Source organism: Corvus hawaiiensis, chromosome 4 (genome assembly GCF_020740725.1).
Source record: "Corvus hawaiiensis isolate bCorHaw1 chromosome 4, bCorHaw1.pri.cur, whole genome shotgun sequence".
Lineage (NCBI taxonomy): Eukaryota > Metazoa > Chordata > Aves > Passeriformes > Corvidae > Corvus > Corvus hawaiiensis.
The window spans coordinates 49,183,023-49,255,111 of record NC_063216.1 but is presented as its reverse complement, the minus strand read 5'-3'; the positions used below and the strand labels follow the sequence as shown (position 1 = coordinate 49,255,111).

Genomic DNA, 72,089 nt, shown 5'->3' with positions numbered 1-72,089 from the left:
AAAGGAATAAGGTGTTAAGAAAATTGGGATTAAAGAAAGCCTTGTTGTAAACACAAGTGCTGTGTTTTGTCCACGCTGAGATCTTGAATGACCCTAGAACTAGACGCTGAAGCAATTAGGAAGGTAGAACCACAGCAGCAAACCAGCTGTGTGTTTGCCTAGCCAATCGCAGGGGTAAGGTTTTGTTGCAAGGAGGGCATACCGCACTCAGCTACTGTATGTTACTCTTTGTTACTGTTGAATCCTTAACTAAAGTGGTTACTAAGTCACTTGGGCTCACAGTTGCAGAGAGAGCTTGGAATTCACTGTTTCTGTCACAAGTCGCAAAGATGTTACTGTCACCCACTCGTGTTGCACAGAAGAGCCATAATAAGAAGAGAAATACCTGTGTGAGAAAGGAACGCAAAGAGAAACACTCATCGCCTCTGATGTGCTGTCTGTACTTTCATTTGATCCCCTGACTGTCTGTCTCGTATCCATCCCAGTACTGGCCTTTATGGCTACTCACACAAATTTGGCCCTCTCTCACCCACCTTTTGAGATGGACGTGTTCTGCACACTGTTTATGATGGGGGCGGGGGGAAATCTGGGAGTTCCCTTCTGTCAGCTCTGGCAAATGTGTCTTTAGTTTTCCTATGTGTACGTGAAGTTCCAGCCTGCAGATGTTTCCAGTCCAGTCAGGGCTGAAGGACAGTGCTGTCCAGTTGGATGTCTGCTCCCAGAACCAGTCTGCCAAGGATGAGCGGTCAGTCAGTTCTGCCGAAGGTGAGCATGAGATATAGCTCCTTCTGTGTGCCCTGTGCCTGCTGAAAGGGGGAGCGAGGAGTTTAGGTTTTGTACAGGTGTATAGAAAAAGGGGGTCATGAACTCTAATTTTCTACTAATCTCAGCAAACCCTGTAATACAGGCACTTTCATAAATTTATTGGGCTGCAGTCATTCATGCAATCATTAGTATTTTTCTCAAAAATCAAGACCAGAGGGTGATTTGACCTGAAGGGATAGCTGAAATATCATTGGAAATTGAGATGAAGATGGCAGGAAAAGAAGTATTAGCTGGGGATAAGTTGTTAGGAATGGATACACAAGTTGTTAAAATTTCTGGATTAGTGGATGAATTGTCAGCACCAGCCAGTTTTGCTGAAAGGAGAATCTTATGTTCAAAATCTTAAGATCTGGGAACCAACCTTGTGATTTTTGACATTTGATAATTTTTTTTCATGCTTTATGGTGGTAAAAACCTAATGTCTTTAGTCTGTTTTAATGTGTTCTAAAGTCTTCAGCTTCTTCAAATGTTCTTCAAGTGACTGATGGCAGAGGTTGTCCTTAGTTGAGGTGGTCATCACACCAGTAAATCCTTTGTAGGTGAAGGATAGGGCTAGTGGAGGCAGTTACTATGGCTGATTGTCTTTTCTAGGTAGGTATGAGTAGGGCTGTTTCTTCATTTTCCAGCTTGATCCAGAATGTTCTGCTGAAAGACTGTGGGTAAATCTAAGCTGTAGAAGACACAAAATTTTTAGTGGTACTTTGGAGGCCCTTTGTGCATGCCCTGTGTTTTGTTTGGGAGATTTACTCTACCCACGTTTTCAGAGTTTCCCAGTATCTGTGAGAGCTGGAAACGTTCCTGAAGCAGAGCCTCTCGCTGGCTCATGTTTCTCTCAGGATGGCAGCATGGTGTGGAAGCACAAGCAAAGCTGTATTCATGGTGCAGCTGTGAGTATGATCAGAAGCCAGATGTGCCAGAGAAAAACTGGAACACATGCCAGGAGAACAGTGTGAGTGGGGGTGTGGTCATTTGGAGAGGGGAGCAACAGGGAGTGTGATACTAGAAATAAGATTGGTATTAGGGTGAGGGAGAGAGGGAGATGATGGCAGAACTGACTGAGAGATTTTGATCGTGATATGGTAGAGCAAAGGAGGGGAGGTGATGCTTGATGAAAGTAGGGATGAGTCAGAATGGGACTCCTGGAGGGCAAAATGGTAGTTATCCATGAGAGCAAAAATTAGAATTGTCATAGGGCATAGAGGGGAAGATGGAGACAACTGCTTATTTGTGCTGTGAATTTAAATTCTTAACTTGGAAGTATTCTGTTCTTACAGTGGGGATACTGTAACACGCATATATCAAACCAGGAGTCCCGTGGAAAGGAAGTATATATGGACAGATTCGTGGTAGATGTTTCAGAGATGTTTATTTCTCCAGCCGCATGGCCGGAGCTCTGCCCAGGAACTGCCCAGTCACGGGACCAAGGGTCCTTCTGCCCGCGCAGGGAACACAAACCAACCAATGGGAACGAGGCTGAGCAGGGGCAGGGAAGCCCCGTGTCTGTGCCCTCAGGGCCCCTCTCCCAGGGCTACACGGCAGGGGAGGGACCCCAACATTCTGTGCCATCCTACACCATTTGCCATTTACACAACATTGCAATGAAGGCACAGGTAATACATGATTTATCTATTGGACTCTTGGATTTTAAGCTTTGAAAAAATGTAGGTATATGCAAATGGCATAAAAAAGGTGGACTGTGAGAGTTCATTCAGAGTTCATTCACCCTCTCTGCCCCATGAAGGGTCAGTCATGTATATGATGCTCCTTCACTCAGTCTATTCTTCAAGATCTCTGGTGCTGGACTCTCCTTCCAAAGCCTCCTTCCTCAAGCAAGCCATTTCTCTGGTTTAAAGTTTATACTTTTGAAAAGCTGTTCTGATTCATACCTGTGATCTTCCTACTGCGTCAGAAGCCCTTTCATTCATCCCTGTCCACCATAAGTGCTGGTATCAGGTTGTCCCCTTTCTCTTTGAAACAGATTTTTACTTGCTTTTACCATTTTTAATTCCTTTTCAATCTCTCTCTTAGGTTAAACAACATTGAAAGGCCTCCTAAAATCAAATATATGTTAAGTGCTTTGTCTGCCCTATCCAAGGGGCTTGATATTTTGCTATAAAAGGAAATGAGACTGCTTTGGTAGCAGTTGTTCTTGAAAAATTAGTGTTGGACGTTATCTTCTTCCTAACTTTGAAGTAATTAAAAATTGTTAGCTTGATATTTTTTTCACAGAGGTTTTTTTTGGGCTCTGTCTCTCCCTCTTCCCAGCAGTAAATTTTTATTATCATTTTAATTTGAAATTCAACTTTGTCTTGTGTTATTTTTTTGCATAATAATATATAATATGTGAAAAAAAAATTAACCGAAAATAAACTAAGTGGATTAACTTGTTCCAATAATGTGGTGTTCTGAAGTCTTTCTTTGGTACTGGCATTCTCATTTCTTTTTAGGGAATTTTCAATTTTGAAATTCTTAACTATATCTATATCTGTATATATATATGTATCCTAGTAAGTAGGTTGTATGTTTTCTTTGTCAAGATGCCTTGAATACTTGGCTGCACAGAGAACATTATTTCAGTGATAGAGCTTTTCTTTTTTTTTTCTTGTTTTAAAAATTGTTTGATTGAGAGACTGTTTTTTTATTTGCATGCAGTATGTCTTTGCTTGCAAGTTTCATTGTTTAGAAATACAGCATGATAGTCCATAAATAAAAGTAAGTGGGATAAGTTAATACACACCAAGGAGGAATTTCAGACTTCTTTTTTAGCCAAAGGGAATGTAAAAGTTTGGTCTAACACCTTAAAAAATGTTTTTGAGAGTATAGTCAGTCGCGGTATAGACAACTGTTCTGTTTCCTTTTTTCTTCTTCTTCTTTATTTTTTTTCTTGTATTTGTTTTAATAAATTCACAGAATCACAGAATATCCTGAATTGGAAGAGACCCACAAGGATGATCAAAGTCCAACTCCTGACCCTACACAGGACAAACCCAAGAATCACAAATACTAACAGCCATGTTGGAAGCAAAATTATCAAGCCTCTGCTTTGGCTTGTTAGTTGGTTGGTTGGTTAGTTGACTGTTTTTTTTTTTTTTTTGGTCTTGTAATTTATTCAAAGATACTAGTCAGTTGCTACTGGTTCTACTATTGGCGTTTGAACTGGCCATGTTTGCCATTTAGTAAAGTATATACAGTTGTCCCTGTTGGCCTAATCTTTGGCAAAACTGAGTTTCAAAAGATGGATGGGTTTAGATCAGATAAAATTTGACAGCACACATTTCAGATTCACAGTATTTCCGTATCTGGTATCCACACGTCAGTTCCTGGGAGTTTCCTGTTCAACTAAAGTATGTTCTAGCTCTGAAGCTGAAGATCTTGGACAAACCTTAGGATATCAGACTTTCTCAGTTCTTTGTGGGTAGAAGCAACTCTTCTGTATAGGATCACAGGAATTTTGTGATGGTCTTGGCTGGAATTTTTCTCTTGTTACGCCAGGTTGTTGGTCACACTTTGACTGTGCTCCATGGAGATAGACTGGAATTCTCTGGAATATATCCCACTGTAGAAATGAAAGATGCTATAAACAGCAATATTCAATATTTGGAAGAAGAAAAGGCTTCCTTGTGTTTAGGGCTATGAGGGAACAGGATGTGAGATAATTAGCCGTAACTTATAATATATAGCCATGTTGTTTCCTTGGCAAGAAATGGGAAGGGTGTTATTGTTCATGGAGACACCATTCTTTAATTATTCCAAGAGATCCCAAGAGCATTTTGCACATATCTTAGTACTGTGCTTTGACGAACCACATTTATTCACGGTCTTAAGACAAAAAAATCCTCAGAGCTTTTAACACCTCACAATTTCTACCAAAAATCCAACAGTGCACTCCTTAGCAAAAATAGCCACCATTCTTTCCTTGTTCCAAATTATTAGTTCTAATTTGTGGGATGATGACCTGTCTAACCAATTTAGTCCATTGAACTTAAGCTGAACCATACTACGTAATGTTTCTCTTCACCACCCTGAACAGGCTTACTTGTTTCACTCAAACTTGGTGTAACAACAGGTTGAGATAAATACTGTTTAAAGTGTTGGGCGTAAGTACCACCCTTCATCTTAGAAGGGCTATAGGAGGTAGCTAAATAAAAGCAAAGTTAAACTCAAATTAAAGGCACACATGGGCTTGAACTCATTGGATGGAAAGGTTTTGCTGTGGGACTATGTGTGACAGTGAGAGGAGGATGAGAGGGAATGAAGTTAACTGGTGTCATGGTTTAACCCCAGCCAGCAGCCAAGCCCCAGGCAGCTGGACTCCATAGATGGAGGAACTGCTCTTTATTGTGTGCCAGCACTTGTGGACATCAACAAATGTAGCGAAGAGTGTTCCTTCCCTATCTTTTTTTCTTATTTTTGTTTACCTCAAGGGATGAAAACATCTCATCTATCAAGAGTTTATGCAATCTGAACCATACTGGAGAACATTGTAATACTGCAATCTGATAGCCTTGTTTCATGTGAATCAATAATTTTGTACTCACATGAATATCTAAAAGATTTTTATTTTTTAAGCAGATGCAAAATGTCCATTAGTTGATTTTTTTACATGACAGATATGGACAGATTGATTTTTCTGAAATTCCTTATTTAACCTTGAGAGGTTAAGAACACTCTTTGGCCTTTGCTGGTTCTACTATAGAAGAACTACTTGTATTTCATTTAAAATGTTGAATCTTTATCACAGATTTGCTTTCTCTAAAGTGTTGATTAACTACTGCAGTTCAAAGGTGCTTTGAAATCTTCATCTTCCTTAGTTGTCCAGCATGTTGGATCCTGCAGTGTTCTTTGCTCTTTCTTGAGATTTTGAATACACCAGACTTCTCAAAATTTCCTGCACTTGCCACTCTTCCTGTTGAGGAAATCTGTATCCATAACTTTGTGGTTTAGCAATGGCAGTAGCAGGATGAACAGGAGTCTCTGAAATCCAACCTACCTTGCCATCAAGTTGTGGTGCAAGAGAAGTTAAAGAACATGATGCAGAACAGTGTCTCCAGAAAATGTCTGTCTTTTTGTACCAAGAGACATTACCTTCCCTTCCTGCCTAATCTGTCCCTCTCCCAAAGGTTTCCATTTTTGAAAAAAAACTCAACCACACACAATACAAATAAATCCCAAACTGATGGTTCTTTACAATAATCTGCCGTGCCGTTTGAAACATCGTTTCTGCTCTCTGTTGTGATGTGGTAACCATCAGCAAAATGGAAAAGCAGATAACCAGAGATGGTAATACTGTCTTTGATTGCTCCACATGAGTCAGTCAAGCTTGTCTGGAAGTACCCAGAGAGGGCAGATCCATGTTCACTTTTGGTAATGTTTTGGTGAGGTGGTGATGAGAAAATGTGATTTTACTTAATTGTTTTGATTTTGAGATAGTTAATTTCATCTTTTCAGTAAGTCTGAGTCAGCCAAGCCTGTTGATTCCCTGTGATGGTTGCATGGTTCTTCTTCACAGAAGGCAGAGAACAGAAATGTAATTAAGTGTCTCAGAGGTGAAAAAAGGAGTTGCTCTGAGGCAGCAGCTCTCAGGGGCTGGACAGCTTATTGGAGGACTTTCTTCTATTAACTACTTTTAGAATTGTGTATGTTTCTTTAAATGCATTCAGAAAATGTCACGTCCTAAGCACAACAGGCAATAATCCAAGTGACTAAAATAAGAACAAAACTTGGCCATAACTTCAAAAATAATAATTTTAGGCTTCAGATTATTTGCTGTATAGCTCACATGAATTACATCAATTGCCAACACCACCACCATCAGCTTTTTGAAACAGTTGTTTAGTTTTGTATTACTATCAAATACTTTATCTTGATAGCATAATTAGTGATTTACTGCACCCAAACTGGGCTATGTTATTACAATCCCTAGACAGTAATCCCTGGCTGATCACTCGCTAGAGTCAGCCGAGAGGTTGCTAGCTAATGGTCCAATACAAACTGAAGTGCTGTTCACTATCTAATAAACACATTTGTTCATAGCACACTTGCTAATAAGGGCACCACTAAAAAGAACATCCCTTAATCACTGGAGTATTTTTAGTGCATACTAAACAAACTTCTTACCCAAAAGAAGAACTAAGCATCCACTCTACTAAAAGAACACCCCACTTAATACACACTGAGAACAGTATGTTCAAAATTGTGTTGAAATTAATTATTTCTGACATTTTCCCCAAAATAACACTTTAACAAGCCTCTGCTTGTCTGCAGCTGGTCAGGATGACATTATGGAAGAAGGCAGCTAGGTGGAGGACTTGTTAACATTATGGTGCTCACATTCATGCAGCCATCATCGAGGCTGGACTAGAGGAGATGTTAGTTTCATGCTCTGAGAAGAGTAATTTTGTTGAATTGCTGAGATTACCCACATGTTATAAAATTAAGGAGAAATATAATTATTTCCTAGGTCCATCATCACATGCTTTGGGTTTTTTCTAGGCTGTTTTGATTTATTTTTTTCTATGCTTACATGAAAAAATATTCTTGTCACTTAAGCTAGGATTTTTTCCAGTGAAGCTTTTTCCACCTGAAGTTTGCTCGTCCTTTGTATTTAAAATGCTGAAAGAAAAATTTAGCCAAAACTCTAAGCACTTTCACACCTGTAAATACTAGCTAAAAATAGGGAAATAACCTTCCCAATAATAATTCTGTGACTTGAGCACCTTCTAATACCCCTCTGCTGCAGTCTTTGGTGCCAGAGCCATGTGGCACACTGCATGCTGTGGGGCCCCTGGCCCTGCTGCTCTCAGCTCTGCACGGCAGAACAGTGAGACTGTCATGATATGAACACATCACACAAGCAAGGCTCATAGGACACAGAGGTGGAAGATAAAGTTTGGAGTAGTGTCTGAAAAGCAAAGCCGTAATACCTTCAGCAGACCCAGCAGATAAAAAGAGGGACTGGGTTGTAACTGTCACATAATGTCAGAAATCAGAAGGGATCTGAGCCATCAAACCCAATTAGCCAGCTATTGAAGGAAAGAACATCTTAATTATGTTCTTCCCCCAACACCTTTCTGCTACCATAGACCTCTTTAGATGGAGTGCCTGCAGGTAACTGCTCTCATTGCCCCCAACTCCTTAGTGACATGTTGTCCTTTGTGGTCTGTGTTTTCTTTTTACACTGGATATACCCTTGTGACATGCCCACATAGGATGGTTATGTATCCATTTGTTTATCAGACAGAATTCACAGAATCACAGATTCCTTGTGGTTGGGAGGGACCTCTTAAAGGTCATCTGGTCCAACCTCCCCTTGCTCAGGAAGGGTCACTTAAGGTTGGTTGCCCAAGACCATGTCTAGATGGCTTTTGAATATTCCAAAGATGGGATGCCCAGCCTCCCTGGGCAACCTGTGCCCTGATATTCAGAGGGAACCAGCTGTGTTTCAGGTTGTGTCTGTTGTAACAGGTTCTTTCTCTGGGTACCCTTGAAAAGAGCCCGGCTCCATCCTCTTTACACCTTCCCTTCAGGTGTTTGTACACACTGATGAGATCCCTCTGAGCCTCCTCTTCTCCAGGCAGGACAGTCCCAGATCCCTTGGCCTTGCCTCATATGTGAGGTGGTCCAGTCCCTTCATCATCTGTGTGGTCCTTAGCTAGACTCCCTCAAATAGCTCAGTACCACTCTTGTAGTGGGGAGCCCAGAACTGGACACAGTACTCCAAGTGTAGCCTCTGCAGTGCTGAGCTGAGGTGAAGGATCATCTCCCTCAACCTGCTGGCAGTACTTTGCCTAACACTTGCCTTCTTTGCAGCAAGGCCACTTTGCTGGCTCATGTTCAACTGGGTGTCCATCAGGACCTTCACGGCCTCTTCTACCAAGCTGCTTTTGAGCAAGTGTGCAAAAAAAAAAAAAAAAAAAGAAAAAGAAAATGCTATCAAATAGAAGAGTTGTTCTATAAATTTCCAAATTTACAAAAGAGTTAAGTAGATCCTATTAATGCCATCTTCCCAGGTTAGTGAAAAGGAAGAGTTATAATGTGTGAATAAAATAGCCCCGTTTCTGCTGATGGCGCATGTTGTATATTTTGTAGCTATTAATAACTGAGCTATTAAGGGGAGTCAGTAATGACCTGCTCAATTCAGCATTAAAATTGTGACTGAGTCTATAGCTGATCTGTGACAAACTTTGTGTTTTCAAGTATTGGGGTACACTGCCCAATAACATTCTAAGCACATAGTCAAGGGTGTTTGGTTTTGCCTACCAACTTCTTTCCAGCTGCTTTAAAGTCTATAATACAAGTGGTAAAGAGACTTCAAATAAAATTTTGTACCTTTTTAACAAAATTGAGATCCAGAACTGAGACTGCACCTCTCCAGCAGAGATATGTTTCATGTTCAGCCAACCCCGCCAGAACATTGGATATGTTGAATGTTCTCTAGCCCTGCAAACTCAGTGTTTCCTTGATGCCATTTTCCCTATCACAGCATCAAAATATTAGCTCATGTGGGAGGTTGGTGTTGTGGTGGTCTGGAGAGCACTGCTGCCCATGAAAGCAATTATTCTGCTTCTCCCACTTGCTGATCATCTTACCAAAAGACTTCCAGAATAGGTAGGGAACCGTTCTAAGGCTGAGATGAAATTACCAGATGGCAGCTGCTGTTTTTTTTTTTTGTGGTGGAGTGATGGACAGCCTTCTTGTGCCACTGCTCAAAGCCATGCAGAAAGCTCTTTGGAGAGGCTGTTCCTGAGGTGGCCCTGAAGAAAGCTGGATCCCTGGACTTGCATGAGGCAAGGAGAAAATTCCTGTCAGCTAGCTTATGCATGCTCCCCATCCCGTTCTTCCCCCCAGCTCCTGGGAACACTTCCTGTGGCAGTAGTTTGTGGGGATTTCTGTGCTAGTTTTTGTAATACAGATTTCTAAGTTTTAGAGGAAAAATGTGGGTTTTCATTTGATTCTGAACTGACTGATAATTCTTGAAAAATTTAAATAGAAAAAACCCCTGCATATTCTAGCTACAGTTGTCCATATTTTCTCAAACTTTAGTTACCTGGATAATTGTGGGAAACGATGCAAAGTCCTTTTTGAATAGGACCTCTTCCCCAAATGAGCATCAGGATGAGCAATTGGCAAACCCCATCAGAGAACCTTCCTGGGGCAGCTCCTGTAGAGCAGGCAGCGAGCAACTGTTGTACGCCTGCAGCCGCACAACCAGCCGCATGGTGGAGCTAGGCTTGAGGAGAAGGAGGTGAAAGCATCCCAGGAGATGCTCCTTCTGGCTTCGGAAGGAGAGATGCTGCCTCCCAGAGTGCTGGCAGGTTTCCTGCTTGTTGTCTTCCAGACGTAAATGATCAGTAGGCTTTCAAGTAGAGACCAAACGCACAAAGAAAAAGCAGTTGTTAACAGGGAAGAGGTTTAGCAAGCTCTTCAGCAAAGCTAAATAGCAAGATTGAGTGCCAGTGAGCACAGGACCCCAGCTACACACCTGCCTGCTGCAATGAAAACATAAGATTAGGGGAAAAGTTTAATTTTCTGGATGTTGAATACCATGACTAATTTCCACCAAAAAACCGTATTTCATCAGGATCTAAAACACAGCCTATGACTTGGAATAAGGCTACAATTGTTTCTGTGGACATTGCTAACTGTGAATAAGAGGTTTAACTGAGCAGTAACATCCTGCATTTCCAGAAAAAAAAAAAAAAAAAAGAGGATTACTGCACCAACTCCTTTCAGACGACTCTTCTGTTCACTGCAATGAAATCACTTCAAAATTAATTGTCATATTAAGTATCAGTTAACCACACCATTTGAAGGAGATACAGAATTTCTCTCTCCTGATGGAGTTTCCCAGCAGTCAGGCAGGAGAAGCTGTAGGTGGCACCATGGCACCCTGCGGGAGGTGCTGGGCAGTTCTGACTCATAACTGAGCTGGTGAACAGAAACCACAGACTCGGTGGACACGCCACTTTTATGGCACGTTGCAATCTCCCTCCCTCCAGCGGCCGTCCTGGCCTCTATACATTACCCATCCCTGGCTTTCCTCACCAGATAACCGCTTATTCACCCTCTTCCTTCCACTCATCACAAACACTCATTGTACAGCACCAATACCACTGGGTTTTGCTGTAGATTTATTCCAGTTATCCTTTTTTAGAGAGGGCTAAAATCTGTGATTGAGCACAATGATTGTCCCTTAGGGAAAGGGACAGCCAAAGATGTTATTAGTTCCTATTAAGTGGCAATGCCAAAACTTCACAGGATCAGGTTTTATATGACCGGATATATTTAGCAATTTAGCAGTACTGTAAGTGAGGATGTGCATCATTTCCTGGGATTGTCAAGCCTTTGATGGAACTCTTGGAATGCAATGAATAATATTATTACAATACTGTACTTTCTTAAACATAGTGGACATAATTGAAGTCCCACCCACAAAGGTCAGATCCATCTGACTCACTATTGTTAAGAGTTAAGAGACTTCCATTTATTTTAACAATGGTTTGTTTAGAATATGAAGTCAATGAATTTCTTGCCTTTGTGGAAGGTGTCATTTTACTATGTCAGGGACAATGTGGAGTTCTGGAGTAAAGCTATAAATAGAGTACAGATACTATTGGATCTAGTTGTCACTTAACAAAAGTTAAATCTGCTTTGATTAAATCAGTGAAATTATTATTTGCATCAGTGTATTATCTAGTCTGGTATATTTAGAATGGGTCTATACCTTTAAAAGTAGGATTGCTAAACGGATACCAGTGTAGGCTATATGAAACAATAACACTTTCAAAAATTCTGGAGTTTTAGGTATTTTGCTTACTCCTTTCATCACAGTTAACTAGATTAGAGAAAAAATTGTATTCCTCATTTTTATGTCAGTATGTATTTTACCATCTGGAGCTTTTGCAGAAGCACAGAACCAATGCACTGTATTTGTATCAAGCATTGCACTGGGACTTTTAAGGGGATCCCATCAGGAGAAAAAGAGTTTAAGCTATTATTACCAATAACAGCAAAATAATTATTAATGAAAGCCATTAGCAAAAAGCAATCTCTATTTTTCAGCTGATTAGTCTATGGATTTGATAGCTGTCTGTGCAAAATTAGTTTCATGGCTTTGCTGATATGGCCACTAAGATCCAGATCTTCAGAGGCATTTCAGTTTGGGAATCCAGGGCAAGCCTGGTGCTTGTGTTTATTATTAGGAGCCTAAATAACTTTGTGGAGCCAGACAATAGTTCCTGCTAATGGACTCCTTAATCTGTACCTAACTCTGTTACTTTGAACAGTCTGGTTTTCAAGCTTAAAAAGAAGAACAGGGAAAACCAAGACTTCTTTTTCTCTCTTAAAATAAGGAAAGAGGGCTGAAAGGTTCCATCCAGTGATAGTCTTTCCACACAGAAGCTCATGCTCCTAGAGATGCTTTTGCAGGGTGACCTACCCGAGGTGCAGGGATGGACAGGACAGTCAACAGCTGCAGTGAGGATGCAGGTTGGCAGCCCTCCTCACCCTCTCAGTGAGGGAACCACAAAGTGGCAAAAAAGCAGCAATTCCAGGCAATGCATCTTCTAGCTTTCTTAAGGCAAAGAACTGAAGCACTACAGAGGCCTGACATCTCTGAAGGAGATGTTCTGTAACCCTGCAAACCCAATCTGCTCCACTGCGCACCACATGCCATCCCCATTGTTTCCCTTGGAGAAGCTTAGGGCTGGCAGTGCTTGTCCTCATCATCAGCACATGCTTGGTGGGCAAACCATCACCTTACTCCTGTCCATATTTACTGATAACTGAATGAGGAGCAGACTTACTCAGCTGGGGCTGCAAGTATATGTTATACTACTTTTCTTTCATACTTGCATGAGAGAAACACATCAGCACATATTGCTGCATGTGGTACTGGTGAATGTTCTGGATAACCAAGGCAAAAGATGCTGGCAGCATCTGGCAGTATGAACGGCCAAGATGCAAAGGAGTAGAAGGGACAGTGCTTGAAAGCCAATTCTCAGATCATTGTACAGATCTCTGCAAATTTTCTCCTCAAGCTGAAGGCGAAATGGCAGAGTTCAACACAACACTGGAATGAATCTAGGTTTCATTCATGATTTATTTTGCTGTCTTGCTTACATAACCCACCTAATCCTGCCTCCTAGCTTGGTAAATCACAGCTTGCAGTGCTCTTCTTAGGCATCAGAGGATCGTGATGAAAAGCAAATCTCATTACCCATCAGCAGTGCAAGAGATAGAAAGTAAAGAGAATTATAATGTTGCCACCTCGGTGGAATCAGTTTTGTCTCCATTTTTATCCAGTATTAACTCTTAGACACACAAATGCACTGTGCCAGTGGGGTGGTAAATGAGGTAGGAATTGGAGTACAGGATTTTCTGTGACCAGAGGAGCCCAGATCTCAGGCTGAAGGTGTGGGATTAGTGAGTCAGGGGCCATGCTTATTCCAGTGTCCTCAGTTAAGCCCTCAAGTAAGTAGGCAGGATTTATAAAGAGATACTGAACCTTCCAAAATAGCACTCTCACTGGCATATCTTGGCCAATAACATCAATGTGAGGCACTTAAAAATATGCTCTTATTTATTGATCTAAGCAGGAGATGAACTCTTCTGGCAATTTATTCCCAGTGGGAAGATGGAATATCTGGGACATCTGACCTTGTACACCCTCCCTTGGTACTGGGGAGGTGCAGGTTTGTCTTTCATTCTTTTGTGCAAAAACAAGGGCAGTGCTGAAAATATTTGGGGCGGTGGGGGGGGTGGAAAGGCTGGCCTCTAATTCAGTCACTTCAGTCACAAAGTTACATGAGTAACTTTGGTCTTGTTTCTTCAGACAGTTGGGCTTTTTTCTTACAGTAATTTGCTGGGATTGAAATAGAGTATGGCCAAACAGGCCCACAGGGAGGAAGGGGAAGGGTGAGCAGAAGAAGCACTAGGGTGGCAGTCATTCACAGGAGCCTTTAATCCTCAGATTGTCTGAAAAAATGAGGCTAGCTAAATATTGGCTGTCCTCCAATAAACTGCTCCTGGAAAACTGCTCTCCTGGGGAAGGGCTGAACTAGGTGTTCAAACCAGCCCCTGCAGACCTCAAAGATGAAGTAAAATAGAGTCTACTACAGAGACAGCACCATTTTTCCTAGGCCCTCCTTCACTGAGAGCTGAATCCAGCCCTTGACAAAGCAGGGACATGGGATCATTGCTCCAGCCTGAAAAGGATAGATGGAAGCAATGCTGTCAGAGCACGCATGACCCCATCTCTCTTCAACCAGTTCTGATTAGGAACCTTGTGTTTTGCAGCAGTAGCAGAACAAATGCAGTCAGGAAGGCCATGTGAAATCAATTTTTGTTTAATTATTCATTGCATATTTCTATGCTGTACTGAGAAAATAATTCCAAACCCTATAGTACCCAGCTACTTTCAGCTGCTTTCCTGAAGGCAAGCATGTGACTCTGGTTTCAATTGCTACTGTAAATATACAATTATTTATAAACTACCTCAGAGGGACCATATGGTCTCCTTTTGAATAAAAATGCACAGACAGAGCTGAAAAAAAATCAGTGAAAGAGAGGCATAGTAAATTGATATGTAGCAAACCATCTGCTTCCATGTTCGAGTGATGTTATAACAAACTGCAGGAGGCACAGCTAAGACAACCGTAGAGAGTCAACTCCTTCTTGGTATTTGTGGATCTTCTGCCTAGTATCAATTTTGTGTTGTCATTTGCTCCAGCAATATACCAGGAAAGCCATATTGGCTACCTTCTTCATGCCTGGGACTAACAACCTTCTGTGGTTTCTCTTGCATATGCCTACCCAGTGAACACCCCTCAATTTGATTTAAGTTGCTTTGACTTTTGCTAGGTCTGTGAAACACACTGAGTATCACTAATCAACTGTGCTAAAATTAAAATGTTTTGAACAAGGTTATTTCTGTAAATCAGAAAAAAAGCCTGATGTAGACCTCATTTATTAAAATATTTTCCATGCAGGTCCAAAACTTACTATGGCTTTGCTTGGATGATGTCAGAGTAATGTTTGTGTTAGTTCTCAGTTATTACAAAGGAGCTGTGAAAGCTGCGGAGATCTAGTTTATGTTATTGCTCTCATAATGTTGGGATACCGTAAGTACAGGTGCCAAATGGAAGCATCGTTGATGTCACTTGGGTTATGGTGCAGCAATGTGAACCCTCAAATGGGTCGCTGGCTCCGCAGGGAGAGGGTGGCTCAGTACTAGCAAAAGTGCAGTGTAGTTGGTTGTGGGTGTGAGCACGCTGTCCTTTGCTTTGCTCCGTTCAGCGCTACAGGAGCTAGGCTGCTGGCAGTCCCTCGAAAGCACAAGGGCAGTGACTGAAAAACTATGGGTTTGTTATGGCAAGAAAAGAATGACAGGCAGGACAGCAGTCCTAGCACCAACCCCATGAGTTTGGGAACAGTTCAGTGAGCCTGTCTGGCACATGCAGTGAGTTACTTTTGCTCTTCCATGGTTTGTGAGCTTGTCCAGGGGCCAAGAAGCTGTCTGTGCCCTTCCTGCCCAGCTTCTGAGAGCAGGCAGGCAGAGTGAGGATGACCTCTGTGCATGAGGAGAGGAAGTCTCAGGTCTGAACTGCCCCATGAAAATCCAGCTCTGGCTACACTGCCTGGGCAAGGAGGAGAGGGGAGACACCTGAAAATACTTGGGAGCTTTATAAAAACTCAAGAAAAATATAATTTTCTATAAAAAGGCAAAGGAAATGAACATATAAAGAATATAAGCAATGTGCATTTTCTGAAGTATTATGGTTATAATAATGTAACAATAATACGAATAATATAATGATCAATATTATTAAAATTAATTCAAATGGCTCGTGTTTTGACATGGGAATTTCAGCCACAGGGCAGAGACTGAGTCAGACAGAAAAGAACAGAAGCATTAAAAAGGGAATTATAAATAAACTGATTTGCCTTATTTTCTTCCCCAGTCCTCCTCAAGGCCATCAAACACAGGACCACAGTCAAACAGGCCTTCAGGTACACATCTCCTTGCCTGGCCAACTCTGAGGAGATGTTGAGTCTCTTGTGGACACTTTCTTCCTTTGCAGTGTGTTTCATGCCTCTCTTCAGAGTACATTGAACAGAGACTTCACCATCTTGACTGACTGTGTATTGCAGGGGGCAGTTGGACACTTTCTCATGAGAACCAGCAGCATAGAATACTGAGATGAGAGAGCAGCACATTACTAAAAATGAAAGCATGGCTCATCTAGAGACCTGTATTTCCACACAAAGCTTTCTGACCCTCTGTCAATCTTTCTTTACTTCAACCAGTGGTAAAGTTATGTATGTGCAACCTTTTCTTCTTACTCCCCTCCTAGGCTTCCCCAGTGTGGTGCAGCTTGCTGGAGCATCTCTTTATAGCGTTTACCAAACTTCTTTGGCTGTAAAGCAGTGGACAGAAAAGAAGGTCCTTCTAAAAGCACTATCTTCTCACTTGAAACAGAAAAAGCAATAGGCATACAGCATCTTGCAGAGAAGTTAAGACTGTCACAAGCAATGTCAGCTGGGCTGCTAAATAACATGCACATATTAGTGCAGTGGTATGGCTTTTTTTTTTTTCAGCTGTTGAAGCAAAACATTTGGTGACTGTCTTATCCCAGCCCTAACCATTTGAAAAATGACTCCCAGTGAGGCTTGTGTTTGCCCTTCATTAACTTGACTGGGTGAGGTGGATTTGTTTTGTGGGTCATCAAAACCTTGGACACTGGAGTAACACTTCAGCTTCTGTGTGTTCAGATGTAAAGCAACAAAAAAGGAGGAAACACTTTTGGTGACCCAGTTTCACTGGAGCTGAGAACAGATAGATGTATTTTCTATAGCGTGCAGTATTGCTGCAAAGTGGTGAAGGAGTGAAGTGCTAAACTGCTGGTGTCTGTGCTGATTTGCCTCCTGACTTGGATAAGTATGACAAATTTGTGTCAGGGATTAGTCTTCATTTGTAGCCTGCAAGGACAAATCCTATAGGCAGTGATGGTTTTATTCTGCTGACTGTGGAGATGAGTAAAAATAGCAGCAATAGCTAAAGACAGTCTTATAAATATGAGTGTTTATGCAAAATAATGTTTGCCACCAGAACAGAGAAGACTTTGGGGCCTAGTTGTGCAATTCTCAGTAGCCAGCACTATCTATGGTGGCTACCTCCTCACAGCTTGGGCCTTGTGCATTAGATGGTGTTTCACTGTGCTCTAGAACCACTATTGTGCTTGCCTTTAATTTTCAGCTGAGATTTGAAGTAATGTTGTCCTAAGAGACCTGGAGCTCGTACAACTCTAGTGCGGTAGTTTTCATTCCTAAAGATATTTTCCTTAGTAGTACTGTCTGTTTTCCTGGGTTTTTGTTAACTCTCTGCATCTTTTACAGAGTCAGTTTAGATAATTTTTCATTTCTTACCAAGGTTGGAACAAATAAAATATAAATCCTTTATCAGCACTAAAAGATACAAAGGCTTGAAGTCTACCTAGCATTTCTCTTATCCACTTCAACTCCTCAAAGCTATTCATATATAACTTAATATCTTAGTAGAAATCCATTAAGGCAGTTCTTCAGAAGCCTAAGACATTTTATCAGGTTATATAAATCTAAGGCTAATTCCATTGATCACAGTGGACCTCAACCATTTCACAGCAGGTTGTGAACCTTGGAAAGTCTGTGGAAGTAGTGCCTGGGAATAGCTCTGTGTATCTAATTAGTAAATTAGTGTGGTGTGCCTACCACTTAGTAGTGGTTACTAGTACCGTTTATGAAATAAGCTCTGTACCAACCCTAGACTTCTTTGCTCATAAAACTTATCACTTGAAATTCTTGTCAAACATTAATTAATTCTTAGAAAATGTACAGCATTTGTATACGGACAGTATATAGCTAATCTGGTCCTTTGTAACAAGACCTTGGGTTTTCTGTCTTCAGCTCATCCACATCCTACTGGAAGGTCTCTGGGATTGAAAATCTGCTGAGGAGATCCATGGCAAGGATACATGAAATCTCTTTCACGGTTTTGAGCCATATAACATCCCAAAGTTGGTACTTCCCCAGCAAGGCAGCAGAGTTGTTACCAGCTGTGTGCTGGGACAATGCTGCCTTTGGTGGAGGTCCACTGATGCAGCACCTATAAAGGTGTGGGGTTGAAAACACTGCGTGTTTTTCTTGTGGATAAATGCCCTCTTCCTGTCTGTCCCCTTATGAAAAGTACCTCTCAGAGCTGGCTTTGATGAATCCTGCTCTTTGTGGGTGTTTTCCCATCTCAGCTGTGCTAACCACGTTGTTTCCTTAAGGTTAAGTGGGTAGGTAGAGTGTCTTGCAAGACTTGTTTTCTAGCTATTAGTTTTGACCTATTTTGTGTATCGGTATCTGGGCTGTTTGTCCAGATGTGCATAAAATAAAAAAATACCCCCAAAAAGAAGTTTTCCAATTTTAGACAACTGTTCTGAGCCCTCAGAGGGGTATTCATATTCAGTTGCTTGAGAGGAAGTATGGCTTATTTCTGCAGTAAACAGGACTAGTGGTCTCTTGTGCTTGATAGAGGGTTATAATGTAAATGTAGAAATGTTCTTGCTTGAATGAACTGATTTATTACTGTGCTCTCTTTTAGGATAGTGGAATTGTCCCCAGAGAGGTCAAGGGGTTGGTGATGTACTTGCCTGATGTGCTGAAATGGAGCCTCACTTGCTCAGTGCTTTAGCTGCCTGCATGGGGTTTGCAGACTGCATGGGATACATCTTCTGCTCTGATACACGTACTTATCATGGTACATCTAAACTCATACTCTGGTCATCCACGGGGACAAGCTTTCTCCTCCCAGTTGTCCAGAGCATGAGTCCTACCGAGAGCTGAATTTGCCCTGGTGTAATCTGTAGCAGGCAGGGACATGCCAGAGCACTAGATGAAGGAAGATAATTAGATGGCATTCATTTATCTGAGCACACTTCCCACTACTTAGAGAGCACTCTGCATCTTGGTGGGCACTGGCAGCCTTGTACAAAAGATATCAGGCCATTCTCTATTCTTTGGCCCTGAGCAGGGGTGAGAATATCATCCCCTCTGTGGGTGAGACTGGTCTGAATGGTACAGTCAGTAATCACGTGTTACTCTGGGACATCAGCAGCCGTGTGAGGATGACTCGTCTGCTTTTGTAGTGATAATGAATGTGTTTTGAAGCCATCAACACAGCTAGGACTCATTTGTTTTGTCTTTTTTTTGTCAACTGAGTTTAATTGTTTCACAACCAGAACTCTTTGAAAAAACAAACCATTTCTGCATCTTCGACTACCCGCATTCCTAGGGTTTATTCCATTAACTACAGGGACTGTGGATTCTGGTTAAAATAATCTGCCTCTGGAAATGGAGAAATTGACCTGTGTTGTGCACAGAAAGATGCCAATTAGTTCTCTACTCAAGTAAAAATTTAACAAAGGCTTGAATGTTCCTGTGCCTGTTGCTTTACAAGATTGTTTATCAGTTTACAGGGAGGCCACGCTGCCTTTTCAAAGTGCTGCTGGAGGGCTGCCAGCAACAGTAACAGAAACTATGCTCACTGTTTAAATGCCACTGGATGCAGGAACAGCAGACTGATGCCTGCTTTCCTTTCATTTTGTGATTATCTAATTGCAAGAGATATATAATTCCTTGTTATGTCAGGGAAGTTGTTTCTCCAGCATCTGGTACTTCTCTGATTATCTACAAACGATATCTGAAAATTAATAGCTATTGTGTAAGAAGTACTACTGGGAACTGCTGCCTGCTCTAAGCTCGAGAAGACTTCAGAGACTGCAAGAACTGGCTTTGTCAGTGAACATATAATTTTCTTTTTTTTTTTCTTTTTCTTTTTCTTTTTTTTATAACATCCTAGTAAATTACAGGCTTTGGTTATGGTTTGAAGAAATGTGTTCTACAAATGTTGTAGCATCTGTATGCTGCTGTTTTTACTGCAGCCATTGTACAGGTCATTAATCTGATCCCACATTGTAAAAATTTCTCCACCCTCTCCAGTTGATGCCTAACTCTGCTATGTTCCCTTATAATTACCTGGGGTAGAACAACAGGTTTTTTTATCCTCAATGCACTTGGCTCTTGCAGCAGTGCTGCTGAGCACCATGCTCACCCCACCTTTGTGACAGACTGCACACCCAGCTCTGATGGGCTGCTCCCAGTGGCCGGGGAGACATCTGGGCAACAGATCCTCCTCTCTCATCCTCATCGGCTGCTCCCCAGGATGAGCTCATGACACAAGTCTGAAGAGGAGAAATAGCAGCTGCAAATGCTCCCATGTCTGATACTTGGTTTTCACCAAACCCCCCTCTGCAAGGGTTGTTGCCGTCCAGTGCTGTGCAAGGGGAATGGTTGAGCAAACCCCTCCCAAGCAAGGTGAGGGGAGACGGCAGGTTTGCCTGGGCTGTGGGGCAGGTCTATAGCAGGCAGTAACAGGGATGGTCCAGCTTTGGTTGCAAAGCTTAAAGTGAGCACTGCTGGGAAAACAGTGGCATTTGGAAAGAATAATTTTTGGGAACCTACCTGAGCACGGGTCCCAAAAAGTGTCCAGGAAGACCACGTGGGAGCATGTCATGGGCATAGTCAGTACTTGGTACATTCAAAGAGTTTAGTCTGAAGTGGTGATCTCCACCAAAAACTAGGTCTCCACCAGCTTTTCATAACTGGCAAAAGGACAGTACTTAAGTTTTACTGCCCAATGGGCAAACACTCTCCCAAGGGTACATGTCCTAGGTAACCCAAAATGCTATTGTATTCCATATCCATCCGTGTCCAAAACATCGTTACTGTTTAAGGCCCAGCAGCACAGCCAGAACCGCAACTGTGGGGCAGTAGGGAGGTGATGATCCCTTTAAAAGGTTCGGGTCTGACACCTTTTTCCCTTTGTCTCCCTATATGCAGCTGGCAGTGGGGGCTGCTATCTTGGAAGGGGTGGTACCCTGCCAGTTTGGGTGTCCCTGTGGAGTTTGTGAGATTTAGCAATTTTGTATGTAGTGATTATTCACTGCTATTTTTTGTCTGTTGCTGTTTCACTCATTAGTAAAACTTATTTTTTCCACTTATACCTACTGGTATTCGTTCTTTATTGGTGGAAAGGGATTGGTTGGAACTAAGGGGAGGTAACTCATTTTAGAGTGTCCACCTCTTTAAATTGTCTTAAACCAAGACAATGTGGCAGGCAGGAGGAGGGGGATCTGGTTACCTCTGGGAAAAAGACCTGACATTTTAAGCCAGACAGCATTTTTAAGGAGGGGATGTGGTTCTTGTCTCTAGGGTACATTCTAACTCATGTTGATGATACACTTTCCTCCATTTTTCCAGGACAGCAGCTTCTGTGGGCCCATAGCTCAGGGAACTCCCAAGGTGGCTTTGATCTGCAGACTGAGTCTCAGACAGGGCTGGCCTGTGCCACCCCAGCCCTCACCATTTACTTTCCTGGCCATATTGTGTAGGCCTTGGCCGATCAACACTGTTTTCTAAGAATACCAACAACCTCACATTTTTCAGGCAGTGAGCCATGACAAGGTTGAGGCACACTAAGCCAGCAGCACTGTTCCTTGCCAGTGCCATGACATTTAGTAACACTGACAGTTTCAAGAGTCTCCAGTTTCCCTAACTGTAAGCTGAAAGAGAAATGCCTGGCACTTAATATTTGCAAAACACAGATGATGAGTTGCTTGAAAACTTCTAATGACCCTGGGATCTGTGTTCAGAAGTATTTCAGCCAGAGATCCTTAACACAACTGACTGTAAAACAAAGGGTGCTGCTCTCCTGCATGGGGCTGAGAACAGGGAAGGAAGCTTCCTTGTAGGAAACAAAGCCCATGTTCAGCTTATTATGGGTTTGTGGTTAGAAAGTCTTAGAAATTGACTTCATCACTTGTGTCTGTTCCTACCATCGCTCACTTCCCAAAGTTGGCATGAATTCTTACTTCCAGGTCTTAGTGTAATGGAGAATGAGACATCTTAACAGTGGCTTGAATTTGGGCTTTGGCTTGAAGACTAAATGCAATTTCACATGAATTTTAAGTCAAACTAAGACCCCACTTGAACCATATGGGAAAATGTCTTTCTTCAGGTAAAAGCATTGCTTGCCCTAGGAAATAGTAATTCTTTTTTTTTTTTTTTTCCCACTCCCAAACAGGGACTGGTCAGATGTACTGAAAAGAGATCTGGCTGACTTTGGGGATACAAGCCAAAAGTAGAAGTGTGTGGCTGGAAAGGAGATTGGCGTTTTTAACTTTGGCTGTGTGGTTTTAGGTGAACTTCAGGTGAAGCTGTCAGACTGCACTGCAGAAGGCAACAGATATTTGTAGCAGTCTCTGAAGCAAGGAAAAAAAAGAACTACAGTTTCTCTTTTTTTTCTCTGCTCCATAAATTATGTTCCTATGTCTTAAGAAGGCTGAGCTTGGCTGGGTAAAGAAGTGTGTGCAAATGTATGCCAAACAGAAGAGACTATTACACCAGGTCACTGCAGAAGCTTGTACCTCTGTGCTCCCAGGTTTACAGTTTTAAGATACGTCCCCGGGCTTGGGGACCAGACAATGGCTTCCAAATCCTCCCGTCACTTCTCCTGCAGAGGAGCCTAGGGAGCTGTACTCATCCCATGCAGTCAAGTAAGCTCTTCAGTTGTTTGGACTCTAGCCAAGAGGCCTTTTTGTAGGTGGTCACTATAATCTGAACACTAGTAAAATTAGTGGTCAAAGGCAAAAAGTTAGCATTTTGCAGACCTCTTAAGATTTTGTCAGAGGTACTTCGGCAGATACAGCTGCCTACAACATTAGTGTCTTTGGGTATCCTCCTCACACATCTGCTAATGGCTTCTGCTTCCATAGCCGAGAAAAGTCTGGCAGGGGTTTAGTCACTTCGGGCACCACTGTGACATCTAAACACAAACCCAACTTAACAGCAGCCCTTTAAGTTAAACTGCCTGACTTGACCTTGAAACAGACTGGCAAGCAGTTTTCAAGGAGTAGGCAGAAATAAGTACTGGCCTTGAGGAATGCTGTCATCTTCAGCAACTTCAGACTGTTGTAACCATCTGCCCCAGCGTCAGGTCCCTCTAAAACTGTATCAGAAACTTCACCCTAATGTTCCATAGCTGTCTGTTGATGCTTTGCTCTATATCCTGCACCAAATCTAATGTAGTTGGCTTTGCAAGAGCTGCATGCCCTAAATTCAGTGAAAATACTTGTATGAAGAGCAGGGAGCATTTGCTGTTCAAGTCAATAAAAGGACACATTGTCATCCCTTTGGAAGAATGAATATGGCCCCAACATTGATTTAGATCACTATTTTAATGTTTAAAAACTAAGAGGTAACAGAGAGATCATAGAACTTGATACATTTTATTTACACATAGAAACTGAAAAACTGTTGTTTATTTGAATATGAGCAGCACAAAGTTAACAGGTGATGTTAACAGAAGCAAAATACTACTGATGACTCACTTCAACAATCGTATTAGAGATGAGCTTGTATCAAGCATACATGATTCAAACAACATTGTTTATACTGGATCTGTGTGAGCCCTAGCATATGTTGGGACACTAAAAACAGGTTTCTATAAACAATGCAAAGTTCAAGTCTAGTGGAAAAATACCTTTACAGTTTAAATTTTGTTGGCTATAACACTGAAAACAAAATGTACACTGGTATTAATTTGAAAAGCTCTATAGAACTGACTGTATATAGGTTTTTTCCCCCAAATTTGTGCTCATGATAAAAGCAAATATTATTTCATTTTCATCCAAGCCCATGAAGTAAACATGAAAAAAAACCACAATTATTTTTAGATGCATTTCTTAACCTCAAATTTTCAGCAGTCCTGAAAAAACGTTTCCATGCTTTACCAGTGAGAAAGTCTATGCAAGGCCTCTGATGGATGCAATCTCAGGACATACCCATCCCTCCCCTCCCCTCCCCCTCACCCCTGGACATGCAGCTATCCCATGACCTCTGCCTGTTCACATGGTGGGATGTGCAAGCAGTCCCTGGCCAGGGAAGCTCTTGGCAGCCTCAGGTGCCAGTGTCTAGGTCACATGAGAGCAGCAGGGTCTGAGGCAGAGCAGCCACAGGAGGGGGCTGGAAATGGCACCAACTGCTTTGGTTGCTGCCCACCCCTGGCTTGTCATTCTTTTTTCTGAACTACTGGCATTTCTGATGGCTGAAAATGGAAATGCAGAAGCTCTGCCCTGACTTCTGGGTAAATATACACCTGGATACAACACAGCATAATGCTGGGTCAAATTGCTGGCTGCAGTTTGCCATGGTTTCCTCCATAAAGCCTTTTCAGGACTTTACTACCAACTGACCTCAGCTGAGGAAGTAAGAGGTATCTGGGTATCAAAGGGGCCCTTTAACAAGGGAGATATTTTACCCAACAGGAAGACTGGCAAACTTGCTGTTGAGAAAACAGGGAGTCGTCCACTGGAAGTAATCCTAGCAATTTAACTGGACTTTTTATTTTTCTTTTTACTTTAGGGATGTAATTATAATTTCAAGTTTAGGATTTAACTTGTGAACTCTTGGGAGAAGGAAAAGGATATACATTTTTCTAAGAAGCTAAAGTATTTGTATTTCTATTAAAATTATTCTTAATATGCAGAGCCTATCTCAACACTTCTATTCATAGGGGATAAACAACTGCAAAAATATACAGCATCCTATTTATTTACAATATATATGTACATAAAAATGGAATTTCCTACAATACAACACAACTGCATAGATTTGTCTTCAGAAACATAGGTATGTGTACAATTTGTGAATTCTAGACTTTCCAGCCCTGTACCTTTTATTAATTAATTATCTTTTTTTTTCACAGTTTGTTACAGAAATCCTTACATTAGATACAAATAAAACATTCTTTGCTGTACGTTATAGGAAATAAGGATTTTCTGACGCCAAGGGCTCTGGGGATTTGTTTATGAAAGCACCATGGCGCCAGCGGATAAAGCCATCTCATGGAGCTGCTGATGGAGCTGAGTACATTCTGTGGTGCCTTTCTCCTACAGGCACTGGAGTGGGGCAGTAGGACTGGAGGTGGGACACCACCACATGGAAAGTTTTGTTTTGACCAAGGTGCTCTTTAGCCTTAATGTAAGGTTCAAGCAAAGAAATGTATCCATTTAAAGATAAGCTAGACATACCATTAATTGTTACTCTTTAATACTCAATATCAGAGAGCTGTGTTGCACTTATGCATTGTAAGGCGGATGTACAGACAAAACCCACATATCAACCAACCCACACTTGCACGTGTGACCTATTACAAGTGGAGCACAGGCTTCGGGTTCTTATGTGGCTCAGAAGAGCAGCCCTCGGAGCGGATGAGCATCCCCATCCTTGACCTCGCAGGATGAGACCAGCTATTATTGTGCCCTGGGCCTGCACACGTGCCAGGCACCACTTGGTCCACGTCAGCTCTACAAAAGGTCTGTGCTGATGCACAGATTTGGCATCAGCCCTCTGACCAGTAGCAAGCATCACCCAGAGAGGTCACTGGTCACTGCCCCGAGATACTGTTCCCAAATAACAATTTACTGTGTTTTACTACCTAGGCATGTTTGCCATTGGACAGAGAAGGGCAGCTGTATTACGGTTGCTTTAAGCCCGTAACTATTTTCTTTGCAATGTGCTGTGGACTAGGAGAGGCAGCAAGGCTGTCTTTTAAGTGTAGGATTACTTCTTACAATCTTATTGGTAGTCCCTGCTTCTAATTAGTCCTTCCTTGTCCCTCACCACTTGATTGTTGCTATTACACAAATGAGCATTTTAAAGATTTTTTTTGCAGTTATTAGGAGCAATTTGGCATCCAGTCTATGACACTTGCAGTGCTCACAATAGTGATAAACTCTCTATGAAAAGAAAGCATGCTATCACCTACTAAGTAGATATGGTACTCTGGATCCTATTAATTTTACAACAGAGAAACTCCTACAGCATTTCACTGTGCTCTTAAAATCCTAACTAAAATGTGGGACTCATACAATCGTGGCTACAGGTTCACTATTCCAAATGAACTGAATAACAGCAGTACATTTTACAGATAACCTCATACAAATATTGTCATCCATCACTGATGTTGACAGTTACAGCAGGGTCTATTGCATTCTGTTAAGAATGTATAAACCTGATGAGAAAACAAAAAGCACGTTATTTCACGTTCATTACCACAGACATCAATAAACACATGATTCTCTTCCATAAATATCTATAAATATGATGCCAGTAAATCAGTCTAAGCAAAATTCCCTCTCTTTTTTTTTTTTTATTTTTAAGAGACCCAGAAACAAAGTCTGTTTAAAGACTTAATATTTTGGGTATCCATTTTTCAGTATATAAGACATGCTTTGGTGGTCCAGTACCTTGGGTAATTTCACTCTATGCATACTCAGCTCATTCTCCCTATTTATTCAGTAAATCTCCAGTATACAAAACAAACTGGGAAAAAGGAGAAGGCAGAATAGCAAAGAGGAGAGAGAGGAATAGTGATGGAGGAGATTTAGGAGGATGAACAATCAGTGACCCAACAGCCCTTCAAGTCGAAGGAAGTTGGGTGCCAAAACTCAATGGTTGGTATTTCAAACAGCAGACTACAGACTACTGGGGGCAGGGCAGGGGGAGAGGAACGAGGAGGGAGATGTCACAGATGTGACCTTGCTGGAACCCTGTGCAGCAGACCTCTACTACTTCATACCTGGACACTTCAAAGTCATTCCCAGTATCTCGTCTCTCACAACCCCCCCTATGCACAGAGCTGTACTGCTCATTAATCAGTAGTAGAAGAAAGATAAAGGGGGAGGAAAGCAGGAGATCCTGGTAGCATCTTAAGGATAACACTGTACAGCATTCTCAGGTCTGAGTTAGGTTTTTTAGGATAAGATCCAGAGAGATTATAAGGCACCTCAAAACCTGAAATGCAACCTCAGCAAGCTGAATCAGAGAATGGAGTGAGATGCTGGGCTTCTACTGCAGTGACCACTGAGGGTTGGGTGCCTGCAAAAGGAAAACCACAAATTTACATTCTAAGCTGAGAAGATGCCTGGAATGAGGTGCAAAGAGGTAAGAACCAATCACAGGCTCTACTCCCCAGAGCTTGCCTAACACTTGGTCTTGCAGGCTATGGTATGGACTTCTCTGAGAATAAAGGCAGGGATCAGTCCCATAAAGAGACAGCGCAGAGAGAACTGGTGACCTGCACCATCACAGGCAAGGGTCTGAGACCAGCCACAGGAAAGCACAAGGGACCTCAGCCCAGGGATCCCAAATAGCTCAGCACTTCGTATGTTAAAGGCTGGGCTAGGGGGTGCTTGGGAGAAAGGATGATGCACCAGAGAACTTGTTGGGAGCCTGTGAGTGGAGGTCTCAGGGGCCTGGAGGAAAGCAGAATAAAAGAACCCTGCACTGCAGTCTAGCAGGTCACTTTGCCTGGAGGGAGAAGGCTTCCAGTTTTGTTCTTGCTGCTGGGCTACTCCAAGGACTTGGGCAGCTTGTGGAATCCACTCTGCCTTATTTCTGGATCACAGTGAAGTATTGTCAGAGGCAAGCACCTCACCGCCTATGCTAAGGTACAGATCTGGAAATCTGGGCTTAGTAGGCTTAGTTTCTGGAGCATGAACAATGTGCATCTCAATGCCCAAATTCCTAGGAAGGCCCCAAACGAACCTCTCTGGATGTTATCTTTAGAAACCAACTTTCAGGGTCCTGAGACGTGTTCTGTGATCTCAACTCTCAGTGACTTCAAGCCATGTAGGACAAGGCAATGGCAACTGAGGCAATTCAATAGCTCACAGAAACCCCAAGATCCCAAATACCCTATCCCTAACCTTAAAAAGAGCAAGTTGCAATGACAGGTTCCTCACAGCTGATGACAGTCTGCTTCCACAGTTACAAAGGGTGTTGTCAACAAACCAGCTACTGAGAACAAGAGGGTCACTGCATACTGACAGGTATGGCTTGAGCACACCAAGGGCATCACCTTGGGCATGAAGCAGGGCTCCCTTTAGCCATTAGTTCTTTCAGTGGGAGGCACGCTCATATTCTGAGACACTTTTTAGCTCACATGGTGAATGACACAAAGTGAACACGTTTATGCTGCTGGCAGTGCACTAACAGAAGATGTCTGCTCAGGATGGTGAGTGATCACCTGCTTAGCTTTTGAGTCTCTACACGTAGTTCTCTACACCAGCTATAAGGCATTAGGCAAATGCTTATTCTGTGGACGACTGTTGCAATTTACAGTGTTTCTGCTAGTAGTAATTATCTTTTGTTATGGAGAACAATGTAAATTGTAAATGTAAATGTAAATCTTTTAAATATAAAAAGTATTTCTGTTCATTTAAAGAAATGTTACAGATTTCAATTTCCATTAGAAATCCAGTAGTTTGGCAGAGTGAGTCAAATCCTGCTCCCACTGCTGTCAAAGACCCCACTGACTTCAGTGGGAGGAGGGTAAGACACAAGAGAGGAGCCAGTCCCTACAAGGTATGGAAAAGGCATGAGGTATGATTAAATGCGTAGGTTTTAACAAAACTGGAGCTTGGTATTTTTTTTCTGAGAGCAATGGGGCATTACTGAACAGTGTAATGCTGAAGAAAATGCAGACTTCTTATGGAAATCTCCAAATGTCTGCTTCCCTTCAGGCTCAAGTACTCATGGTTTGGGGTCAAGTTCTGGTCAGCCTCCAACTCAAGTGTGCCAGGGGAATGGTGGCTGGCAGTGGTGGCTGTTCTTCTCCTGCTCCCTGCACCACATCACAAAGACACACACACACACACAACACAGTCTGTTTCCCAAAGCCATGGATGGGCCAAGGCCTGGGGCTGGCTCCCCCCCCCCCCACCCAAAACATCGAAGAGAAGCACCGGATTTAGGACCTACGCTTACATAGCGCTCAGTTTTGCTCTTGTGGTGCTTTTCATGCCTGTATCCAGAATGCTACCCTTAACCCAGTGAGGCAAATGGTGCCTGAAACAGCAACAGAACAAACAAACCAACAAACCAGATGCATACAATTAAGAGAGCAGAGTTTTGGCTAAAAGAGGGGGGAAGGATATGAATGGACAACACTCTAGTTGGAATTGACAGCAACAGGCACCGCTGCCCTAAAGGAGCAGAGCTTGTGGCTAAAGGGCTAAGGGTAATAATGGAACAATGCAATTCATGGGTGGAAGAGGAGAAACTTGTGATGAATTTCTATGAGCGATGCTCTACATAGTCTCATGGACAACACACAGACTTTTTGCTGATCAAAGAGTGATATGCCTGTTGGAAGAATGGGTCTGTTTTCTGCAAGAAAATACACCCATAACAGTATTTTCAGTACTGGATAATCATTATTTGGATTTGATTTGAGTAAACTCACAAAAGGTGGAACAGACAACAGAACGGATGGTTGCAATTTTGGTGTGTAGCAAACAGGGGTATCTTCTTTTGAGAAGAAGGTGAACTTCAGTGGCCTTCAGCACTGCCTCCCGACTGTACCCAGTCATAGATGACCAAGGGAATGCTCACTAGGGAAAACAATACCCCCAGTGCCAAGAAAAGAGAAGCCTGAAACAAAAAAAAAGGAGAGAAATTTAACAAATGAAAAGACAGTTAATTCAAGTATGTTAACTTCTCTTAAGGAGATTCACAAGGTGATGTATCAAAGTTATCAGCTAAAATGAGCTAGCACTTCTGGTAAAGACAAGACCCACAGGTAATTAAACAGATTAGCGTCATTAATAATTACTCGCTGAACACCAAACTAATTTTTTTTTCTCCTTTCAGTTCACTTCTTAAATACTGATCATCCCTAAAGAGGATTAAGTGAGTCTGTTTTTAGGACTGATCAGCTCCGCTCCTTCCAAAGCCTCACAGAAATCAGTATATTCTTCCCACTGGATATGTGTTCATCAAAGTCCAGCCTTTTTGTCATGGGATCTGTGGATGCAGCCAAAGTGAAACATGTTTTCTACCTGTCTGCTCAGAGAAGAAAGGTCTGACCTTAGAATGCTTGCAGTGCATGCCCCGTTAGACTGGGAATACACAGGAGTGTTATATCTTTTCAGCTGCAGCTCTCTCTGGGAAAATCTTTCCAAGGCCCATTCCTATCTGCTCATGCATGCCAAACAGCTAACATAACATTTCAGCTGGCTGCTTCATGTGGAACCACCCTAAGTCTGACTCAGGTCCATTAAAACCATGAGGAATACTGCAAATGAAGCACTTTGCATGCTTTCTGGATCAACACACAGAGAGAGCTTGCTGGGCTGAAAGGCTTGCTGAGGTGGGCTGGAGGGGTTCCTGCACCCTGCTGACAGCTACTGCTGCTTGTCAGCCAGGGAAGTAAGTACCTCATGCCACAGAGAAGAGCCTCCCCAAAACACAAGATGCCATGCATGGCATGGCCCCTCCACCAGGGGATCCCCAAAGTAAGCAAAGCAGCAGGGCGAGCACAGCTGCCAGCTGACTGAAGCGCAGGGGGAACGTAATGTAAAGGAGCTCACACATATGTTCTGATTAGGTCTGCTTTGCACCTGGTACATTATAGAGAATGACAAGAGGAAAGTGTTGCATTGATGGGAATGGAATGCATACCCAAATCCTCTGAGTCAACTTTGATCCATCCTGCTGTGTAATTTTTAAGTACAATGACGAAGGAAGAATGAAAATCAGCATATTGGCAGAAGTGACCCCTGCAAAATTCAAATGAATGAGTTTTGTTAACTGTCAACAACAGCTAATTATTGCATTGCTGATTAGTAACTCTTTTTTATTAGTAGTACAAAACCAGGATACTGTACCTACAACTCCAAAAATATCTTTCATGGATGGGATAAAGATGACTAACAGGTTGATGATAACCAAAAGAACAAAAGTAACCAAAACATGACGGCATAAGTCAAATTTTGTTTTTCTGGCCATCTCAAATAATGATGAACGCACCTGTAGGGAGAGAGAGAGAAAGTTCTCTGTCAAGAATAGTCTATAAGCCAATTCAAAGCTTCCCATGTTTATTTTAACTGGTTCTTCATGTGACAAGTGCTGCATAGATCTGTCAGAAACTCTGGGTTGCCTGATGTAATGTCCTTTGAAATACTCCTTAAAATTGTTATTTCAGAACTGTAGGTACATGTGCAGTAGGATATTCCTCTTTTTTTAACATGCCTTTTTGAATCCTTCTCCACTTAAAAAGGAACTTCACCTCTGAGCCTGCTCCAGTAAAGTAATGTGAAGTAAGAGAGGAACCTTGCAGATTCAATATAAAACAGGTGTACGACCAAAACTGATTTATTTATTTACTGCATAGAGAACTTCTCTAGAAGTTAGTGGGAGTCTGGCACCAGAAAAGACTAATCCAAGCTCAAGCTCTTTTTGTAGCTGCAACACTGTAGTCTCAGCCACCACTGGACTGTGGTTTGAAGAAATGTGCTGTGTACAGCTGTTACCAACTTCCAAACCACGCAGACCTCTTCACTTACAGTGAAAAACAGCACCGGCACGGTGAGTATCACCGCCACGATCACAGCCAAGCGCACGGTCAGGATGAGGATGTCATCTTTGCTCTGGTATTTGTGAAGCAGATCTGACTGCACATTCTCTATGGGAAAGACAGTAAGGTAAGTGTTCTGGCAAAAAGGCAATCAGTCCACAAAAATCATTGCTTAACAACAGCCTTCTTGAACAACAAGTGATTTATCTGTAAACAGAAGAGTATGGAATGAAACATTCTTCAGTTAAAACAGAGCTTTGAACAAAATCCCAATGATCCCATTATTCCGGATTAATCCTTTGGAGGCCTGATTTAGGAATGCATCTTAATTCATGACAGCACATGCCTAAGTCTAAAGTAATTTTCACTGTAGAAAAGACAACAGTGAGACATACATGAAAGCTTGCTTACATATACACATATAAACAAAAATAGGTAAAGTGAAATCAGCTATTTTTAATTGGTTCTGTGGACTTTTTAAAAGTTTTAAATGATATAAAAATAAACACATGCACTGCAATGGCTGAACTTAATATAAACTGCAAGGTCTTGAGCTAAATTAGTCTAAACAGCAAATAAACTTCCAGCGAAAAGCAGTGCCCCTGTTCTCAACTGAGAACAAAGCCTATCTCAGGTCAGCTCTCAGCAGGATGCTCTGAAATTTGCACTCAAATCCCTCAGCAGCTCCTCTGAGGGCTGCCAGCAGAGCCTGCAGCTCAGCTCCACACTGGCCAGCAGCCCCAGCAGCCAAGACAAATCACAGGGGTGCTTAACGGGGAGGGGCTGGCAATATTTTAATACAACCTCCTGCCAAACTGTTTCCTTGAAGCTGTGATAAATACTGCAGAGCAGCTCTGCATGTACTAACCAGCAGGAAAACCAAGTTGCTGAGGGACCTATGTGTTTGCTTTGTAATTTTTAAATATCCACAAGCAATAACCTAAGGGGGTGGCTGTTAAGCATGCCACAAAACACACTTGCTGCCCCTTTTTAGGCCCATGTTTCGTTTCTGCCTGCTAATCTTAGAAAGCTGGTGGTAAAACATAACAGCTCTTAAAGGGAACCCAGGGGCCATGTCTAATTTACCATCTTTGGCAGTTGGTAAAACCTCATGTATTCCTGGAGGCAGAGGGATCTGTCCTGTGGCAAAATGTGTATGCTCCCTCCAGGACGCCCTTCTGGGTAGAGACCACAGGTCAACACCACCTACGCAGTGCCTGAATCCCCACCAGGAGAAAGAAAACGCTCTCCCACCTCCCTGCAGATCAGGAGTGGGGTTTTCAAGCCGGGCACATGCACAGCTTCTGCAACACAGAGCTTACTCTGCTCCTGCAAGCACAGACTGCAACTTCTGTACCGCTCACGGGCTGCAGCCAGGTAGGAAGTGAAGGGCAAGGCTTACAGTTGAAGGTCTGTTTTCCTTTCAGCTAGATACACCACAGAGCCCAACCACACTGTGACCTTTTAGGGGAAGAAAAACACCTCTTTTCTGTAATTCTGCAATGTAAATATAGTCATCACTGCAACACTTTTGAGAACACAGCAAACAGACAAGTACTATTGGTATAAAGAAGAAATGGTCACAATAAAAATACTGTTCTTACCCAGGTAAGGGTAGAGAAGAGGGTTAGAACACTGTAAGTGAACATATGAAAGGTAAGGTCTTTTCAGTCTCAAGGGGAAGAAGGAAGGAATTTTATGGAGGAACTCTATATTCCCTCAGTGTCTTTTTTGCAGCCTGTCACTGCACTGACACTGCAGAAGGCCCAGCAGAGCTCCACAGCTTCCACCTCTGGGCTCTCAGTGCTGGAGAGCAGGGATGCCTGATGTGGGGAGAGGCACACAAGACACCCCAGGGATTCCTCCACCATTCCCCCTCAGGAGGGCCAGAAGGACGCAGCCCCTACCTCCTCCATGGACTCCAGACCCTCGTCCTTGAGGGATGTGGGAGATTCCCAGAGAGGAGCGCCACAGATCTGCCTCCTCAGATCCCTGGGGCAATCACATCAGAATCTCCTCCCTGCCAAAGCGAAGGGGTCCATGCTGATTTACACCCACTTGCTCCCTGGGGCTGCTAATTTGATGCATCTCTACGAAAATGTGTTAGATGGGAGCAGCTGGATGAGAACGGCTGATGCTGTTGTCACTTGCAGCCTATTTGTGGGTTTATTGGGAAAATTAGAACAGATGACCTCAAGTTACTTCAACACATGTATACTCAAGGCCTTATAATCAGAATGAGAGTCTGAAAAAGCAAATATGAGATAGGTACACTTTTGAAAAAAAAAGCCACATTTCATATTTACTTATTTTTTTTCTCTTGTAATTGGTGGCTAACAAGGGACAGTATAATGAATGAGGAGGTTGTAACAAAAATGTCACTTGGAATAGGGTGGAGAAGACTGATGGGTGACTCTGAGGTAAAAGGCAAACATCAGCTTTGTCACCTGTCTTGTGACGCCTTAATGGCCCACGGAAAAAGACACTACTTTTCAACATTCTCATGATACTGGAACATGGGAGTAACTTCCTGGGCAACATTCATATTTTATCCTACTTTAATTAACAATTGTGCCTTTAGGGCATACATATTGTATCCTTTAGCGATACGACATAATTTGTTTGTTAACTGAACTGATATGCATGGAAAAAGACAGGGTGGGAGTCTCAAACACTGAGATCATCATCCTTTGGTGGCTGAGCTGGGACAACACTCAAAGCTTCCCCACCTTCACTGCCAGTTTGTTTAACCAAGACCTGAAGAGGTCAGCTCTAGGGGCACAGGGAAAACATTTGGTCTGTTGCCTCTATGATGAAAGTGTTACTAAGAAAGTGAAAAAGCTGTGATGGCCGATTTGTTGCTCATTTCCTAGGACCTGCTCTCAAATCTGTCTCAATTTTTGCATGCTTCAGCCATTACCAATGCACACATCATTCAGGTGAGGACCTTGGAACAAAATCTTAGTGGGGCCCAGCTAATCCCCAATTCTGTAGAACAATCTCTCCCTCATACTTTGAAAATGCCTTTTGCAAATAATACTTTCATTTGTGCTTTTCATCCACAGGGGAAAAGGAGGAAAGGATTTATAACTTCAATATGAGAACTTTAAGGAAAATTATTTGGAAAAGTATTTTAACATAAGTGGATGGGATTTTCCTTTCCAGCTGGGATACACTATTGATTTTACATGTATCCCCTTTCTACTCTGATAAGTAAAGAACTGCATACTTACCGTAGAAAGTCAAATAGCCAAATATGGCAGTCATAAAGTACATCAGAAACATGGCAAAAAATGAGATATTTGAAACCAACTGCATTTTTTTCTGTGAACGGCTGGAGAAAGAACAAGAAAAGAAAACATAAGAATGGTTGGTCTGGATTTTTCCATAGCTGTTTCAAAATGTATTAGGTGTTTGCATAAGCATAGTAATTCTGGGGAGACTCATGAATTCATTTTAATTTAAAACAGAAACTCACTGACAGCTGCACAAGGAAGACAAGGACTGGGGAAAAGGACCCTACTTGAGGCTTAAGTCAAAAAATAGTGGGTGCGACCTGTGGCTCTGCTCCACGTCTGTACCTGCTTCAACAGTGAAGCCGTGTGGAGAGAGGATGACCCTGAAACACTTTGGTAATTAAATTAAAAGGTCAAAATGAAGGAAGCATAAAATTATACAGAGAGAAAAAAAAAAAACCCAAAATGTTCAGAATGACTGCAGGGAAATATCTGTGTCCTCAAGGGTAGAAAATACTGGATTTATGCAGACCTGTAAATTAGGTTAAATGTAAACATTTAATCTTTAGATATTTATTCTGAAGAATTCCCACTCCAGTACCTCAACTCAGACTTTTAAATCCACACAAGGATGCCCTAATAGGTACCTGGGAACCTGCTCCAGTCACTTGAAATTTAAAGCACCCAGCAAGTGTCTGAGGGTAGTCATGGGTCTGACTGGCCTTGACCTCTTCCCTGGGGCTCCCTCATAGCCCAGGACCATTGCAGCTGCCCAGGGCTGCCAGCAATGTCACAGCAGGGCTGGTCTCCAGCTCCCCACAGCCCATCCCAGCTGGAGGTGTCACTGAGACAGCAGTACCAACAAAGGTCTTTTAGTATCAGTGAGGCTGAAAGCACTTTTATTTTCCTGGTACTGCAACAGATTTTTAGTTGCACTAATGCTGTGGAACAAACGCTGTTAGTGGAACACACGCCTCTCCTATGCCAAATATCAGTTGGCAGAACTTGGCTCCCCCCAGGCGGCTGTGTACTTCCAGGGGAAACTCCCAAGTATTGCATTATTCTCCACCTCCCTCGCCCCTGCCCCAGGGGCACAGTATGCCTAGGAGGCCAGATTTCCTAGCTGACAGCCACACTTGTTGGCATGCTGGGTGTTACTAAAGCACACCTCTGAGTGGCACGAATGATTCAGAGCACCTCTGTGCTAACATTTTCCATGTAAAATGGTTCAAAACAATCAACTCTAAAAAAAAAAAAGGGCTTACTCTTTAAGTTCGCTGTAAATCGGGAGGACTGATGGGTGGCACACAAATGCAAAAGCAATGGTGGGCAAAGCGTACACGGTCTGTTCAGAGAGAATTTCAGAAAATAAGTTAAGAAGTGACATTTCCCCCAGTGGTGTGAAGAAATGTTCCATGTTCAACTACCTCAGCTCCCAGCTCGCTGGACTCTTCAACCGAACATTGAGAGCCTTTCTGAGAAGGCAGAAGACCTGTCAATTAGCACGTATTTAATGAAATGTGGAAAACAGTGCGCTTTCAACAAGAGGACAAAGCCTTTGCGTTGGTGGCGTGAGTGCAGCCCTGACTGTGCTCGCAGAGCACAGAGCTGGATGTCACGCTGCTGCTGGCTTTGCCCCCTGGGATGGGTTTGCCTGCCCAGCTACTGCCACCGTTACTAGCACAGTGTCACGCGTAAAAGGGACGTGTGGCGGGTCACCGCTACGCTACCCTGCCTTGGCATGGAGAGGGGTGCGCACCCATGGTGCTAAGGCTGAAGTCCTGAAGAGGAAGCCCGTATCCAGACTGTAAGAAAAGAGAACAGGAATGCAGAACTTACAAATAAATGGATATTTCAAGGTACCAGAATGAATCCCTCCATTTCCCAGGCCAACAAAAGGACTAGGAGTGCTGTGGAAGGAGCATGCTTTTTCTTGGGGAAAAAGAAAGACCATTATGTCACCAGGAAGCACAGGAGGCCTCCAAGCGGGACCTCAGACCCTTCTCCACTAAGTACTCAAGTGGGTTTCAGCCCTCAGTGAAACTTCACAAATTGTATCAGTGCTCAGGCACTTCCACTCTCCTGAGGGAACAAGTATGAGCAGGGGTCACAGGAAAAAACAGGTCCTCCTCTAAGGACAACATGAGTCCATTCCTACATGCAGCTCTGTCCCGCCCTCTGAGATCTGCTTATGCTGGCCACAGGCATCCCCTTCCCACACAAAGACACCTGTGGTGCACCCCAGGCCTAATGGATTCAGTAAATGTGCTGGTTGCTCCCCGGAGGTCCTTCCTTGCCCAGGCCTTTGCCACCTCTCCCTCACTCACAGCACAGTCCTGTTGTGGTGTATCAATCTGTAGGGATGTTCAGAAGTTGCTTGGACACACTGCTGGGTGGCCCTGCTTCAGCACAGGCGTTGGACCTGGTGACCTCCAGGTCTCTGCCAACCTCAGATGTCCTTCTATTCCGTGAAATTGTCCTGTCTCTCCTCTCACACACTGAAGTTGCTAAAATGACTGCCAAATTGTTAGGCCTGAGGGCAAACCTCTGGAGTTCAGCTCCAGCATGCCTAATTCAGATGGACTGATCCTTCCGAAGTACCTCCATTGGCTCTGAGGCAAATGATGACACTCACTGCAGAAGAAGACTACCCTTCAATGCTTTCTGAAATATACCTACACCTAAGCTGCTGTTGCACACCAAGTTAACTAATTCTTGGTCCATCATGCTGGATCTGGGGTGATAGCTACCCCCAACTAAAGAAAAGTGCTTCGACTGGCTTCTTCAACTGAAGCTGGTGGGTGAAATTTAAAATGAAATTACTTTTTGCACACCTCTGCTATAAATGTGCATTCCCTATGAATGCAACTAAGGCCCTGAGGACCATGCCCTGCTGGATAAGGTGCTGTTTTACTGGGAACACTGCATCCCAGCACAGCTGACAGGAGCCATCCTCCTGCTCCCACAGTTACAGACAGCTGCCTTCTCACATTCTCTCAGACCAACTTTTTCTGCAGCTGTGTGGTGATGGAGGGAAGCATCCAGCTGAAAGGCAACCAAATATCTGCTGGATTATCTTTCAGCCATATCCTTTTCACAATCCAGTTCACCACATGGCTACAGAAACATGTACCCTGTTACAAAGAAGTGGTTTGTGTGCAGAAGGACAGAGATTACTTCTGGGCTTTGGATGCAGGTGTGTGTGGCTTACTCAGTCTCTACTGAACAACAGCCTAAAGGCACAGTTGCAGCATGGACAGTAAGCAGCAGTGGAAAGGAAAAATCTCCTAAAAAAAGCATTTATCGTCCAGTGGTAGCTCAGGCTCACAGCCTTAACACATCTACTACTGGGGCAGGACAAGACTGCAAGGAGGCACATTCACCACGGCATCTCTGTGGGACTGGGCAAGGAGACCCACTGTGTATTCACCACTGGATCACAAGTGGAACCATGGAGAATCAGGCCCTTTGTGGTGCTGATCAGAACAAGAACATGGGGTGTAGGTGCATATATTATGTTAATTAAAAGTAAGTATTATAAAAAGAAACATACCTTGGAATTAAAGATAACATACTTTGGCTTACACATATGTTCATGTGCTGAGCTATTTGATACGATAGGTGATGTTGCATTTAGCCCTTGTCCATCACAGGGAATTTGAAACTTCTTGTAAATAACCTAGAATAAGAGCAGAAGATAGCTAATTGCTAAAACAATAATAAAAAGCAAATTAAAATTAAAATATCAGTGAAATTGTGGGCATCCTGGCCTCTTATCAGCAATAGTGTGGCCAGCAAGACTAGGGAAGCGATCATTTCCCTGGACTCAGCACTGGTGAGGCCACACCTCAAGTGCTGTGTCCAGTTCTGGGCCCCTCACTACATGAAGGACATTGAGGTGCTGGAGCATATCCAGAGAAGGGTAACAGAGCTGCTAAAGGACATAGAGTGAGTCATAAGAAGAGCTGCTGAGGAAGCTGGGGATGTTTATCCTGGAGAAAAAGAGGCTCAGCAGGGACCTTATTGCTCTCTATAACTACCTGATAGGAGGCTGTAGCCAGCTGGGGTTCACCCTCTTCCTCCAGGTAACAAGTGACAGGATGAGGCGAAATGACCTTAAGTTGCACCAGGGGGGGTTCAGATTGGACATTAGGAAATCTTTTTCATGGAAATAGTTGTAAAGCATTGGCAAGACTGCCCAGGGAATTTGTGGAATCACTGTCCCTAAAAGTGTTTAAAAAATGCACAAGTGGATACTTCACTTGAGGACATAGTTTAATGATGAACAGCGTGCTGGGTAGACAGTTGGACTTGATCGTCTTAAAGGTCTTTTCCAGCCTTAACAATTCTGTGATTCTAAGTGACTCATCCAACAAAGAAAGCAAGCTGAACTTACCACTACCAGGAAAAATACCATGCAGCTTAATGAAAATCCACTGGTATAGCCAAGGTATCCTGAAAGAAATGAAAAGGAAGTCTCACACAGAATAATTTTATTAGTCTTATCTTGGTTTTTACTTTTTTGCTTCTTCATGAAAAGTTCAAATGTATTAAACATTTAGTATGTATTGTTCTTCTGGGCAGGACAAAACTATGTGCTGCTGGTGTGGGAGCCTCCCATAGTCTTTCAAGTCTCCTAGCTTTCAGATAGGCCTGAGCCTTGCTCTGACCTGTTGTGACTTCCTCTGGGCCACCTTTACATCAGTTTAACTAACTTTACTTCTAAAAGAGGCTGTGATAATTGAAAAAAACCTGAAAGTGTGCAGTTGCAGTCAGAATGTGATCCAGGTTCCCTGATATGAGTCATGTCAGCTGAGTTTGGGTTTTTGTCTCAAAAGGAAGATTTCAAACGGACTTCAGTGCCAAATGTTGTTACATGGTTTTAAAAAAATACAGTATACCTACTGGCATCTCAATGGATTCAAACACATCAGAAAATGCAATTCCCTGTACATATATCTTAGTTCAAAGTTCAGTACTTCCAATTAACCTCACCAGTAAAAAGTTTGATGCTGATAGTAAAGTTTTTTGTAATCTCAACATTTGTGAACTTGTTTTTACACATAAACCAGATTACCTTACAAAATGAAGACCCTCGACCATAATTTTTAAAATCCATTTCCACAATTGTATGGATAAAGCTGGTTTACACTGAGCTCAATCTGTGATATTCAATTATCAATACTGTGATAATTTAGGCCTACTTTTTTCAAAATGCTCAGAACACAGATTATTTCTGAATCAGGGAGGCTGCTTAGATTGCAATGAGAGCATATTTTTATTACGGTTGAATTGTCAGTTTGGCCATCAGTGGCACGATGTCTGGGTTCCTTTTTTTGATTCCCCTGATGGCATTTTCATCTTACCTAAGTTCTTAAGGAGACATAAAGGGAGGATTATACAAAACGTCACTGTGACAACAAGAATCCGCCCATCCACGTACCATTCCCTGTACAAAACATTAAAAACACACCATGAGCACAACCTTAAACGTTCTCTGGTTTTCCTCAGTCATCCTCTTTGATTGCTATACTTACAGAACATCTTTGGTCTCTGTACCCTAAAAGCTCCTACAAAAGGAGAGAAAGGACCACATCTTGGCTTTGCAGACTCATTATGTATCCATGGCAGTGCTCTGACTCAGGTAGGGCAGATTTCCATAGTCACCAGACAAAGTATTACCCTACCATGGAGATCAGTGCGTGGGTCTGAGAGGCAGAACAACCACCTCAGTAACCTGATACAAGCCTCCATGCCAGGATGACAAAAGATCATGCAAAGGGTCACAGAGCACAGTGGGGCCAGGGGGGGCACCACAGTAATTTGCCAAACCACCCAGGCACGTGACTGGAGCAGCAAACGAGGCTCCAGCAGGCTGGCATGCCCTAGCTTGCCCAAGTCTGTATCTCCTCTACCAAAGTGCTTTGCATCCTACTGGAAAGAAAGAAAGAGGAGAAGGGACAGTGTTAGTGATGTTCTGTATGACCCATTTCCATTGCCTGGTCCAGTTTAGTAAGAAAGCCTGAAGAATGGGATCTCTACCACCTTCTCCTTGCTCAGCAGCACACCATATAATCCAGTGCAAGGGGTATTTACTCGTATAAAAAAATGCCACCCCTCTACTAAAGTAGCTGGTAAATGCCAAAGAGTGATAAGGAGCAGAAATCTAAGTATTATATTCTGAAGTTGTCACATGCTGGTATCTAAGAATTTCACTCTGTGGACATTGTTTCAGAGGGAAAATCATGTAAGAGGCTGAGAATGCAGGAAAACACACAGTATCTTTAACTTGCATTGTTCCAAAAATTTCAAGTGTTGCCTAACACTGCAAAATATTGGATTCTATGATAACAGTTTTCGTATATAGCAAAACTCTTCATGAAAATCTGGTGTGCAAAGAGGGCAACTAAAGCTCTTATTTCCTATCCATCTTCTCATTCCCAAATGTGTCTTGTCTTTTATTAACCCCCTGAGATATTCCTGTGAAAATTTACTTTGACAAACCTAAAGGGTATCCAATACTTAAGAGCTTTTGTAAACATATGCTTAAACTTTACTATACAATGTTAACTTCTACAGTCTAAGTACCAGAACTAATTCAACTTACGAAAAAGTTTCTTCTTTTCCCATTAGAAACTTTATGGCAGAAGGCAGCTCATTTTTGACTATGAAGAGATAGCTCAACATTGCTGGAGGAAGAAGAAGGTAATTTTAGAAAATGGGTAAAATAGTTTGTGGAACAAGTACCGAGAAGCATCCTGAACCTTTTCCCACATCAGTGTCTGATGACAGAAGACCCCAAACTGTGACCAACTGTAAATTACTGATCACTCAGTAACGCAGTATTTTTAAAGGGCTGCATGCAAAGTGATAGCCACAATTATACTGAGGAACATGAAGATCCCTGGATGTCATGGAGAGAAGGAACCTGACTTGTTTGTAGCTGTAAAATTATTGAGATATTCCTGGGCTTTGTTTTTCAGTATTCCTCATTTCCTTTACCTCCAACATTCTGAAGAGATGTAGATCCAAAGACAATCATTCTCCCTGGGGTACCAAAGACCTGCTCACCAAGCTTTTCATACACCATGCAGCCTGCATGAGAAGAGAAGAAAGGTAACACACTACTGAAAGCTGTTGAGTCGAAGCATTTACAATTCCTTTTCAGTCAAGCACCTGTCTATGCAGCCAAAACTGCCCTTTGCAAGTAAATAGGGAGCTCTCTTGTAATTTCTAGGGCTAAAAATTACGTAGGAATGTTTTCTTGACCTCTGTAAATGCTACTGTTGGCTACCAGTCACTTCTGAAATGGAAGCTGTTAATGAGAGTATCACACTCCTTTAACGAGTCTGTCTATACCCCGAGTGACGTGTTAAGTTCTGCTATCATCATCCCAGCACATTAAGTTTTGCACCTGCCATGAGAGTAATGTAGAAAGGCTCCTCTGCAGAAAAAAGCTGGCACAGCAGGATCCACAAGTCAGCAGTGGCAGCCTGGACACACACTACTGCCATTCTGCAGCTCTGCTTGCCTTGACTGAAGGTTTAGAGGATCGTTTATGGCTTCTAATGAACTTGTGAATTCTCAGTGTTGTACGATTTTGGTAAAAGCAGGGAAAGGTGTAAAATATAACTGAAATTTCTTTTCAAATATCTGTCAAGCTTGTGAAACTCCTCTATTAATTAGTTTGTGTTTCTGTTAAATGCTTTTTTTAACTTGGCTGTAATGTAGGCTGAGACAGACTGGGCATTGTGAAGATGGTGAGATAAAAAGGAACAGAAAGAGAAATATTGCAGATGTTACAACAGACAGATGATTTTTAAAATGTATCCCATTATCTGGTTTTCTCTGTATTACCTTACAGCTGACATTTCTGCTTTGAAGTTTGTGTGAAAAATAAGTTTGAACTTAAATGTACCAGCAACATAGAAAACAGAACTTAAGATTTTGGGAAGTAATGGGGCACAAATGTGTCCACATTGAGGCACCTCTATCTAGTTTAAATAGGCAGTTGCTGACATTATACATGCTATAACAGTAATCATGTGTGTCCAAATTGCATATTTAAATATTACAGTATTCTTGTGCACAGATTATTTTAAAAATATGGCTTCAGACATTGTTAACAAGGAAAGAGACTCTTGGACTTCAGGGCACAGTGTCATTTGACATAATACTGTGTTTAGATAATGTATCTGTGTTACAGTTACACTTCTCTCTGTGAAGGAACTGTTCCCTTTTATTTTATTCTAAGAAAACTCCACCACAAAGATTATCAGGAGTGTCACACTAACCACTAAGGACAAACTGCATTTCCAGGTAAGCTTCACCATAGGCAAAGACTCATTACATTTCATTTACAATTTGCTTTGTAATGCAAAGAAACTATATGAGCTGTTCCTTCTAGCTTGCTGAAGATAACATTTCTGGGCACCAGAATTCATTCTTTGTTGTAAGTTTTCCTCTTTACAGTGATGCTGTTCTCCATAAATTGTTGTTAATTCTGGACTTCTGACCCAAAGTGTGTCAGGCCTTCCTATTATGTCAGCAAAGTGACAGAAACTCCATCTTACACAAAGCACCTGGCCTCATTTGAACACTAGTCACCTCTTGGTCTTGACATTCTACTGAATGGCATAACATCTTCAATTACCTGTTTCCTTTGAACACACCAACAGGAGATGTATTGAATAAATAGACAGCAGCGTGACCGAAACCAAAAGCAGCCTAAAAAAGAATGGAAAATAAAGCTTACCATATGAGATGAGGTCTGACATTGCAATTATTTCACATCAGGTCATATTCCCATTGACTCTGAGATAATTTTTTATTCTTCTGATAATGCAAAAAGCCCTAAAATACCTGTGATTCACATCCTGCTTGCAGTTCCACCACGGAGGTAGAAAACCCTCCATGCAGAGGGATACAACCAAATAAAACTTAGCAGAGCTGCAGAGCACAGCCTCTTAGTGAGTTACACCTCCCTACATTGAAAAAAGCAAGAATAAAGATGTTTTATCAGATAGGAATAAAGATTTATCAGAGCATGGACGAGCCAGATATGTCACTCAACATCCATTCTAAAACTTTTTTTTCTGGAAGCAGAGTGAAAATTTAAAGGAGAGTGCTGTATTTAAGGACTTCCATGCCAAATGGAAGCATCTTTTCCCAGGACATGTTTCATATGCTACCAAAGGGGTGCCCAAATGGCTTTTTATGTGCCTCACAGTGCCCAAGGAGGGGGAAGATCTGGGGAGTTAAGGCTTGACTGGCTCCCCTTGGGAATAAAGGCTCCAACCAAAGGCTTGTACTTTGTCAAGGTACGGATTCATGTTCCCTTGCTGATGTCAGTCCTGGTCTGACATGATCCATAATTTAACTTCACACAGAAGAATTGCAGGAAGTGATGACCAAACTGTTTGTGTAGGGAACTTGCTGGCACAAATTACAATTAGTCAGTGCTGAGGGCCAAGTGCATAAAAGCACATTTTCTCATTGCTCAATGTCTTTAATCCAAGCACCATGTGTGCCTTCCTCTCCAACACCATGACACACAAAGACCTGATGATGTTTTCATGATGTGTGTGAAGAGCATTCAGACAATCTGTTGGCAATTCCTCCCTTTATTATGACAACTACCCTCCGGACACTGAGAAAAACAAGGCTAAAATTTAAGGGAAAACAAACTGCTGCCGTAGATAGGCAGCAACACATCTTTTTCATAGGAATACATAGAAAGAATAGAATGAGAAGCCTCCTCCCCCCACGTTTTTATTAGTTTAGACTGGAAATACTTCAGTGCCAAATAATGACCGACTAGTTTCTTGGGGCCAGAGGAGCAGGGAGAAACATAACGAGGTGATAAGAGGAACTGTCCTTTTGCCAGCAAAGAATGATGGTTGACAGTAACAACACACTCTTTGTACAGTCCTAAGGGTGTTTCTCCTCGAGAAGGTGGAGAAGAGAAGGAAGACCGTACTGGCTGAGGTCACTCCGCTCCATTTTTTATGGATTTGCTAAGCCCTGCTCCTGCCCATGTTCCCTGCCGAGCTGTTCCACTCGTCTGCCTACAGACACGGTGCTCAGCCCCAGTGCTCGGCTGCTGGGGCTGACTCACTCCCAGCCCAAATGGCTACAGCTCTGCATGCCAGCATCCAGTCTGTCTTAATATTAAAAGCTCCTGTTTTTCAGGCACTGAGCTCATGGAGCCTTTGCAGTGGTAAAAATAACACTCCCAAGCAGCCAGGTATTTATCTGATCTGTTGTCCTTAGCTCCCCATAGGGCTCCTACAGACACTTGGCATTTTCATTAGTACTGTATGAAAAACTTGTTTGTGCTAGGACTGTGGTATGGACAGGAATATTCGCGCCAGAACCACCCCTTGGAAAGGAATGAAAATGTCCATGCCACTCGCTCTGCACAAATTCAAAACAGAAGCAGGGGAGCTTGCACTGCAGCTCTCCAAAAGCACTCCCCTACTTTTTATTTTGTCCGCTTTCAAAGAAGTGCTGGTAGCTATGGAAGCAAACTGCAGACGCAAAAGTCACCTTGCCCCAAGAGAATAAACAGTTTAGGCCAGGGGACTGACACTGTGTGGGGAGGACAAAGTGCTTCTGTGATGCCACTGCTGTCTTCTCCCAGATGCCACATTTACCAGGTAAACTGAAACCTGTGCTGTCCCTCCCTTCTGTGAAGTCCCAGGCTTTGGGGCCAGAAGACCTGTGAGGCTTGTGCAGTCACAAGAATTATTTCACTGAGCAGTTCTGAATCCTCAAAAGGTGCAGAGGATGGAAGAGCACGGGGTTTTGCTCTCCTACAGCCTCCCCTGGGGCTGGTCTGCCAGCCTGCCCTAAAACACTGCAGGAGTTACACTGCGGCTTCCTGACCCCTTCCAGACACACCCAGCAGAAGTAGCTGCAGTGTTTAACTCCAGCTGTAGCCTCATACTATTCCTGATCTAACAAGCCCCTCTGCCTCAGCAAGGTTTTCAAATCACATGCAGTGCTGGGCTAAATGCAGGCTGAAAGCACCCTGTACTTGGCCAGCCCATATTTCTCTGCAACATGATCCATCACTTTGGTCCTGGCTCTCCAAGATGAAACCACAAGCAGCAACAACTGCTCTTGCCATCCCCAGGTGGTCCAGCTCATCTCTAACCTCCCAAACTTTTTGTGTTATCTTTCTGCAGCGAAGCTGTCTCTCCTTTTGCATACCGGAAATGATGCTCTCTTTTGGTCTAGGCTGTAGTTACCAGTAACACTGGGATTAAGTTCCTCTGAGCTCCTACCTCAGTAATTTTGCCCAGAAAGTATAATGCTTTGTTATGGCACTGTTAAGCAAATAAGATGTGTCATTGCCATGTTTATTTTGCACATCTTATGCCTAGGATATCAGATCTGAATTGATCCAGATGTTCATGGCAGTGCACACTTCACGCTGAAGGAGCCCAAAAGTTGTGAGAGTGGAAATCAGGCTGGGTCTGCTTTGTTAGTGCGGAAAATGCTCCCTTAACTTTTCTGCATCTGCAGAATTTTCAGGGATGGTGCATGCCAATACTGGAAAAAGCAACTTAGAACCTTTCCAGAACCGTGCTACTCAAAAGCAGTGAATTTACCTCCTTTCTCATATGCAAAAAGGAGTGAAAGTATTGTTAGGACTCTAATCACCTGCAAAGCAGAAATGATCTACCTGTGACAGTGACAGCAGAACTATACATTTACGGGAAAAATGTACTGAATTAGAGTGTAAGAAAAAAAATCTAACACTAATGGACTAGGTTTAATGCTGAGATTATGGCATGAGAGCAGAACATCTAAAGCAGTCCAACTTTCAAGCATGAGTACAGACACCACGTTAGGATCCTGCACCTCCAGGCTTCAAAGAGAGAGGCTCTACTAGCTCTGCTCAGTTAGGTCCTGCTAACTTCCTTTGATCTCAGCTGGCTGCTCTATCTCAAGGCCAACAGATCTAAAGGCATCATAAAACTAACAAAAACTATTATCCACTTTTAAATGCACACAGTTAATTCTATAGAGCACAATGCTGTCATTTACTGTATAAAATCCCCACATTAATGTTTGGCAGTTTTTTGTGCAATGTGTTGGTACAGATTTACACACTCGCTACTCAGGTCGAGCTCAGTCACCAACACACATTGCTAGAAGTTTCTCTGGTGTTCACATCACCTGTCTGACCTACTTCACTTAAAAGAAACCGCATTTTTATATCCTTTAGAACAAACACATTTCAATTAAATCTCATGAAAAACTGCTGAAAGAATGAGAAGAGGATGGGATTATAGAAAACTAAAGCAGTAAGGAGAAACTGAGGCTCTTCCTTGGCTGAGACCCTATTATCACAGAAGAGGTGACAAGGCTGAAAAGACGGAACTTTTTTTCTCTCCTTACAGCAGTTATTGCAACCACCAGTTTGTACTCTCAGAGATGGAGCATGGGTGGGATATTACATACAGGTTGGAGTACTGGGTAAAAAAAGCAGGAAAAATAAAATAAACTCTGTCACTCTGCTAACGAAAGATGTAAATTACAGTCCAGATATTTTACAGCCTAGTTTAGTGACAACACAATAACGAGACGTTCTACGTTCTTAAAGTAAATGGATTAACTCCTTGGATTATTCCTAGATTTTACCCAGCCACAGCAAACTGTAAACTAGCAGCATGGATCTAGCTACCCTGGCACAAAACCCCAGAGCAGATGGCTATATGTACCACTTTGGCCATCTACTCCGCTTTATACAGGGCTCATACTATGTATTTCCCAAAATCCTAAGAAATAACAAAAGTTCTATATTTTTAGATTTGACATTCAAGAAATGACATCTCTTTAGAGCAATCTGTAATAACTATGTTATTACAATCAATAACTATGTTGAATAGTTCTCAAATATTGTAAATTACTGTATTTCTTCCCTCAATGAACATTTATCATTGAAATCTGCACACAATTCCCAACTGATTTCTTAACAATCACTTTTCACAATGAAACGTCTCATACTGAGATCCAGAATAACACTGTGTCTTAGTCATTCAGTGGTACTGTTTCATTTTTAAACTAATTAATTCTCCTTTATAAAAAGCCTCTTTTTTTTTTTTCTGGAGTTAAGTAGTCTACCTCGGCTCCTTTCTATTCTAAAATCTTGGCTGTATTTATGTTGGTTTTCAAGGACTCTCACATAAGAAACTAAAGAAACCGTGGGAGTGAGATGAAAATATTATATGTAACATATAAAGGAATATAAATATTCTTGGTTTAAAAAAAGTGTTTACTGCACCACGCTTTGAAGAGAGCTCTGGAGATCCTGTGACACAAGTAACAACTAGCTACTAACCCACTGCAACTATTACTACTGAATATTTTTTATGTCTATGTAGCTTCCAGAGCACAGGAAAAATCCCTGTCTAAGTCTGTAGTGAATAACATGGACTTAAATTTTCTCTAGGACTGTAAGTAGTGGCTTTTTCCTCAGAAACATCTGACTGAAAAAAAAGTCTGAAACTTGTAGCTAATATTTTTGGGCTTGAATGCTGTACTTCATTACATATAGACTATAAATCCCTCCACTTGCTGGCAGTACACGCATTCTTTAAACACAGTGAAATTCCATGGAGATCAGCTACTCACCACATGAATACTTACAGAAAAAGGAGAATTCCCGTGTTGGCCAAGGCAAAAGCAAGACCCAAAATCCCACTGCCCATAATTGCATTGCTAAGGTTGAAGACGGACATTCCCAGTGAAGTAGTTCCAGGGATCTGGAGAAGTAAAGACAGGTGTGTCAGCAACAGCTTGGAACAGAGCAAGGAAATGCACCTCTGCTTCAAACCCTGTGTTTTGTGATGTATCAGAGTAAATAACTACTGCTATGGAAATGACTGAATAAAAATTGGTTTGAAAGAGGAGAAAGCGTGGCTGAACTCTGTCACAGCTACACTGCTCGCTGCCTGATAAGATTTTGTAAACTGACCTAAACAGTACAGGCAACACACAGCTCATACTGCACTTTCAGTTTTAAACCCCTTCCTTCACTCCACCTGAGAAACATCCTGGATGTGTAATTTATATGGTAAAGCCATAAGGATCCACCACAGCTTCCTGCCCAACAGAGGCTGGAGGGATTCCCTTGCCTCAACCCAACCAACACACTTGGGTTTTTGTTTTGGGGTTTTATTTAAGTGCTGATCTCAGGCAGTTCCTACTGGAAATTGAATTCAGTTATAGTTGTGTGTGCCCAGCACTTCTGAAGACAATGTCTAAAGGCCTTTAATATACACAACATGAAGTTCATTTTGACAGGGAACAGAACAGTGAGAGAGACTTACATATTCATCACATTTCTTCTTCTCCAGGTGGCTGTTAGTGAGACTTCTTCTGCTTTCTCGATCCGAAATAAACTTGCTGAAAGAAGTCAGAGGATTTATTTGCAGCAAATGCTTAGAAAATGTGAACACATTAATTCCATAAGCAGCATGTGATCACAAAATATACAATGTACAAAATCTTGTGAAAAGAGGTCAAATTCATAACTGTTCAATGAGCCAGATTATGCCTCACTGATGCAGTGTACATTGGGCATCAATAAAGGTAACATCAGCACAAGATCAGAATAAATGTGTATATACAAAATGGTCTTTTAGGCTATTTAGGAAAGCAGCAGAACCGATTTTGTGGATGGCAAAGCAATTTGTTTGCACAGAAGCTAAGAGGAGATACTTCTCCAGGGTCCTGCAGAGGCACACGTGACCAGTACCCTCTGCTCCCAGCCACTGCACGTGGGGTGAGAGTAACTAACACCACTCTACAAGGCAAGCAACCATTCTCTGCAGCCGAGTGGGTTGTGTTTATTCCTTTCCCTCATTACCAGGCCCTGAAGATCCTGTGAAGCAAGTACACAAACCAAACAGATTTCTTCTTCCACTCCCTATCGACCTCAAAGACTTCTGGGCACCAGCTCAATTCCTTCCTTCCTTCCTTGCCAGGCTGGAAGGTCCCAGGCACACAGTTCACCAGGCAGTGGTGATGACCCCTCTGCAGAAGAGGGAAGCGTAACAGCATCCTGGGTACTGACTGTAAAATCAAGCAGTTCCAAGTTCTAAGTGGGAAATTTGGGACTGCAGCTGCTGCTGGCCAGAGACAACCCCCCTGTTCCTCCAAGGAATTGCATCCTCCAAGGATTATGGGAGTGACTTATATTCCATGATTTTTGAGTCAAGATTACGGTTGCATACTGATACAACAAAGCATATACTAAGATCCAACCCCATCTGCTGAGGGTCCAGGTGATTAGAAATTTTAAGTCAAATTGTACTACAAATTCTGTATTATGCTACTTACAGATTGCACTGCATTGATTCTGCTTGTTGAAATCCTGTGCCATTCTAGTCATAAATTCTGTGCTACACTAATCGTAACACCCTGCTAAAAAATAAAGCTTTAATTGCAACTATGAATTACTGCCATCATCATTTCTCTTTACCCTTTATTTGTTCTGTGTCCTTGATGTATCCACATTTAGGAACTTACTGTCCCCCTGTGGCTGTGTTGGCATCCTTGAGATTTACAACACTTCTGATTTGGATGAGCTGTTATTTTCTTGCAGATCTTCTCTTCAGCAAACATTTTAGTTTGTATAAAGCATTCTTTCAGCTTTTCATCTTTTGAAGGTTTATGCACAATTAAGTCGCTGGCATCTTTGCTAATCCAACAGATGGTTCTTAGTCTGCACCGGCTAATGCCTCAGTTATCGTACACATCACATACCTAACCAGGGACTGTCACCAAGTGTCAGAGCCCATTTTAGCTGTAGGTACATTAAGCTGGCTCTTCTTAAATTGAAACAGACAAACAACACCGAACACAAACAGCAGCACTGCTGTTCCTTTCCCACAGTGGGAAACATCTACTGGTCAGGGATGCATAGTTCAAATTGTGACTCGACACTGCGCATCATCTCTGTACATCTAGCAATATTTAGGCTGGTAATAAATCCATGAACTTGTAAAGACAGAGCCTGAGCAAACTTCCCTACTGCCCCAGCTGTAGCCTAATTACTAGTGATATATATGCTAGCACAGCTTCTAAGGCTATGCCAAAATCATGCAGCTATAATGCTGCTGACTTGGCTTCCACAGATGACACACTGGGCCTTGTGTCTTTAACATTTTTGTCTTTATGCCTTAAATTTGGGCATAGATGGCAAAATGTAAGTAGTATTTCAGCTGGGTTTTCTTTAATTTTGACTCCTACCCATTGGTCTGCTTTGATTTCTTTTATATCAATAAAAAAGAACTATAGGCTTATCCTATATTTTTTAAATACTAACTTCAGCAACTACTTTGCTGCAAATATAGACATGATGTCAGATTTACCAGCCCTAACACAGTTGGAATAGATGGCTGAACCTCCCCCACCGTTTTAAGAAGTGAAACACAACCACTTCTAAGACAGACTGATCCAAAATTAGCTTTCCAAAGCTCACCTTGTAGGTATTTCCTCCTCATGGAATAAAATCTCAACCTGATTCAGAGCATGTGCTTTTTCTCTTTCATGTCTGTTTAAAGTCATTCTCTTGAACGCAGGCAGCAGAGTGTGAATGATTTGAAAAAGACATTCCAGCTCTCTCTCGAAACACCCTGCAGGCAATTTGTACAGGCAGGAGCACAGAGAAGAGTTTTGTCTCTTTTGGATTTGTAACTGCTGCTGGGAACATCTGTGGACTTTGCCTTCTTCTGTCATTTATGGAGATCATGTGTCATTTTAGATTTTGTCAAGAGTTATGATAGAAGCCACTAGTCTGGTCCCCCCAGTTCTGCCGATCCCCCAGCAGCCAGTTCCCCCTTAATGATTACAAAAATAACAAATTTGTAGATACTATTATTGTTGCCTTCTGGTATTAAAGTTCCATGAAAATAATTGTTAAAAAACTAATACAGGATAAAGATAACACTTCAGTAACATTGCTTCAATATAAAAGCGACTGTGGGACTTTCCATTAGAATACTTCTGACAGAATAAACAGCTTCTGCAAAGCTGGTATCTTCTTCCATGGCCAGCAAACATGTCATTTCCTTCTGGATGGGACTTTAAAAGAACTGTCTGATTTGATAAACTGATCCAAAGTACTTTCTTCTGAGTTAGTTCTACAGTAAAAATGGAGTGGGCTTGTTGCCTGGCCTATCATCTCCTATTACAAGCTGGGCTCCTCATCCACCCTGCGTTTCCCACGTCACACTGCCCTTTTCTCCATTTATGCTGTGTGATGTGTACAGGAGGGCAGAATCAGACGTGGGAATGCAGGTACTGGGCTCCCAAACTATGAGGTACACAGCACTGAGCTCAGCTTTTTTATGGGCAGCTTCCCAGCGCCTGCCTCCCAGCACCAGGACAGCTTGCCCAGACAGCTCAGCAGCGATGCAGCACAGCGGGATGTGGGGTCTGCCTGTGCTGCATCTGCTGTTGCAGGCAACTTAATCTGCAAGTCCAGAGGAGAGGTCTGCCTTGGGACAATGCTTGGTATGGCCATACCATACGACAGACAAGTTTTCCATAAATGAAAAATATTACTGATCTTAAATGAAATAAAATTTTAAAAAACCCAGTAGGGTGGAAGGTAATCCAATGAATTCAACAGAAAAAATTCTATCAAGATACTGCTTTTTATAAACATTTTTTTCCTTTCAGGGTGGTTTTTTCCCCTAGAGTATATGAAAGGAAACATATGTTGGAATACTGGAATTTCTAGTTAAACCATGCCATGCATCTGCTCTGCTTAATAGATGAGCTTAGAAAACAAGCCATTCATTGTCACAGAATGTTGTATTTTTGACCTTTATGAATATGACACAAATTAAGTGAAACGCCTGTTCACGCCGGCCTCTCCCAGCCCTCCCAAGGATCAGAGGCCACTGTGAGAGGTGCTGTGGCAATGCACTGTAGGACTGTCTGTGCCATCAAAGCGTTGAGACTCCCTGACAAGCATGAAATCCATTTGCACTGTTTGTTGTCTTCATTTCAATTGCTTTACCCATCATTGAAAGACATAACCTGTCCTTACACATTTCTGCTTTCCTGCTTTGTTTCCTGTATCACAGCTGAGTATGAACAGACTATACAAAACTTTTCAAACACATTAATGAAATATCCTGGCCAAGATATAATGAGCTCATCCTTGTGATGCATGAAGCCTCACAGTTGGCCTGGAAAGGATATCTTAATCTAGTTATTTTCCTGGCTTGATTTAGTGCAAAGTAGAAACATAGCCTTATTGATAAAGTGGTTTAAAAAGGATGATGTTAAACTATGGTTTCCAAATTTCATTTATTTAAAGACTTCAATAAGAAATGTTTGATTAAGGTGATATCCCTAAGCTAACCACTTTGGCTAAGCCCCCGTAAGAGTTAGCCAAAAGCCATTTAGCCATCTCAGATATGTTTAAACATAATTAAATTAAAACGGTATTTTCCAATGCCTTAAACATTTGTTAGGGAAAGCTAATTTTGCCAAGATGACAGAACTTTATCCTTAGGCAGCCTCTTAAACTGCATGCTAACTTGAGCAGTGGCAAAGATTTCCAGGGCAGGCATGAACAAGATATGCAGAAGAAAGCTTGATCTGACTTACACTATGAAACTTGGACCAGATCTTGGTATACCTACTAACAACCTTGTTAACAGAACAAGGGGTGCTGATAACTTACTAGTAGCTGTAAACCAAGACAGGCATTCAGACATCAGCTTCCTGAGAGCATCGTCACAGATATCTGTAAATGAATAAGTTATCTAAATACTGATTTACAACTACGTGCAAAGATGGCAAAGTTTTATAGCCAGGAGACATAGTTAAAGTCACAAAATCCACGTCTGGGTTTGATGCAAATCTCTGAACTGACATTTCCAGAAGACATTCCCATTCAACATCTGCATACAAAGAAAAACCCCTCTTAGTGCAGCTTCTTCAAATCAACATCCCCTCCCTACGTACAACTGTATATTTAGGCCCAGAAAAGGCTGGAAAGCCAAAGTAACATATAGGATTCTTTTCCAAGATCAAGAAATATTTGGAGTTTACAACCAGATTTGGAATCAGCTTCTGTCTGGTGTACCATCTCCAAAAGACCCTTAAAAACTTGCTCTACACTGAGCTTGAAAAACTGTGTGCTGAGAGAAAAAAATGTTTAAAATTAAATACAGAGTGCAAAATCAAACAGGTTGAAACAACAAAAAAATAAGTTAGTTGAAAATTACAGATCTAATCTAAAGCTCAAGTGAAATCAACAGAAAAAGTCCCACTGATTTTGATGGACTTGGGCGTTTTACAAGGCCTCACATCACATGCCAGGCAGGACAAAACATGTTATGCCTGTTAATCTCTTACTCCCTGCAAAAAACGTGTTTGCCATAATAGTTATAGAAAGGGACTAACCACATCCTTTCAGGACACGTTCAGCACGGGTGCAGAGCAGGATATGCCCGCCTGCTCGCCACATGTGATGGTGTGGAGGTGCTTGCACAGGGCACCAGCTGTGGGTGGCTCAGTGACAGCCTCAGCCCCAGGGGATGCCGGCAGGGCTGCACTGGTGCCAACGTGCTGCTGCAGCGGAAGCTGTGGTCACTGAGAGCTGCCTCGAAACTCTTGGTTTGGACACTGAGGGGAACATGAACAAACTGGGATATACAGGGCACAATAGACATGCATGGGATGCAAGTAGCTGTCCCATGAGTGCCTGGGCAGAGGGCTACGAGAACCGTAATAGGCTATATCCTATAGCCAGACGAGAGATCTTTCTTCTGCAGAGGAAGTGAGTTCTCCAGAAAGGAACAGAAAATTGTGGAATATGTTGATCTGCCCTAAGAGCCAGAACAGCAATCAGAAATTTTGCCTCTGACTTTCTGACCCTCTTTCCTCACTCCACTTTTCTTCTTCCTTTTGCCGGCAGTCTGGATCCGACCTGTATCTTGCCACGCTTACTATGCCCTAACTCCACAAAGCACATTGTGACCACAAAGGACCAGGCACACACAGCACGATCCTTCCCCACCCTCTATAAACATTCACTGAGAACGAAGCGCCAGCAGGGTTTTTCCCCCGTAACAGTTACTGATGGCATCAGTCAAAGTGCTGGGGAGGCACAGCCAGCCCAGTATAGCCACTCCTTGTCTCAAGGATATAAATCCTTAACAGGCTCCAGGGCGTGAATTTACCACTGTCAGCCCCCAAGCTCCTGTCCTTACAACATGAACCAGCAGGAAAGCAAGCAGGTTCATACTGGAACTGTTTTGTTTTGGCAAAGTTGGAGGGGTTTTTTGTCTTGCTCCTGCCTTTTTTTTTTTTTTTTTTTAACAGAAGTGGTTTGTGTTTCGTTTCAGCACTTTCCATCAAAGCAGTTGCATCAGAAATCCCTGACCAGCTCTAATCTTCATCAGCGCAGCTGCGCTGCGGTCACAGCACCACCCGCCCTGCTGGTGGCGGCCCCAGGACTTCCCCGGGGCGGGCGGCGGGGCTGGGCTGGCACTCTCCTGCCGGGGGGCTCACCCCCGCCACCGGCCTGGGCCCCCTGCCCCATCCCACGGTACGGCTCGCTGGTTTTGCTGTGTGAACGGTGAGGACAATGCTGGGTGCTTATTCCCACACCTGTCACCAAGATCCTTGTCCACCCACGCAGCTGTGAGTGCCACAACTGCCTCTAACCTCCCTTGGGAAAAAACAGCTCTGAATTTTGTTTTAACTCTAGAAAGTGAGTTTCTTGTGTAGCCAGCAAAGATGCTGCCAACAGGAAGAAAGGGCAAGAGAAGAAGATTTTAAAGATCCTAAAATAGGTGGTGGCAGCCCCACAGTAGGGAGCAGAATGATGTGCCAGCACAGGCTTCCCAGCAGGGCTGGTGCCCCATGCAGGTACTGACTGGCCCTGTGCTCCACCTTGGTTTGCAATATTTGAACAGGAAGTTTGATCAAAACAGAGCTTCCTATTTTACAGCTCACAAAATACAAACAGGGTCTGTCAACAAGTCTTGGCTATAAACTGGATGGCTCAGCACCTGTTGGAGGCTGGCAGGAAGGTCTGAAGAACTGCTCTCTAGTGGAAAAGGCAGCTCTTCAGAAATGACTGTAAGCCTACAGAAAAAGCCAACAGCCTAATCATTGTACCGGTAATAATTGTAACTAATAATTTTGACAAATGTTGATGCATTTTTTAAACTTGATCTGAGTTAGGTGTAAGACTCTGTTTTATCATCTTCTTGCCACCTCTGCCTCAAGGGAACAAACCTCTGCCCAGGTTAGCTTGCCAAATTGCAAATACAGACTGGACCTACATTTGCTGCCAACCACACCGGCTGTAACTCCCCAGAAGCTTGGATACACGGAGGTGGCCAGGCAGGTTAAAATCGTCATATCAGAGATCAAAGGTCAACTAAGAGACTTGCCAAAAATTATGCCGTTGTATTGTTATTACTTCTTTGCTGTGTGCAAGCAGACATTTCAAAACGTTGTCTTTTTGCTGCATTGTATGTTTGTGAATTTTATTAGACTAATTTGAAGGATTTGAAACGATGAATAAATTGCTACTCTGTTTGCTTTATCTGCTATTGCAGCCTATGCCCAACAGATGTTACGTATGAAATTCAAATTACATCTTCAAATGGAGCATGACTTGGTAACGAATAGTTCAAGACATATACTGAAAATTAGAATGCTGTTTTTAAACAGTGCGTCAGTGGAAAAATACTCACCTATTTATCTGGCCATTTTCCACCTCTGTGAAATCATTTGAATCATTGCTGATGTTATCATCTTCAGGGACAGTCATATTCTGCAATTCAGTCAGTTCTAATCCAGCTTTGAAAGGCATACTGGGTGAGGAACTGCACCTATCCAAGTGGTTCTTCAAATACTAGTGTTTGGTTGGTATCTTGTGAGTAAACTGCAGCCACAGTGTCAGCAACCTAAATAAAACAAAAGAAAAAAATCCAAGATGTATACCACCAACAGCAGGCAACATCTCCAGAAGAAACCAGCGAAACCTGCACAGGAGGGGCCATCCATACCAACCAATTTTGTATTGTTAGATGGACCTCAGGTTACGACCTAAATGAATTTCAGGACAGTAGTAACATTATATGTCTTAATGAGATCAACCTCACAAATTTACCCTGTCCTGCAATCAATTGCTGAACACAGTATTTTTTTTAAAAACTTGTGAGCAAACCAAGCCTGCTTGTTTCAGGAAAAAGATTAACCTCCTACAAATTAAGGAATAAAAATTACTTGCTTGTCCAAGTCCCGATTCAATATTTGGTGTTTGTCTTCTGTCTGTTCCCAGTTCTTACTTAAGAATATAAAATACACGTCCATGCTGATACTAAGTGTGATGGAAAGAGGGATAGAGTTATCCCAGTACTCTGTTCTACTAATACATGTATTCTAACGTGTTAAGGATTTTTGGGAAAGCAGAGGTGAAGAGGATGCTTTGTTTAAATTTTTGTATGGTTAAACTTGTTATGAACAAAGAGAGAAACAGAAAAAACCTAAATCCCTAAGCTCACATATCACAGAAAGAAAGAGCAATGTATACCTTGTGTCAAGCAGTTACTATCTAGAAATGAGGTGATCTCTCCTCTGATAGATGTGCTCCATAAAAGCACTGAGAATAACACCAAAGGCAGATCAGAGAAGTCTGCTACAGTGACATACTTCCTCATCAGCAATGCAAATCAACTGAAAGACCAGTATTTTCCGGAGTCCAATCACTCTCGGCTGAGCTACAACTCCAGCGTGGTAGTGAGGCAACAGCATGTTACTCACAAACAAGCTCCTGCACCATAACTCTCAATTCCCATTTTGTGAATGAATTTCCTGTAGTATTGCCAAACAACTATTCAGCCTGGGGTACGTGGTGAACCCTCATATGCCAGATTAATTTGGGGGTATTTTTAAATTCTCAGGGCCACCTCAAAGCCATCAAACTGCTTGCATGCAACCAAAGAGGCACGAGCATCCCCAGCTCTTGCAGGGCAAGACAGGAGGATGTAGTTCACTTGTTCAGTTATGACATCTGCCTGTTTCAAATTAAGTTTACAGAAGCCAGTACTTCTGTTTCATACCACATCCCCACCATGTAGAAGAAGGCTTTGCAAACGACCAATTTTTTCCCTGTAAATACTTTCTCAGAAATGCCATTTTAAAGCTTACACATGCTCTTAACAATTCCCCAAGAGCCCACCCTGTCCAGACTTCACGTGCCAAGTTTAAAGGCTAGCCTCGAGGCTAACAGCAGGGCAGGATGTGATTATGGTGACTGGCAGGGCCTGGTGCAAGGGGTGTGTGGACTGGGTACTTTTCGACTCCTCTGCAGAAGAGATTTCCACTACAGACACCAGGAGAAAACTGCTCAGGTATTAAAATGTTGGCACAATAAAATATCAAAAAAAAAAAAATTGATTTAGGCTGCTGATAAATAAATGTAGACTGGCAAGCAGAGGGTGAATTTAGCATTCTGGAACAGTCTTCCTGGAGGCTGCAGGGATAAAATAGTCTACCTATTTTGGAAGAGAAGCACAATCTTTTTATAAAAGGATAAAGCCACAGGAGACAGCGACTGCTGAGGTGGCAAGGACCAAGCCCACTGAATCCTGAAGTTTCTTGTGACCATGAGTTCCTAAAATAAACAATTTCTTAAGAGACCTGGCAACCTCTGTATCAGGATCTGTGTCCCCTGGCATTTTAAAACCTGTGTAAAGATTCATCTGAGATTCAAGCAGAGAAGCTTTTCCTTTTGGCACCGTTTTGCATCACGATGCCCAGGAGGATTTTCAGAACTGCCTTGACATTGCCTGTACTTAATAAATTCCCCATTAAGTGTTTCAAAAGCAGGTGCTGAAATTAGCAGTGGTGTGAGGTAAGCAGCACGCTGGAGAGCCGGCTGCACAGCTCACTGACGTGGCTCCAGCTTCGCCCTCTGCCCCTCTGTCACTGAAACACTGCAGGACCAGACTGGCAGGAACACAGCTCCCTGCTCTATTCCCAAGCAATCTTTGCCACGCGAAAGTGACAATCTTTGTCTGTTTCAACGAGAACTCTGCTTCTACAGAGAACTAACTGAATTAAGACTGTTCACAAGGGCATGTAGTGATAGGAAATGGGGGAATGGCTTTAAACTGAAAGAGGACAGGTTTAGGTTAGATAATAGGAAGAAATTCTTTGCTGTGAGGGTTGTGAGGCACCGGAACAGGTTGCCCAGAGAAGCTGTGGATGCCCCACCTCTGGAACTGTTCAAGGCCAGGCTGGATAGGGCTTTGCACAACCTGGTGTAGTGGAAGGTGTCCTTGCCCATGGCAGAGGGGTTGGAACAAGAAAATCTTGAAGGTCTTTTCCAACCCAAATCCTTCTGTGATTCTATAAGACAGAGCAAAATCTTAGAGCAAGCTGAAAAACCGGCAATCATTTCAGCAGAGTCCATGTTCCAGTCAGACGAGTTGCTCATGAAGCAGCATGACACTGGGCACATTTCTGAATATACCTCAGCTTCTTGCTAGGTAAGTGCTTTACTAAAAAAATCACCAAAACAAAACCCTGAAACAAACAAAAAAAATTCTTGAATGAAATAATGCATAGCACTTCCAAGTATGAGAAAACCTGATGTCAGTGTCAAAACATGAGGCGGGTGAGGAGAGAGTGGTGGGGCTGGGAACTGAAGTTTTTCATTGTCATGGCATGAACTCATCACAGATCTTTGGCAAAGTAAAACCAACATGTCCTTAGCACCTCCACCTATCAAATTAAGCTGATAAGAACAACACTAACACTCAGTTTATGAGGTGCTTGAAGATTCAGAGACAAAGGGTGATAGAAGTGTGATACCTGGAATAAAACACTATGCAAATCACAAAATTTTTGTAATGATAACTTCATTGATATCTTAGAGATATACAGAGAAAACCCTTTGTTACTGCTAATTACTCGGGGCACCCTCCACAGTCAGTGGAGTATTGGTGGTCACACGAATTTCATCCCCAAATCACCTACTCTAAACTTGGAATTCACCCATGTGACAAATCAGAGTCTAAATAAAATCTAAAATCCCAAAGGTTAGGGTTCATGTCAATCAGCTTCATTCCCCACAAGTCAGGCGTCCACTCCAGGCCTGTCACTTGGCCTCTACAGCGGAGCCTGGTGCTGCTGAGGACAACCCCACCCCTACCCATGGGAGGGGTGTGCAGTAACACAGAGCTGTTCCCTGCAATTGCAATAGCTTTGCTCCCAAAAGGAGATTCAACACTGGGATAGCTGAGCTAAGCAAGTTGCCACCTCAGGTGTACGTGCCACTAAGTGCTGTGGGAAAAAAACCCAAAATTGCTTCAACTAATAAAAATTCACCATATGGTGATGCTGAGCTATATGGGAAGCAGCAGGGTAGTATTTGTACTTTTATGGCCTTTTCATTCAAGAAATGTCTTAAAAGAAATGCAAATAAAAATGCTATGTTGGCAAGAGTTCCTAGGCTGAGCTTTATTCCTAATTCACATTGAAAGACAGTAAATAGTCGTGTGAATAGTGACTGCAGAAATCCCAAACACCTCAGTCACTGTGCCTACTACTCTGTCCAGCCTTAAACCTCTCAAAAGGAAAACTTCCAGAGACCTGCCGTCAAACCTCTCTTTCCAGACATACACCTAGTAAATCATAAAGGAGAAATTAGAATTTTGCTCTTACTTCAAATTTTTCTATTCAGATGTGCAAGCGCTCCTTCTTGAAGAAGGCAACACCCCAAGAGAAAACCAGCAAAGAGCTAATGACGCTTCAAAAGGAACCTCAAGGGTCTGTGTTTGGTAGCTGAGCCAGCCCCTCTGTTTAGACATTCTGTTTGGTAGAAAAAGCACTGCTCTGGCCTAGGAGCTTAGCTTTCTCTTTAAACATCCCATGATATGTCTTGTAAAAGCCATTACAGATAATTTATTTGTTGTGTGCTCCTTGCAGAATATGGGAAAGATTACAACTGGTCACAACTTCAGGAGGACTATGAGATGACACAAGAAGATAAAATGAGTTTATTATTTTCAAGGGCACTGAGACCTTCACAAGCCATTAAAACACATTCCAAGAACTGTGGTAATTTTCTCTGTTGACTTGTGAAACGTAAGAAAAAATCCCTGCAACTCCAGTTTTCTAGACTGTTAAAATTCCACAAGAGAAGTAATGGGATCAAAAACTTCGTATTTGAAAAAAAATATGATACTACGGACAATCTATCTTTATTTCTTCTGGTTTATGCATGAATCCTTTCTAGGCCGTAAATGGAAGAGGTGTAATCTCAGAAAACATGTCACCGGAAGTTGTGTTTCTAAAAAGAACATCATGTCCTTTTTAGATTACTCCTGGTAGTAATCACAACCGCTTATTTCACATGCCATTTTTACATATCCTGTAAATGACACAGGTCAAGAAGTGTCATCTTAAGGCACATGGCTGCCCAAAAGCTGACCCAGTATGTGAGAGGCATTTGGGTAAGTGGTCAAGCTGGACAACATCTAGTCCATCTCTGGGTATGGTTTCTGCAATGTGCCCTTTCACACTCACTGGGCACTTCACTCACTGCGTGCTTCCCGCAGTCCAACTGTCCTGGGGTTGGTAAATATCCAAGACACACTAAGCACTTTTAACTATGGAATTCAAGTTAATTTGCTCAGAAGACAAAATGTGACTCAACTTTCTTCTCAAAGGGAGTTTTGCAAGAACTCCTCTTGGTTGGTTACAAGTCATCAGAACCCTGCACTTGAATTTCACACAAGCTGTTTTTATTCCTGCAAAGCCTGAGATGTGATACGTCTTTCTTTGCTCATACTTTTGAAAATTCTTTCAAAGGAGAGTGATATAACCAGTAAGACACCATGGATATAAATAATGAAACACAGAGCCTGAAACTCTCTGTACAGACTATTCACTTAAATGACAAAAAGCAAGAATAGGCTTTATACGTAACAGTATCACATTGGGAGGCAGGGAAGCAACTATCCCCTTTTTGTTCCACGTTAGTGACACCTGACATGAGGAACATAAAGCTCCAGATTTACTCCTCATCTACAGGAAGGACAAAATGGAGAGATTAGAGAAGAGCCACTGAGATAACAAGAGCTTGGAAATTAAAAACTGACTCACACTCACTGAGCAAACATCTGCAGTGCTTGAAATGTCATTGCCTCCAGCTCCTCAGCTCTGCCCCTCTGCAGCAGGCTGCAGCCACAGGAGCAGTGGAAGGAAGCGGGTTCACCATGACCCCAGTGGTGTCCCGGCTGGGCCCAGGGCGCCACAGAGAACCAAAAGAGTGCTGGCACACGCCTGTTCTGCCCATCAGCAACAGCACCAGGATGAGGGCAGCGTGGTGGCCAGAAGGCCTTCGAGCTGCTGCAGCCGTTTGCTTGGTGTCCGCAAGCCACCACCTCTCATCCCCAGGCTCCTCTCTCTCACAGCCCCACGGCATGCAGGATGCAAACAGTTAAAAGATAAGATGGGGGGTGGGAAAAAAAGTGATAGAAGTCTTGGTAAGGAAGCTCAGAAAAGGATGCTGTAAAACAGAAGTGATGAGAACAAACGTGGATTGTCAACCTTCCTCGTGGTAGTGCATGACCTTGTGCTGCAATAGGAAAATGCTCCTACTCTGCCCCATTGCTCTCCACACTGCCCTTCCATGCTGCCATAAAGAAAGGGAAGACAGTCCCAAATTAAGTCTCGACAGGCTACTCAGCTGATCAAAGGCAGGCAAATAAGAAACCATAAAATCCCAGTCTGATTCACCCAGTGATTCATTACTTTAGGCAAAACATTTAAAGATGAGCCATAAAAGAAAATGGTTTTAAGTACATTTTTGTTTTGAGCCCTTCCCAGTCAATTTAGGAAAGGCATTTGGCAAGGAATATAGTCACATTTTTTCCTAATTATATTTCTTTGTGAAATCCTCTCAGCAGAAGAGATCCCACAACGCACCACCACAAATAAACGCACTCTTGTCTTCCACAGAAAGTGGAAATGCTGTGTGAGTGGGGCTTTATGGGTCACTGCAACAAAACACACTACCCAGATGTATTTCTAAGGGTTAAACAGCAGCTCTGAAATTCCCATTTAAATAAATTTTGTACTACAGAAGGAAGAATCCTTTGTATAAATTCATGTGTAACTCACTTTTATTCTGCCCCAGTTTACAAGCAATTTCTCTGCCTCAATTTTCTTGACTGTAAGAGACTCAGAGCAATATTTACCTGATAAGCTTGGACAAATACTATGAGAGTTAACTGTAAAACATGAAAAAGCTGCCCTTTTTCCCAAGAGCAGCTGCTCAAACTTCTTCGATTGGATTAAGGTCACAGCAGTAAGTATGCATCAGAAGGAAAACTGAATTCAGGCTTAAAATACTTAAATATTTCCACAACATACACCTGTCTTCAAAATACAAACTTTTAAGCGATGGTTATTGCCATGCTGCTCCCTATGCAGATTCCAACAGAAACGAGCAAGATGCTAAAAAGAGAGAGGAGAGCACAGGAAGGAGGAGAGTCCCATTTCTGCTCGGTCACCACTCTTACCCTGCTAAAGAACAACCTCCCAAAACAGCTAACACAGACAAAATGTAGGACAGAGACCCAGGATGAGCAGCCTGCAGGCAGGAAGGCCGAGAGAGCACTGCCTCCCCCTTCCATTCTTTAAAACCCTTGTAAAAAGCAGGATTTGGGCACGAAGGACAATCGATCCTCCATGTTTTACAGCAGTCTGCAGAAAGCCTCAAACAACTCCGGGGATAATCTGCTGCATACGGGTGTGTGCAGCTTGGCGCTCACTGCCAGCAACTGTCTCCCATCCTCACCCGGGCTGGAGAGCCGAGTTGGTCCAACTACAGCATAAATAGTCTCAAGTGACAAGACAGAGGATGCTGCAGTGTGCTTCAGTGAAGTGCTCTCTCTATGGTGCCTCTTAAAAAGAAAAAAACCCGACCTTCCAAAATGGCAAAGTCAAATAGGAGTCATTCTGTATGACAATGAAGCAGATCCCACTTTAGTCAGTGAATTTCCACCGAGCCTCAGCAGAAGGCCTCTGCTTACCAGCAATATGGCAGTTCGGCGATTTCATGCAGGTTTTGCAAAGCGGATTTCAGCGCCATTTCGGCAGGGGCTCCTAGCCTGGAAAGGGCACTTACTGATACCTATATCCTTCAGCAACAGATGGAATTTCCTTCCAGAGGCTTTTTAAACACAGTTGGTGCTTTGGTAGCAAATGAAGTAAAATTTAGATGATTTCTTTCTCTTCCTGTCGCTGTTTTTACTTTTGATTTCTGAAGGTTAGACTCAGAAGGCAGGGAATTTTTTCTTTGTTTTGTTTTTTATTCCTGCAATATATTTTATCAACTAACATGTATCTTTTTCTTACACTAGAACAATGTCTTTAGAACAATGTCTGTTCTATGTTAGTTTGCCTTTCAAGCACATATGAAAGCCAAACAAACCAGAAGGTGAATGAAGCACCTTAAAGCACAGGTTCCTATTTACAATTTGGACTAGAGGTTGGTAGAAAGGCCCCACAGCGGTCTGGGACGCTGAACAGCCTAAGGACATGAGGTGAGTTCAGCGGGTGGCACAAGGAGACTATAGCTTCTCCTTCCATAAAACCAGCTGCCAGATCCAGGGTTTATTTCAGTCCTTCCAATGTCACATAAACAAAACACACCTCATCGTCTCCTCTTTCACAAGGAGACAGACACATCCTAGCTACAGGTTGCACTACGAACTCTGCAAAATAATGGAATAAGCCCCCTGCCACCAGAGCGAGCTGGACGTGTACACACACGTGAGCCACTGCACACGCAGGCATTCACTCCGGCCTCTTTTTGTTCTCGCCTGTGCTCATTAAAAGCGACCACCTCAGCTGGTACTATGTATTTACGGGCACCATGCACACGCGTGCGCGCCGTGGGCCCAGCCTGCATTTTCCGTAAAACTTGCACTGACCCCGTGGCAGTGCTGGGTTTAAGGGAAAGCCAGGAACGTTCCCAGGGCACGGCGGGGGCTGCGGCACGCGCGGCCCGGCCGCCATCAGGGACAAACTCATTTGTTAATGCTATTTTTTTTTTTTTTTTTTTTTCGCTGCCAGCGGAAGCCGAAGCCGATTGCCAGGTTTTTGTTTTATTTCTGCGGTTTTTGTTTGTTTGTGGGTTTTCTCCCATGCTCGCCTCAGCACTCGGCTAGGGCAGCATCGCGCCCCGGCCGCGGGAGATGCCGCATGGCCGCCCTGTTCCCTCGTTCCCTCCGCCCCGCCGGGCTCCCCCAGCCCCTCCCGGCTCGCTGCCTGCATTTTTAGGGTTCGCACTGGGCAGCACCAGGGGCGAGCAGACACGTTTTGCGGGGATGGGGGGAGGGTTGCGCAGACGGCGGGGACAAAGCGCGGGCAGCGGCGGGCTCCGGGCTCCGGCCCGCGCTGCGCGGCCGCGGCGCGGAGACAAAGGGTGCGCGGGGAACCGCGGCCCCATCCCTCCGACTGCATTAGCTGCTGCCTACCTTCCCCAGGAGCCGCGGGGATCCTCTGAGAAGCGATCCACCCTTTCCGCCGGGAGCCGGCTGGAGCACCCCGACAAATAATGACAAGGATAATAATAAAATTAAATTAAAAAAAAAAAAAAAAAAAGAAGGAGAAGAAAAAGGGGCGAGGATGGGGCGCGAAATTAAATTGGCGAAGGCGGGGAAGATGCCCTTCCTCCTCCCGCCGCGGGTGTGTGCATTTGGAGGTGGGCGGGCTGGCGGGAGCGCGCCGGGGCGGGGGCCGGGGCCGGGGCCGGGGCCGGGGCCGCGGCCGCGCCGCCAGGTGCTGGGAGGCGGAGGCTGCGCGGAGCGGCACACGTGTCCGGGCTGGGCACCCGCGGGGCCCCCGGCACGCCCTGCTCCCCGGTCTCGTGGACGTTCAGCACCTTTCTTTTTAAAAAACCTTAAGTTTTTACTCTTTTTACAGCAACAATCATTTTTCTCTCTCTTTTCACGCCACGGCTGGCCATAGGAGAACCCATCCTGGCAGAAAGGCCGGATTTTTGTGGCTTGAAATGGTTTGGGGACATTGCTGTGTTACCCGATTCCCTGTTTTGTCATGCAAAATGTATATGCTCAAAATGCTGCCATTTGTGCAAGAGGTCAGAGCGTTTCCTGCTGGGGCAAAGCAAAATGAACAGGGAATTCGATGCTGTAGCTTGTTATTTCCATACTAATCTCTAGAAAGCATTGTATGAGCTTTTTGTCTTGGGAAAAACTTTTTAAGAACTAACCTGAAGCAAAATGGTGTTGCAGCTGTCCTTGGCTCCCTCCTCTACCGAACACATGACTTGCATGGGGTATCACAAGGCAACAAATGAAAGGATGATGGAGCGTGTGGGTTTGGGGGCAGTTTGCCTGGCCACCCATGGAGGGTAATGGCTTCTGGGAAGCTTTCATGGCAACTCTTTCAGAAGCTTCTTGAGGTACTTGCTCTGGAATTTCCACTACTGAGTCTCCTAAATGTCAGGCCAAAAAGTCAGATGACACAAATGAAGAACTGTGGTTTTCAAATTACTGACTTTGCATATACAAATTGGATTCCTGTTTTGGTGCTTTCACCACTTTTTTTTTTTCAGTACGGCAGTTCACAGAATCATATAACAGTTTGGATTGGAAGGACCTTTAAAGGTCATCTAGTCCAACCCCCAACAATGAACAGGGACATCCCCAGCTACATCAAGTTGCTCAGAGCACCATCCAGCCTGACCTTGAATGTTTTCAGGGATGGAGCATCCACCACCCCTCTGGGCAACCTCTTCCAGTGTTTCACCACCCTCTTTTTCCTTATATCTAATCTAAATTGACCCTCCTTTAGTTTAGAACCATCACCCCTTGTCCTATTGCAACAGGCCCTGCTAAAAGTTTTGTCGTTTTCTTTCTTATAAGCACCCTTTAAGTACTGAAAGGCCACAATAAGGTCTCCTTGGAACCTTCTTTTCTCCAAGCTGAACAACACCAACTCTTTCAGCCTTTTCTCATAGGAGAGGTGCTCCATACCTGCGATCATCATCATGGCCCTCCAGCTCCAACAGCCCCATGTGTCTCCTGTGCTGAGGACCCCAGAGTTCTCTGAATGTGAAGCGCTGTGCAAACAGCAATTTAATTAGCACCAGTTGCACCCTGCTAGGACAAGAGCCCTATCATCCCAGTATTGAAAGTGAAGCCTGAGGAAGAGCTAGCTGAACAAGGGCATTAAGCCAAGGACTGATCTTTTAAGCCTACTCATGTGAATAAACCTCTTGGGGCTCACATCAGAATCATACGCAGTTCCAGAGAAATTTCAGATTGACAAAAGATGTGGGACTGGAGTACAAGTCAGAGACTTCACTCCCCATCCAGCCCTCAGTGCAAGGTACTATGCCTGAAAGCAGAAAAGAAGGTATTTGCAATCCACTCTGACTCTGTTAGACTTATATATGGTAAACTGAAAATCAATCTCTCCCCCAGATTGTTGAATAAAAGTGTGTATTATATAGTGGATGGGGTCAGGTGGCATTGCTGTAGGGGATAAGAGGAAACTACTTTGTTTCTTTAAACAAAACATATATCAGGCTATCAGGTGAATGATCACTGATTTGATGTGTTTGCTACCATCTTTCCTGTTATGGTTGTAAAGGCAGGCTATTTGATTCTTACCCTGTCATGTGCATTCTTAGAATCGAAGTAATTATTTTTCATAGAACTTTTAAAAATATATTTTTAATATATCTTAACACAGCTCCACAAAAATGGCAGCACTTCTCAGAAATGGAAACTATTTTACTTTTTACCTTTAGTATTTCAAATTTCTCAACTCTTCCTCTCAATACCCCTCTGACTTTTTATCACTGTTGGTTCTATTTGCCTTGATATGCTGTGAAACCTTGATGCTTGTGGCAAGCATCTTCTAGTTTTATGGTTTCTTGTAATCTTTTTTCAACAGGTTTTCATAACAGTCACTACTTATTGACCCTATTCACCCTCCTGTGTCTTTCTCTTTATTCTTTTCACTCATTATCTCATTCCTATTTCTGGTTTAGAGATATACCAGAAAGATTCAGGAATTTACTGTTACATTTTTCTTTCTGTTGCCCATCTCAAACTGGTAGTTCTCTTCTTGGATGCCTTTCAATGCACTTTTATCTAGTCAAAATGGATCCTCTTTTCTTTCTTCTGAAATAACCCTGAGCCTTCCTCTCTTTGTGGTAACACCATTCTCATTCTGCTTTTGTTCAGACCTGCGACTTCCAAATATCCTTTAGATTATATTTTGCCTGCCTAAAATGAATCAACAGCCATGTTCATTTTCAGAACTACCCTCTGAAGTGCAGTGTTCTTCCAGAGTCTGGAAAATTCCCTTTTGTACTGCCCTTCGAAAACATGCTTATTGACTAACTTATACTGTCTAATGTAAACTGCTGGTATGCAACAAAAAATATATCTACATAATAAAAGTGAACTTAAATCAAAAGACTTCTTTGGTGGACTAAATTATTGCACGTGTGAACATTAAGCAATTTTCACCATGCAGTTTCAGAATGCTGTTTGATTTGGCATGCATTTCAGTGAAAGTGGGGCTTGTTTGTCTTCTTTGTTGTCTTTTGCTTTCAAATTACAGCAAAGCCTACCAGACATTCCAGACACAATTCTTGCACCTGAAACAAAGCTGATGACAGAGTGTCATTAATTTTGTATGATTATCCGTTCGACCATTTTACCCTTGGGCAAATATATGGCTACAGCCCAGGGGAACGGAGTTGCTGGAGTTGGAGGTGGCTGTGCCTGGGGCAGAGGAATTCACGGCTGATGTGATGAGCCTGACAGGTGGAGCTGGAGGTGCTTACAGAGTTCTCTTCACCTCTATTTTAGTACATCCGTCATTGGCATGCTTGAACTTAGGTGTTAGTGCTTGTGTGAAAGAGAGGAGAATAAAAGAGAACAGATCAGAAGTGTAAAGCCAGCTGAAGAAGAAAAATCCTGTATTTTTCAGAGAAGGTCCTTGCTGCTAGAAAGTGACCTTGAACATCTTTGAAGTCTCTGACTGCCCTTCAAGAATAGTCAAGAGTGATAAGAAAGCAAAGGGTGTAGGCAATGGCTATTTTTGCACCTGAGTATTACATCTAAATCAAGTTGAACTAAAATGTACATAGAATTGTGGGACCTTTTTTTTTTGTTTGTTCACTGGTTTTTTTTTGAAAGAGGAATTTGTGCCCATCTGCTGCAGAGAGCCAACAGGCTTAGGTTTGATAATGCAGTGTCTTAGCCATGGAGCTGCTCACAGGAGGGGGCAGTACTGGTCCTCTTAAAGGAAGTAATTAGACAGGGAGATTCCCACAAAGGCTTCACAGAGACTGTGGGCTCAAAAAGTCTTGGAGAAGTGCTGCAAGGACAAACAAAATACTGGTACCTACTTGGGCTCAGTGTGGTTCAAGCCCAAACATACTATGGGGCTTGCTAGTGTGGGTGAAGTCTTTCAGGGTGGAACAGCAAGCCATTGACTGCACAGTACAAATTTCTTCTTGGAAATAAAGTAAATGTTTCAACAGGTATCTATGGATTCTCTAGTCTGCCATGTCAGGATTTGCTAGCAAACAAAAATAAAGGTTTCTTGGATATCTATCACCATGTTAAAAGCCTTCTGGTGCTAGCAGGGTCCCAACGCTGAGTCTGTGACATAAGCAGAGGAGGATATTTTGCCTAGCAGCTGAGCAAGGGAGAACATCAGCAGCTACGATGCATAATGCACGATCTGTACATGACTGGTCTTGCATGATACTCTGAAAAGAACTGCCCACACTTGTCACAGATTTCGTGAACACTGATAGCATCAACTGTGTTTAAACATGTGTTCAGCCGCCTCCAACTCTGCATGTTGAGACAATCAGTTTTCCAGGGCTGCGAAATCTTGCATGCATGTCAGTAAAGCTGAGACCATGAGATGTTATCACTTGTTAGTTTCCTGGCCAAAGCATGGTGTGTGACTGATGGTGAGTAATCCTGGTTTAATAGGAGTTGTCCTCTGCTCTTCCTCTTCAGATGCAGGAATTCACGCAACGAACCAGGTAGTTGTGCTTTTTCTCCTTAACTCCTGATCATCTGCTCTAACTCTTTTCTTTGGTCAGAACAAGTGTTTTACTGGGATACAAAGTTTTCAAACTTCTTGCATGAGGCTAAGGAAACAGCAGTGGCTAAAACAACGGAGATTTACAAATATGATAGATTCCTGCAGCGATAGTAAAAGTTTCATTTAAACACACTTTAAAAGTAAGTGTAACAAAATGCTCTTTTATTTACTTGCCTTTAAGGCATAGCTTCTTGACGTCAATTTATAGCACTACAGACCAGTTTATATTGTCTGAGTAGACCATAAAACTTTGATCTTTTTGAAATGAGTAAATTCAGACTTTGTGGTGACCAGGATGCCAAGTTGTGTTATAGCATAAAGATGAAATCCTCTCTTTTTTCTCCCAGAAAAGGATGGGTTTTGCCACCCCATTTGTATAGAGTAACTTCAAGGGCTTGCTTGGCATTTTGAGGGATAATACCTGTGATGTCATGTTGTCAGAAATTGTCCTGGCAAATTGCAACTCCTAGTCCCAGCATATAAGGCATAGCTATTGAGAACGGGATGCATCTATAAACATGAGAGAATTGATAACTGTTGTGAATTAAATTATACTAAAAATACTTAGTTATGTATTGTATTAAATTATACTAAAGATAATTTATTTAATCTAGGACTGGCCCACTAGTGCAGAACCCAGTAATTGAATTCTCCTCTGTTAAAGAAGATAGATTAAAAGATAGATAGATACACAGATAAATAGATACATAGATAGATAGATGGATGAAAGAGAAAAAATGAAAACTGAATTCAGAATTTAGGTGCCAACTATTATATATCAAAGTCCATAACATTAATTAAAAGCTTTTGAAGTTGCTGAACATATCTCACTGCTGCTTAAATCCATGGGAGTTGAGGGAACTCAGTATCTTTAGAAATCAGAGTGCTCATTTCCCTGACTATGTGTGAAATTAGATGCTGAGCTGTAAGTAGCCAGGTTGTACATACTGATCTTGGTGTAATCCTGCAATTATGTGTTCTGCTGACATCATGGTATCATGAAACATCATGAAATGAGAGAGTTTGGAAAAAAGGAATGAACTTTTTTTGGACAATTCCCATCTAATAAGATGACATAAGATTTTCAGGATGGTGGAAAAATGATGAATTCTTTAAATCACCACAGTAAACAAACAACAAATAAAGCTTAGATTTACACACAAGAAATTCAGACTCAGGGAGTAGAGGACTAGGTTAAAATGAAGTCCATTAAGAACATCTCGATGGCCAATATTTTTTAAAAGAATAAACCAAAATAAAGCTATTGACATGCCTGAGGGCATTTCAGGGAGTGTGGCTGAAATCTGACAGAAATAGTCAGTTTATTTAAAATCTGATGTTTTTAACACATCTGTAAGACCAGGCAGATGCCTCATGTGGTACCCAGGACCCATCCCATACTTCTCCTGGTATTTACATTAGATTTTGCAATTCTGTAAAATACAAACAAATTCAATATTCATTAAAAATTAATTAAATCAGTGAAAGCAGAATTTATTCCATCATTTACATGGCTTTGGGTATTGCATATTCCATACAAGTCCTAGACTCTGACAGTGCTATAGGCCAAGGCAATGCTCTGTGCATACATGTTCAGTGGTTATTAAATGTTCATGTCCTTAGTTATGTGTTTATGGAGGAGTAAAGTTCCAAAGAAAAAGCATTAAACTAATAAAATTAAACACACTGGAATTTCATGTTATAAATATAGCAAAACTTCCTGATCTGCTCAAGACAGGGAAGCCTCAAGCCCTGCTGGTGCAGCTGCTTCCCCTGAGCTTCCCATGCAGCAGGGAGCTGGTCAATACCAGTTGTGCCTCACAGACAGGCTCAAGCTGTGGATGAGGAGAAAAGGCAAATAGCAGACAAAAATGTCAAAGTATGCAGCTCTATTAGCAATCATGCTTAAACACATTCTGAGGTACCTGTGTGGTAACCCATTTCTCTCTCTGGTTTTGGGCTTCGTGTAGCAGCTGTCATTACAGTAATGAAGTGATTAGATCTGCTCTGTTGCCTAATTACAGGACTAGAAATGGCATGCATTCCTGCAATCTAGTTAAGTACTCTATCTCTGAATCCTCTGATTTCAAGGATAGTGTTTGGGAAATTATCTTTAGAGTACATAATTTTTTTTTTAAGTGCACTAGATTGAAGTGAGGAGTCTATCATAGTGTAGAATTATTGATTACATTAAGTACTTAGAACTTCCACAGCATTCTTCTCAGCATCTCCTAGTATTTTGCTACAAGGGGCAAGTATTATTAGTCCCATTGCAAATTGAAAACTTGGGAGAAAAAAGGAGAATACATTATTTCTTTAGAATTCCCATCAAATGTTACAGCAAGACTAGC

The 72,089-nt window shown here is 42.6% G+C and overlaps 1 protein-coding gene and 1 long non-coding RNA gene across 3 annotated transcripts; one reads left to right on the top strand and one right to left on the bottom strand.

Annotated features, from left to right (window-relative positions):
• Positions 1 to 13,368: 13,368 nt before the first annotated feature.
• LOC125325565 lies at positions 13,369 to 20,906 on the top strand. Its single transcript, XR_007203391.1, has 2 exons — positions 13,369 to 13,517; positions 15,786 to 20,906. It is a non-coding gene; the product is annotated as an uncharacterized LOC125325565 (long non-coding RNA).
• A 2,267-nt stretch (positions 20,907 to 23,173) lies between these two features.
• Positions 23,174 to 65,339, bottom strand: SLC38A1 (solute carrier family 38 member 1). 2 transcript variants are annotated; one of them, XR_007202974.1, is made up of 17 exons: positions 65,112 to 65,339; positions 56,307 to 56,519; positions 48,903 to 48,978; positions 48,220 to 48,335; positions 43,214 to 43,287; positions 41,563 to 41,655; positions 41,168 to 41,249; positions 39,927 to 40,009; positions 38,957 to 39,015; positions 38,114 to 38,239; positions 35,826 to 35,905; positions 34,558 to 34,658; positions 31,314 to 31,432; positions 30,636 to 30,777; positions 30,430 to 30,527; positions 29,213 to 29,400; positions 23,174 to 25,978 (listed from the first exon to the last, which is right to left on the bottom strand). XR_007202974.1 is itself a non-coding variant. In XM_048300313.1 (16 exons), exons 2-16 carry the CDS (start codon positions 56,423 to 56,425, stop codon positions 29,299 to 29,301), a joined length of 1,470 nt encoding a protein of 489 aa, XP_048156270.1. In that variant the 5' UTR covers positions 56,426 to 56,519; positions 65,112 to 65,339; the 3' UTR covers positions 23,174 to 29,298. The 2 variants fall into 2 exon arrangements, 1 of the variants encoding a protein (XP_048156270.1); XM_048300313.1 differs by having other exon boundaries at positions 23,174 to 29,400.
• Between the last annotated feature and the right edge of the window lie 6,750 nt (positions 65,340 to 72,089).

What these genes read in the sequence shown, in the direction of transcription:
- SLC38A1 (XM_048300313.1), bottom strand. Translation starts at nt 56,425, where the DNA reads ATGCCTTTCAAAGCTGGATTAGAACTGACTGAATTGCAGAATATGACT. An exon ending in GAAAATGGCCAGATAAATAG is followed by an intron (nt 48,979 to 56,306) that starts GTGAGTATTTTT and finishes GACTTCTTTCAG; the next exon opens with CAAGTTTATTTCGGATCGAG. An exon ending in TGCCGGTGCTGTTTTTCACT is followed by an intron (nt 30,778 to 31,313) that starts GTAAGTGAAGAG and finishes CTCTCCCTACAG; the next exon opens with GTGCGTTCATCATTATTTGA.